We start from the raw sequence: 71,764 nt of genomic DNA, 5'->3' as shown, positions 1-71,764 counted from the left end.
CCGACGGACAAAACTAGTTCGTCGGAATTTCCTCGGAATTTTGTGAAATCCCCCAACGGCTCTCCAACGGCTATAATATTTCCTCGGAATTCATCGGTTTTTTCCGAGGAACAGAGTTTTCCTCGGAATTTCCTCGGAATATTCCGACGGACTGTAGTTTCCTCGGAATCCCGTCGGTATATTCCGAGGAAATTCCGAGGAAACCCAATTTTGTGTTTCCTCGGAATTTCCTCGGAAATTCCTCGATATATTCCGAGGATTTCATTTTCCGTCGGAATGTCCGTCAGAATATCGCTGTTTTCTTGTAGTGTTTGCGCCTCCTCTCCCATACGAAGATATACGTCCATAACACAACTATCCATAAATCAGGATCCTCTGAAAGTCCAAAACAACACATGGCCAAAATATGTCACATTCTGTTGTCTTTCTAATCTTACGCCGTCCGACACACTACTCGAGCATAACCCAAATTCTGATCAGTGCTGTGTACTTTCTGGTTAAGTCTCGTAATAGTCAGCTTCCTCAACAAGAACATGTACTCACATTACCTCCATTCACCTTCGGCTTACCTTTTCTTGAGAAACAAGCAAAATTTATTCTTATCATCATTAAATATTCATTGCTAGTAACACATACACATCAAGTTAGCAACTGAAAATCTGTAGTTTTCTCAAACTCTATCTCTGTCTTAGTGTCTGCATACATATCTTCTTTGAATAAACTGTTGAACTTGAATTCTTGCTCATATAACCCTTGAACCTAGCAGCTTCGAGACTAACAGCGGGAGACATATTGGTCAAGTTTGGTTCATGTAACTTTGATCATTCATCACAAGCTAAACCTGTCTCTCCATTAGCTGTCATGAGTATGTTTCAGAAAACCCCATCAATTTCTTGAATACACTGTTTCCTTCATCATCTTCTCTGCTTTAGACCCAGCTTGATAACAAATAATCTAATCTCATGTCCAATATCCAATGTCTCTAGCTAAACTCAAGGCCATCAGTCTAAGAAAACCTGCAATGCAACTTGTTGCATCGATGCTTAAAGTAAAATAGCCTTTAGACTTGACTAGTCTTTAATAAGAACTGCTGAGAGCCAAATGATGATATCCATGTCTCTTTTAACATCGAAACTTTTTGTCTTCTTGAAATCATGATCAGTTTTTCGCTGTGTCTTACTCTGGTAAGGAACTTCTTTTCACATGATATCTCTGAGAGAGCTTTAGAATTTTTTCTTTAGTCATGTCTACATAAAGACAGTACAAATCTTATGCTTCATCAGAAATCAAAAGACTCTATCCCATGAAATTCAGTCTTGAATGTTTTTCACACGCATCCCAAAACATCTTGCACGCTTCTTTAGAGATGTGTCTTGTTAGTGTTATATCTTGACTTTAAGAACTTTATTTTCTGTTGATACATATTTAAACCTTGCACCACCTCTCAGCTCCTATGAGCTTCTTTCTGATCAGATCCTTGCTCCATATATCCAAAATGTTTATGTCTCTTTTGAAATCTCTCTACAGCGTGGATAAAATCATACTTCAAAGCCTCCATATATAATATGCAAATCTGAGTTTCTCAGACATAGAATTTCATAAGCCTCCACCAGCCATGATTTCAACAACGTTTAATCACCAAACACCTTAGATGCACCAAGTTGAACATCCCGAAATCTCACGACTTTCTTTATGATGAAACAAGGATCACCAACTACTTCAATTTAACTGAATCAACTTGCAGTCGTCTCTTTTCACAATCATCACTGAAGTATCAAGAGAAATATTTATCTATAAGAGGAACTTCTATTCATGTCAAAATCTGATCCTTGTGTCGGGCTCTAAGGTTGAATATATTTTTTTATGAACACTATCGATGCACACGCTTTCTGGTTCTGAAGCTCTCTCATTCGCAGCAGCAGCTTAAGACTGTGTCATCTTCATGAACATGTTGGGGAAAGTCACACAGCGGAAATATAAAGGTCGTGTTCCCCAGTCCTTGTGTGAACCTGTGAAGAAAATACTTCGACGATGGCAGAATATAGATATAAGCAGAAACGTAAATGAGACAATCATTTTTTACGTGGAAAACCTCCTCGATGTGAGAAGGAAAAACCACGGGACCGTAGTCCACTCAACAATCCACTATATAAATGTTTTTGAGTACAACCACGTCCTCCCTGTTCAACAACCAGAACAGAACAGAGACACTAGCTTCAAATAGCTATCTCCAACACAAACAACAACAACAAGAGAGAAACACAAAGCTTCGAAACCGGCAGCAACCAAACGACCTCAGCTTACAAGGATTTCGGCATCCAGAGACTAATCTAACCATACAAATCCAAGATAAACAAGTCAAAAATACCTCTGCCAAATTTCAGCTCAAGAAGAGAAGATCTCACTGTCGGATTTACCAAACACCCAAGACTGTCCCGCTGAAGAACTGTGACGACCAGCTTCACTAAAACCCAGACAACAGAAAATCCAACTGTTGAAATCCAAATCCCTTTGGTGAACCTCTAACCCACTGATTGAAGAAGCTTCCCACAAAATATCAGCCCGATCAAGTTCCGTTTGATCCTCCAAAACCAGTCTTGAAATAGCCTGACGAGTTTTCTCCTCCTTCTCTCTTTTTTCTCTCTTTTGTCTCTCTCTAAACTCTATTATTGTGAGTCTGATCTTGTCTGCTCGTGTTATGTCTGCAACAACTCTCCAAATTAGGTTAGGAGACTTACATTATGGGTCATTAACTCCCAAGGCCCAATACTAACCTTATGTGCTAATACCATTGCCCAACACCAAGTTTGGTTGTCAAAACTAAACCCAATGGGTTACCTCCATCTAGGAGGAACCCAATGGGTTACCTCCATCTAGGAGGAACCCAACAAACTCCCCCTCCGACTAGGTGGAGGAAACATCCATTCCGGCTATCCATCGGCATACTTCAAGCTTCCCCCTCGGTAATGACTTTGTCATCATATCAGCTCCATTATCATCCGTATGAACTTTCTTAAGTTCCACTTTCTTAGAAGCAACCACATCACGTATCCAATGATACCTCCTCTGAATGTGTTTTGACTTTGAATGAAATGTAGAATTCTTCCCGAGACAAATAGCGCTTTGACTATCACAAAGCAACACATACTTTTCTTGCTTGAAATTGATCTTTCACAGAAGTTCTTCATCCATAACAACTCTTTACAAGCTTCAGTTGCGGCAATGAACTCTGCCTTAGTGGTAGATAGTGCAACGCACTTTTGTAGCCTTGACTGCCATGCCACAGCTCCACCCGCAAACGTTATCAAGCAACCCGAAGTAGACTTGCTAGAATCAACATCTCCATACATGTCAGAATCAGTGAAACTGGCCAGCAAAGGCTTGTTACCTTCAAAAGTAATCTTCAAATCAGAAGTCCCTCGGAGATATCTCAAAATCTACTTCACATTATTTCAATGTTCTCTTTCCGGACTGGAGAGAAAACTGCTGACAATTCCAACGGCGTAGGCTAAATCCGGTCTTGTACAGACCATGGCATACATCAAACTACCCACTGCAGAAGCATATGGAACCTTCGCCACATCTTCCTTCTCCGCATATGTCTTCGGACTTTGTTGACTGCTGAGTCTTAAGTGTGGAGCAAGAGGAGTACTCAACACTTTAGACTTGTCCATGTGAAACCGCTTAAGTACTTTTTCAATGTACTTCTCCTGAGATAAGTGAATCAGCTTCTCACCTCTATCTCGAATAATTCTCATACCGAGAATCTGTTTCGCTGACCCATATCTTTCATGGCAAATGACATGCTTAGCTGCTCTTTCAGCTCCTTAATTCTGTCCATGTTCCTGCCCACAATCAACATATCATCGACATACAACAACAAGATGATAAAATATCATCGACATACAGCAACAAGATGATAAAATCATCCTCACCGAACACCTTCACAAATACACAATGGTCTGAATCAGTCTCTGCATAACCATGCTCCCCCATAACAGACTTGAACTTCATGTACCACTGCCTTGGTGCTTGCTTCAATCCATAAAGGCTTTTCTTCAAGCGGCAAACCAAATTTTCTTTGCCCTTTTTCACATAGCCTTCCGCTTGTTCCATGTAGATCTCTTCCTCCAAATCACCATGAAGGAAAGCAGCCTTCACATTCATCTGCGCAACCTCTAGATCAAGGCTCGCTGCCAATCCAAGTACAACCCGAATGTATGACATCTTCACAACAGAAGAAAAGATTTCATCATAATCAATTCCCTTCTTTTGGTTGTAGCCTTTCACAACCAATCTAGCCTTGTGTCGAGGTGGCAAATTGTCATCCTCATACTTAATTCTGTACACCCACTTATTAAGCAGAGCCTTCTTGCCCTTAGACAATTCCACAAACTCAAAAGTATGGTTCTCCTCAAAAGAATCCATCTCCTCATCCATGGCTCCAAACCACATATCCTTGTATTCATCCTCCAAAGCTTCATCATAGTTTCCAGGCTCTCCCACATCAGTAAGAAATACATACTCACTAGGATCATACCTTGTCGACGGTTTAAGACCTCTCTCGGATCTTCTAACAATAGTGGTTGGTTCTCAGCAGCTGGTGTCTCACCATGATCGTCACCATGATCACCACTACCATCTTCATGTGCGGGAGCATCTGCACTGGGTGTATTATCCTGAACCTCAACCTCAACCTTACCGTGAACCGATGTAGAAGGAGTAGCCTCTGTATCAATCAAACCTTCAAAAATCTGAGTTGGCTTTTTGGACTTGTCAATGTCTTTTATCGTTTGATCTTCCATAAACACAACATCTCTACTCCTTACAAGCTTCCTCTCAAAGGGATCATAAAATCTGTACCCGAACTCATCATAACCATAACCAATGAACACACACTGCCGCGACTTCATCTCAAGCTTCGATCTATCAACCTTGGGAATATGAACAAATGCCTTACACCCAAAGACCCTCAAGTGACTGTAAGAAACATCCTTACCAGTCCAAACCCTCTCTGGAACATCACCATCCAATGGAGCACTTGATGACAAATTCAGCACATGAACCACCGTGTTCAAAGCTTCTGCCCAGAAAGTCATCGATAAACCTGACAGTGAGATCAAATATCTTATCCTCTCGACAATCGTCCGGTTCATCCTTTCAGCCAACCCATTCAACTGTGGAGTATGAGGTGGCGTGAATTGATGCCTTATTCCATGCTCTTTGCAATAAACATCAAATGGTCCAAGATACTCTCCACCATTATCACTGCGGATACACTTCAGCTTCTTCCCCGTTTGTCTCTCAACCAATGCCACAAAATGCTTGAAATATCCCAGCCGCTGATCCTTCGTCCTCATAGGAAATACCCACGACTTCATTGAATGATCATCAATGAAAGTCACAAAATATTATGCGCCGCCAAGAGATCTTGTCTTCATTGGACCACACACATCTGAGTGTACCAAATCCAGTACCTCGGGTTTCCTAGAAGGTGCGGAAGACTTGAAAGATACCCTGTGTTGTTTTTCCGCAAAGAAATGCGAACACTTCTGTAGGTGCAAACCAGAGATTCCTGGAATCACCTCATTCTTAGACAAAACATCCATTCCCTTCTCACTCATGTGACCGAGTCTCTTATGCCATAACTCCATGGTATTATCATTCTCCACCGCATTAACAACATCTTTGGAGACCTTAGCCTGCATCCAATAGAAAGATGAAGACTTCTCACCTCGAGCCACAATCAAAGAACCGCGAGAGAGCTTCCATTTACCACCACCGTGCAAACTGAAATAACCCTCATCATCAAGTCTTCCCGTCGATATCAGATTCATCATAATATCAGGAACATGCTCAACATCCTTAAGCACCAGCCTAGTACCAAGACTAGTCTCCAAGAAAACATCACCAATGCCAGCAACCTGAGCCATCGCATCATTCCCCATCTTCACAGAACCATAATTACCCGTAGTATAAGTAGAAAACAAATCCCGATGTGATGTAGCATGAGTAGTAGCTCCACTGTCAATCACCCAATTGGTGTCCTGGCATGCGACATTGATGGCATCACCCTCAAGAAGAATCAGAAACTGATCTTTGGTGAGAGTCACCTGATCCACCTTTTCTTCTTGATTTCCTTGCTGCTTGTTTTTCAACTTCCAGCAATCCTTCTTCATGTGCCCTTTCTTATGACAGAAATAGCACTCCATATTTGCAAATCTATTAGACTTTCTCCTGCTCCTGTTCTTGTCTCTCTTGGGATCTCTACTTGTACTTCTCCCCCTTGACTCAGTAACAAAGACATCTGAACGCGAACTGCTAGCATTCGACTGCCTTCTTGCTTCCTCATTAAGAACACTGTTCTTCACTGAATCCATCGAAATAACACCTTCCGACGCGAAGTTACAAAGAGACATCCTGAAAACCTCCCAAGAGTCTGGTAAAGTACCGAGAAGCCACAGACCGTGAATCTCATCATCAAACTTGCTGCCCATATCATATAACTTGTTGAGCAATCCCTGAAACGCATTCAAGTGATCTGTCATCGGAGTCCCCTCCTGATACCTCAGTTCAATCAACTTCTTGATCATGTACATCTTGTTGTTTCCGGTCTTCCTAGCATATAACTGCTCCAGCTTCTTCCACAAAGAACGAGCATCCGTCTCAGTCTCAATATGATGCAACACATTATCATCTACCCACGGCCTTATCAACCCACACACTTGGCGATGCTGCAGTTTCCACTCTTCATCCGTCTTATTCTCAGGTTTCTTCTCCACGAAGACTGGAACATGGAATTCTTTAACAAAGAGCAAATCCTCCATCTTGCCCTTCCATAGATGATAGTTAGCACCATTCAAGCTTATCATCCTGCTCATATTTTCCATCTTTCACACAAGCAAATAATAACCCAAAGTTATCAAAAACCAAAGCTCTAAAAACAGAAGCTCTGATACCACTCTGTTGGGAAAAGTCACACGGCGCAGCGGAAATACTAAAGGTCGTGTTCCCCAGTCCTTGTGTGAACCTGTGAAGAAAATACTTCGACGATGGCAGAATATAGTATAAGCAGAAACGTAAATGAGACAATCACTTTTTACGTGGAAAACCTCCTCGATGTGAGAAGGAAAAACCACGAGACCGTAGTCCACTCAACAATCCACTATATTAATGATTTTGAGTACAACCACGTCCTCCCTGTTCAAAACTAGCTTCAAAGAGCTATCTCCAACATAAACAACAACAACAAGAGAGCAACACAAAGCTTCGAAACTGGCAGCAACCAAATGACCTCAGCTTACAAGGATTCCGGCATCCCAAGGCCCAATACTAACCTCATGTGCTAATACCATTGCCCAACACCAAGTTTGGTTGTCAAAAACAAACCCAATGGGTTACCTCCATCTAGGAGGAACCCAACAGAACACTGGTACAATGGCCACTCTGTTACATTCCTTCGATACTTTCAGGCTCTCCTTCACAACATCACACCTGACTGTACTTGACCCTGCAAAACTCTTCCCAATTTCATTGTTTCATCTCCATTGTCTATAGCAACGTCTCTGGTGGTCTTTGCTGGAAGCTCTAATGAGATTCTCGTGTAACGTGAAACCCATGAATCCTGTTTTCTTCAGAGGTGTCCTTGAGTTCCCGAGCAGGCACTTTTTAATGCATCGTTTGTCTGTGCCAAGCACACACCAGATCCTAAAACAAGGTAAAATAACTTATTGCCTCAATTCTCATGGATTGTCTTGCTGCATCGTCGAATCAAATTCTCTGCTGACTCAACTCCAACAATTTGAATCTCCAAGATTTATCTCAGTCCACCATGGATTTTAATCAGCCAATTTAACAGCACAAGACACTTGGAAGCTTGGTTTAAACAACTCTGCATCTTTGAGCTCGATCATCAACTTGGTCATTCTCTAAATATGATGTTTCCTGATACAACTTTTTACGCTAACCTTATCTTCACCATACTCAAATCTTCACTGATACTTCTTGGCTCATTGATGGTTATACAAGATGTACTATCTGACCTCCATATTCATCAACCAGCTGACAATGGTTTGCTTTAGCATCAAGCTATTTCTTCTTTCACCTACCATCGTAAAATTGCCACCATTCTTCAAACTCTTACAACACTAATGGTTTGCAAGGTCTCCGATAATTAAACCATAAGTCCTTCCTAACATTTTCTCTTTTGATCCCAATGAAATCATTTGTTATTTAATTCAATCTTTAAACCAGCCATGCAGATTAAAGAGAGAGCTGATAGACCCAACAAGAATGACGTAGAATCCATTTTGTCAAGATATATATTGTTACGAGTTGTTGTAAAACGAGAGATCAAATAGAGAAACAAGTGTATTATTACTCAATCGATCAATGAATACAGCAATGAGAAAGTTTCACAGGAGATTTCTCAGGTCCTTCTCAGGTTGATCGATCTAAACACTCAATACGTTCTCTTTCTTCTAACAAACTTAAATAGAAAAGGAAACAAAAGGAAACAGCTCAACACCCTCCCCTCATTCCGTTAGCCGTCACGTGAGCTGTCCTCTTAGTGGTTATTCATAAGATTTGCTTTCTAGAAGAGTGCCACCTCATCTCTCTAGAGCTTATCCTCCCATCATGCTGGAGCCAAGTGGGCTGTTCCCTTGTTACTCCTCTGATACTGATATAGGATTGGGGGCCTTCTCGACTCATATGTATCAATACCACCGCCATTGAAACTGACCTTGTCCTCAAGGTCAAGATGGGGAAACTGAGCTTTGATCTTCTCTGCGGATTCTCAAGTGCAGTCAGCCAATGGTAACCCCTTCCACTTGACTAAAACCTCTCTCTGTCCAGTACCTCCGTTAATGCGAGCATCAATAACTTCGTCTGGTTGTGTCTCCATTACCCCTTCCACTGTGAGTTGGGGAGGAATCGAAACTGGGACTAAGCTCTCCCCGATCGCACGTTTGAGTTGTGAGACATGGAAGGTGGGGTGAATGCGAGCCTCAGGCGGTAGAGTGAGACGATACGCCACTTTTCCCACGCGAGCTGCAACTGCATACGGTCCATAGAAGCGAGCTGCAAGCTTCTCGTTAACACGACGGGCCAAGGTTTGCTGACGGTATGGACAGAGTTTCAGAAACACCATGTCTCCTACTGCAAACTTCACGTCTCGGCGGTGACCGTCCACTCTGTCTTTCATTGTTTGCTGCGCCTTGTGCAAATATTGTCTGATCAACTCCAAGTGATTGTCCCTCTCCTGTATCCTTTTCTCCAAGTCAGCATTAGAAGTAGAGCCCGACTCAAATCCCATCAAAGTCGGTGGCTCTCTCCCGTAAACGGTTTTAAACGGGGACATCATGATCGCAGAGTGAAAGGAAGTGTTATAGTTGTATTCTGCCCAAGCTAAATACTGAGCCCACGTCCTCGGTTTCTCCCCCGCATAACATCTCAGATATGTATCCAATCCTCTGTTAGTGACATCCGTCTGCCCATCGGACTGCGGATGGTAAGCCGTACTGAAACACAGCTTGGTCCCCGCCAAACGAAATAACTCTTTCCAGAACAGCCCCTTGAAGACCTTGTCATGATTGGATACGATCGTTTTAGGAGACCCATGCAACTTGACTATCTCCTGAATGAACAACACCGCAACTTCTGTAGCTGTGAAGGGACGTTTCAGACCTAAGAAGTGAGCATACTTCGAGAATCTGTCCACCACAACCAAGACTGAGTTGTACCCTTCTGACTTAGGTAACCCTTCAACAAAGTCCATAGACACGTCCTCCCACACGTTGAGTGGAATTGCTAGCGGCTGGAGGAGCCCTCCTGGCGCTAGAGTTGAGTATTTATAGCGTTGATAGACTTGACATGCCGCCACATACCGTCGAATGTCTGTCATCATACCTTTCCAGTAAAACACCTCCCTTATGCATTTCTGTGTCTTCAAAATGCCTCCATGACCCCCTTGTTTACTGTCATGGAACTCTTGTAAGATTACTCCAATCAGTCTTGACTCCTTCGGAACAATCAGCTTTCCTTGTCGAAGCAGACGCCCTTGTACCACAGAGTAGTCTGAGTGCTGAGTGGAACCTCCCTATAGCTCAGCGACCAACTGCTTCAGTTCCGGGTCGTCGTCCACCTCCTTACTGATCTCCTCCAATTGCAATGCGACCGAAACCGATAGTGCATACAACTCAGAGACAAAATCTTTTCGAGAAAGAGCGTCGGCGGCTTTGTTCTCGAGACCTGGCTTGTATTGAATCTTGAAGTCAAAGCCCAGTAGTTTTGTTAACCACTTCTGATAATCCACATTGATCTCCCTCTGCTTGAGCTAGAACTTCAGGCTCTTCTGATCCGTGCGGACCAAAAATTTCCTCCCTATAAGGTAGTGACGCCACTTTTGGATCGCAAATACTATTGCCATCAACTCCCGCTCGTAAACTGACTTCATCCTCTGCCTTTCTGTTAATGCTTGGCTGAAATAAGCCAAGGGCCTCTGGTTCTGCATGAGAACTGCTCCTAATCCAACCCCAGACGCATCAGAATCGATCACAAAAACCTCTCCAAAGTTTGGTAAGGCCAAGACTGGTACTGTTGTCATCGCTTTCTTCAATTGTTGAAATGCCAGACCCGCCTTTCCCCCCCCCCCCCCCCCCCCCCCCATTCAAACTGATTCTTCTTCAACAGAGATGTCATTGGCCTAGCAATGTCACCGTACCCTTGCACGAATTTTCGGTAATAACCCGTCAAACCAAGAAACCCTCTTAACTCCTTAACGTTTCTTGGCTCTTTCGACTCCTTCATTGCCTGCATTTTTCCCTCGTCAGCAGCCACTCTTTTTGCGGTGACGACGTGCCCCAAATACTCAATGGATTCTGTCCCAAACTGACACTTCTTCTTATTAGCATATAGCTTATGCTGCTGCAAAATATCCAACACAATGCGAACATGTTCCACGTGCTCCTGAGGGGTCTTGCTGTAGACAAGGATGTCGTCAAAAAATACTAAGACAAACTTGCGCAGATACCCTCGAAAAATATCAATCATCAGCGACTGAAAGGTAGCCGGTGCGTTAGACATTCTGAACGGCAGGACGAGGAACTCGTAGTGGCCGTCATGGGTACGGATCGCTGTCTTTGGTACATTGCACGCCTTGACCAGTATCTGATGATATCCCGACTTCAGGTCTAGTTTGGAGAAGATCACTGCTCCCTGCAACTCGTCTAGCAGTTGATCGATCATCGGAATGGGATAGCAATCAGCAATGGTCACCTTGTTCAATGCCCTGTAGTCAATACAGAACCTCCAACTGCCATCTTTTTTCTTCACCAGGAGCACCGGGCTCGAAAAGGGGCTGCTACTCTCCCTAATGATCACTGCTGCCAAAATATTAGCCACTTGCTTTTCAATATCCTCCTTCTGTGCTTGGGGATAGCGGAATGGTCTCACACTGACAGGCTGAGCATCCGTTCGAAGTACTATAGCGTGTTCCTTACCACGGGACGGTGGTAACTCCTTCGGTTCCTCAAACACCTGACTGTAAGCTTCAAGAACGGGAGTCAACCTCGTGGCTAAGGATCCTTGTAGTGGCCTCTCCTCCAGCTGCATCCCATAATACTCGATCAGCATTGCTTCTCCCTCAACCTCCATTGTCTTTCTCAAAGTTTTAGCTGAAATTTGAGAACAGCAAAGCCTCGGATCTCCTTGAAGCAGATACTTCTTTCCTTCCACCTTAAACCTCAAAATCTGCCACTTCCAATTCACCTTCATATTGCCCAAAGTTTCTAGCCACTGGATGCCAAGAATCACATCTACGCTCCCGAGCTCCAAGGGAAGGAACGTAGACGTGATCTTGCACCCTTGTAGCGTCAACTCCAAGGGCTTACACCTCCCGGTACCACGAATCGTTACTCCCCCGGCGGTAAGCACACTGTACCCCTTCATATCATCAGTCTCCAGCTCCATTTTTCTCACAAACTCCGTCGAGACGAAGTTGTGAGTAGCCCCACTGTCGATCAAGACCACCACTTCTGCGCCCCGAATCGTTCCCATCAGTTTGATGGTTCGAGACGACGAGATCCCCATCATCGAGTGCTACCTCAACTTCCTCCGCCGCTAACGCCTCTTCGACCTCCACCGAGCAATCTGGTACATCAATCTCCGTGCCATCCTCCATGACCATAATCACCATTAACTCCGGCTTTGGACAATGGTGGTTGTACCGATACTTCTCGTCGCAACGAAAGCATAGCCCCTCCGCCTTTTGTTGTGCGATCTCTGCCAGTGTTAAGTGACGGAACGGTGGTTTCACGCGGTTGTGAGGTTTTTGCTCTCCGTTGTTCTGCGACGTTGTTGTGCCCGTAGTCGACTTGGGATTGTTTAGGTACGACCCATTACTCCCCTGTGTATTGGGTCGTGTTGCTGGGGCCTGGAATCTTCCATTACTGGCCCGACCCACCTTTCCTTCACCCCCTTCCGTCGTTTCTCCGCCCCCCCCCCCCCCCCCCGACCAGTCCTCGACGAGCTGCGCCACACACATGATCTTAGGTCGGAGCCCGTTGAAAAACGCCATCTCCAATATGGGATCTGGGATATCTTGCGATTGCGATGCCAACGCAATGAACTCCCGAATAAAGGCCCTCACGGTCCCCGTCTGTTTGAGACTCAACAACCGCTCTTCGTCACTGGAATCACGAGACACTGAAAACTGTTTGAGCACCCGTGATTTCATCTCCTCCCAGCTGAGGAACGGGTTTTGGTGTCTCTCCCACCGATACCATGACAATGCCTCCCCCGCGAAGCACACCCTCACCGCCTTTAGTTTGTCCTCCTCTGTGAAATCTCCGATCTCAAAGTACTGATCGGTTCGGATCACCCAACTGTCAGCGTCTTCTCCATCGAACATAGGGATCTTCAACCTTCGTGTTAACGGGTTGTTCCACTCCTCCAGTCCCCTCCAGGATTGTTGCGGTGTCACGAAAGAACCCTCCTCCGGCCCGGTCTCCTCCGTGAACCTTGCCTCGTACGCACTCCTAGGTTCTCCCGTAACCGCCTTTCCCGACCCTTCTCCCACATACGCCGGAGCCTTCGATGCTGAAACAGGGTTTGAGATCAGTCCAGAAGAGAGCGGCCCTTCATCTCGCCGATCTCGCTCCTGGGACTGACCCTTCGACCTCTGCTCGAGCCTCTCGACTCCCCCGGCCATCTCCGTCACCTTCAACGCCATCTCCCCCATCAGTCGCTCAAACATCGAGATCTTCCCTACCTCCTTCTCGATTGCAATGAATCTCTCTTCGTTCGTTGAACTCGGTATTCTTCTCTCCGTCGTTCTTCTTCGGTGCCATCTTTGATCTCAGGTCACTAACTGTGCTCTGATACCAAGTTTGTTACGAGTTGTTGTAAAACGAGAGATCAAATAGAGAAACAAGTGTATTATTACTCAATCGATCAATGAATACAGCAATGAGAAAGTTTCACAGGAGATTTCTCAGCTCCTACTCAGTTTGATCGATCTAAACACTCGATACATTCTCTTTCTTCTAACAAACTTAAATAGAAAAGGAAACAAAAGAAAACAGCTCAGCACCCTCCCCTCATTCCGTTAGCCGTCACGTGAGCTGTCCTCTTAGTGGTTATTCATAAGATTCGCTTTCTAGAAGAGTGTCACCTCATCTCTCTAGAGCTTATCCTCCCATCATGCTGGAGCCAAGTGGGCATTTCCCTTGTTCCTCCTCTGATACTGATATAGGATTGGGGGCCTTCTCGACTCATATGTATCATATATCATGGACCTAATCATGAAACTAACTCCAACTAGTCCATGATTCTTCATTCACGGTGAAAATAGAGAATTAAAAATGCAGTATCGACTACCATGTCTACATCTCTGGTTGAGTTTACAATTATGGAGCCTTCTGAAAACCTATGGAGACTTCTTCCTGTTCACAATAGCAACTAAAACAGATGCAGATTCAGATGATTTTCTTTTGTTTCGATACGACCACAACTTCATCTTTCACATAGACATAATCAGTTCTTTTGTCAATTCCATAAATGGCAGATCTCTTATGCTTTTGCTTTTCTCACGTCAAAATTCGCTTACAGCTCCAAGAGTCTTTGTCATTACATAAAGCGATCCATACTTCAACTTGAAGACAAGAATTTAGCTGCATCTAATAAACTGTTAACTTTCCCTTTTTTTATGGCACGAGTGATGAACCTCTTCTTTCTTCATATCAACCATAATCCAAGCATACACATAGTAGACCTCCTTTCACCTTCCACTTAGATTTTTGTTATATGCGTTCATGAACTTCTCTTCTTCTCACGTACTTCAAATAATTTCTCTTAGCCACAAATCCAAGATCATATCCGAAATAAGATAAATCTCTACGAGCATCTGTTACCAATTGAAAGTGCAATTTGGGGCTATATCTATGTGTTCGAGTGCATATAGAATATGTATGAGCATAAAGTAAAAAACACATAGAGATTTGTTAACGAGGTTCGTTTCCTACATCCCCGGGACCACGTCCAGAAACCATTCACTACAAAAGGCTGCAACCTACAATTGCTATATGGTATCCAGCACACACTTGTGCCTACCACTCTTATCTAGATTACAATGGTTTAGAGCAACTACTACTCAATGTCTTTTCCGACGAGTATTGTTCTCTATATATAAATAAACCACCAACAGATCTCACCATCTGTCTGGTGGGACGACGCCACACACCTGTGTGCCTCTGTCAAGAATACCCTGGGCGCGTGCCTTTTTCTTTGACGGCCTCCTGGTATTTATCTGATTGCCAAAACCCTAAACCTAGGACTTTAAGAAATCTTTTATTTTTCTTCTATTAAGAATAAAGAAGTTCTTCCTCATCTTAAATATACTATTTAAGATGTTTACCCAACTCAATAGCCATGTCTTGGCTTGTATAAGTCGAGCCCATGTTGTCTACTTATGTATTTCAGTAGTCGCCTCACAGCTTAGCTTCTTGAATGACTTCATGTACCACTTCTTGTACCACTTCCTGTACTACCACGTCTTTTGGCATATATCATGATCACTTCTGATAGCTTCTCAAACCAGTCAGCATTGCATCTTCAGTGACAAATGACAATTACTAAAGTTGACTTGGTGTCTAACCTTGATGACTTAGTAACAAATGTTAAAAGCTTAAGCAAATTTAATAACACATGTCAAGTTGCTTGATGACTAAGTTTTGTGAATCTCTCCTATAAATAGACATCTTAACTCTCCATTAAGAACACACTCTCATACACTTGAGAACTCACAAATTCATACATAAGCTTCCACATACAAAAGTTCCATCAATACCTCTAGTCTTTCAAACTAAGTCTCGAGAGTAGTGCTAATTGGTTCGCATATTCTGTTTTGGGTGAAGCAAAACAGTCTCACGTGGTTTTATCCACGGACTCAAAATCAAACAGAAACCGTCTAACCTACGGGTGATTTATTGAGTTAAGGAAAGTGATCATATCACGACTCCACGTATTCGTATATTTTTCATATCGGTTTCAAACGTTTTACCGCTTTATATTATCGTTATAATCACACTTTGTTTCGTAATTTTCAATCAGGATTCTCGCGTCCTAACATACTTAACTCAATAAATTCGTTTCCTGCTTATCGCTTGAATCAGATTGAATATTGCAAACAATATTTCTAAACAATTTTATAAACGGTTTTATAAAACGTTTAAATCGGTCCAAAACGGCTATGTGAACGCTCTTTAGCTATTCGGCAGAACACTTTGGTAAAAGTCGAATTGTCTTTAGAAAATGATTTACGTGACATTCATTGAAATGTTCACAATCTCATTTTTCTAAAAGAAAATAGCGTTTAAGATAGCCTTTCGGCGAAATCTGAAAAACGACTATTAAAGTTCAAGAACGCTTTAAGCGATTCTGAGAAAGATTATTCGTAATTTAAAATTGCATGTTCGAATTGAGTACACAGTACGGCTTGTAATTTGTGAACAAATTCAACAATGGCTTATGTCCATGGGGAGAATGGTAGTTCAAAAAGTGAGGAGACAACCCAAATTGGGAATGGTCTACCACTTAGAACGCGGCCTAAACAAATTTTGGTTGTACTAAGTAACATAAGTGGACTTGAGCCCAACAAGTTCGATAGAAATGAACTATGAAATTATGGATAAATCTTTAAAATTGTGTCCAAATAAAATATTTCTTTTGAATAGATCACAATCTAAAGATTGAAGATTGCATTCAAATGATCATGAAATATTTTATACAAATATGACGAGTGAGACGACAACCCTATTTGGGAATGGTCATCCACTTGGAACGCTTTGGCTATGCCTAGTAAGACCACTATATAAATATATAGTGAGTTGAATACTTCCATGAAATTTGTGTTTACAATGACATCAAGGCAAAGAACACAAGCTCAAAGAAGTTTACAATGACAAACTATATGTTCAAAGAGTTGTGATTCTTCATGCATGAGATATAGACTGCTTGTATGACAATTTATTTGCATACTAGGTCTATAGTTAAACTGGGAAAGAAAAATCCAGAAAAGCTATTTCTCATAACCAAAGGCTAAGAGCCATATGACTTGATTATCAGGCAAGACAAAATTATGCAAATCACAAAGCATATAGTCTTCATAATTATGAACATAATGCGAAAAGTGATTTTAGCAAAAGAACCAGGTAAACCTAGAATCCCATAAAGTTGAACAACAAAAGTTCTAAACTTTAAATGGATGAGTGCAAAAATGCATGATCTTGAGTTATCTTAGGAAATGTGGGGATGTGTTTCTTACCACATATAATAAACGGCAAAATGCCATATACACTTAGGTAATGTATATTCATACAAATACCAAAAAATGTGGGGGTGCTTAGCAAATATCAAATTACTAACTCCTAAGAATATGGAGATACTAAGAAAAATTTGTAAAACTACCTCCTTAAAAAAAGTAAAAAATTATACTTAAAAACTGTGATCACATAAAGTCAGTTGACAACGTTATGGATATTTTACCAAAGGTTTAATATGAGATTAAGTTTTGAAATCATCAAACGGAATGGGTTTATTGTCTACGACTAAAGATATTTGATGGAAACCCCACCATCGAGACTGGAGAACCCAAGAAGTTGGTTCAAGGAAACAAGTAAATCAAACAATATCCGATAAAATCACTGAAACCTGCCCATATCCCAAGATGATTACAGTGCTCCTGTAATTATAAGGTTAAGAAGTGGCTTTTAATGAGATAAGACCATGACATTCATATACATGTATATAAAGTATAACAGTGTACTTTATTGTGTTTATGACGGGAAAACGGCCATTTCATACCCAATTTAACATAATATGTTCAATTCATATCTCACTTATATGGTCGTGCTAAAACATACCTGAACTTTCAAAAATTTCAAATAACATACCTAATGTTTATTTTTTTGCCAAATCATACCTCATCGCCACATCAGCTGACACATTATCTAATTTTGTTGATCTAGATGCTATGTCCGCTAATTTTGCTGACGAATATGTCATGTGTACATCTTTTTAAAAAAAAATAATAATAATCATTTTATAAAAAAATATTTTTAGAAAATGTAAAATTTATAAATTTTTATCATTTAGTAAAGCTAACAAAAATTAATTTAATAATTAAATTTTAATCTTATATAAGAAATATATTCGTAAATGTTTTGATCATATCATAATACCATCCTTATAAGAGTTATATATGTTGTAATGTATCAAATTCAATACTACTGTTGTAGTGTGTTACTCTTGATTAATCATGAGTATGTTATTTACATTTAAACAATTTAGGTTAACATATCATAATATTTTAAATAACCACAACCATAGTTAATTATGAATACATTATTTACATTTAAAGGATTTAGATTAACATATCATAATTTTTTTAAATAAACACAACCATAATTAATCTAGAGTGACACGACTGCAATACTAGCATTGAATTTGAATAATTACAACACATATATAATTCTTATAAGGACGGTATTGTGATATGATTGAAACATTTACAAATATATCTCTTATATAAGATTAAAATTTAATTATATAATTATATTTGTTAATTTATCTAAATAATAATTATAAAATTTTACATTTTCTTAAAAATATTTTTATAAAACGAGTATTTTGTTTTTAAATGTACATGTGGTATCCTCGTTAGTAAAATTAGCTGACGTAGCATCCAAGTCATCAAAATTAGATGATGTGGTAGCTGATGTGGTGACCGAGGTATGATTTGGCTAAGAAAATAAACATTAGGTATGTTATTTTATTTTTTTGAAAGTTCAAGTATGTTTCAGCACGGCCATATAAGTCGGATATGAATTGAACATATTGCAATATATTGGGTATGAAATGGCCGTTTTCCATGTTTATGACATGTGTACAAGGCAATCACCTAGTGAGTGTGAAATAGGGTCGTTTCTAGGAGGTGGTCAGGCTACACCTTCCAACTTCACTCATGAAACACCAGGCAAGTTCACTGCCAAAATGAACACAAACATGATAACTTAACACCACGAGAAAACGCAGCTGTGTTAATATATGTTGACTCGGTTTACATAAACTTTCAGGTGGTTCATGACATCTAATTTAGAGAAAATAAAAAACACTTGCATGAACAGCATGGAGAAGGGTAGAAATACTTAGGAAACATAAAAGACTTTAAATGCTTCTTTGCATGCAAGAGAGAGAAGCTTCTCATGCAATCCAATATCTGATTTTCATCACTTTTCTTGGACTGCAAATAAGCCACTTGTTTTTGAACTTTCTTGGGCTTTTAACTTCATAAAATTGGGATGACTTTGATGTATAACCTCCTGGACCTTTTTCCTGATCAAAACACAAGCCAAAACCATAATAATAAGCCCAAATCCTCCACACACATACCCATAAGCGAAACCGTCATATGCTTTGTTTCTGCTGCTGATCCGGGTTACATCATGCCCTCCTCCATTTAAAAGGATTTGCCCTCAAATCCGACTTAATATTTAGAACATGTGACCATGAGGGCAACCTCACTAGTGATCAAAACAGGTTGCTTTCAGAGAGCAGTCTCCTAGAGCCATTACGAAAGATAGAAGAGCAGTCTCGGTTTTAACCTCAGATGGAATGATCACTTGGCTTATCATAGTACCTTTTTTTTCTAGAAGATGGAAAGATGAGAATGATGAATGACAGAAGTGAACACTGAACCCTCAAGTGTGCTCTAATACCAAATGATGAAAATCTCCCAAGGAATGCACTCAAAGGTTGGTGAAATGGATAAGCTTCGACCCAAAAGAAGAATCAAAGGATAGTGGATCGAAGGTTCTTCAGTATAAGGCTGCGGAAGGCCAAATACTTGCTTGGTTTGTCTTAGTCTGTGAGGGCAACCCCACTAGTGAACAAGACAGTGCTTACGGAGATCACTCTCCTAGCTTACGATGTTCCAAAGAACAAAGGATTCAACAAATTTAAAAGTAGATTTTATTAAAAGGGTTAAATGATTTGAAATGAAACATACAAGAGTTTAAATAGAAAACAACAAGCTATGCATGACCAGCATAGGGAAATGTAGAAATAATACTAGGGAAAATAAAAAACACTTCCACGAACAGCATGGGGAAGTGTAGAAATACTTAGGAAACATAAAAGGCTTTAAATGCTTCTTTGCATGCAAGAGAGAGAAGCTTCCCATGTAGTCCAATATCTGATTTTCGTTACTTTTCTTTGACAGCAAATAAGCCACTTATTTTTGAACTTTCTTGGGCTTTTAACTTCATAAAATTGGGTTGACTTTGATGTATAACCTCATGGGCATTTTTTCCTGATCAAAACACAAACCAAAACCATAATAATCAGCCTAAATCCTCCACACACATACCCATAAGCCAAACCGTCATATATGATTTGTTTTTGCTGCTGATCCGGGTTACATCAACATGCATTTACATTTCTTTTTCCTTTTGGAACATCAACTTTGCTTTATGTTTTAAGTTTAACTATATTAATTTTGGTGCAACTATCAGCTATTTAGGGCTCGACTGGTTCAAACACAGCAGTTGCGGTTGTGGGTGCGGGAGTTTACGGATGTGTGTGGTGCGGCTTCAAGCGTTTTGTATGACTGACACAACGTTTCAAAATTGTTGTGTTTGCGAGATATTTGCGACTGGTTGATTATAAGATATTGCAGCAGTTTAATAATAAATTATCAATATTAACATATTATAACATTATAAAAATATAAAAATATACAATTATAATAAAATATAATAATTGTCAATACAATATGATTAATAAAAATATTATGTTTATTTATTAAACTTTTTAAATTAGTTCAAAGTTATAGATTTAATAAAAATTGTTTTGAAGATTTGTATTAAAACTTTAAAAAGAATATTTTATTTCATTTTATATATGTGTATATTAATTTAAAAAAATTGTAATGAATTGTTAGTTTAAAGTTATTGTAAAACAAATTATGATATTGTTTGTGAATTTAAACAAATATATAAAATATGTATACATTTTTATTTATATTATTTCCATTTTAAAATTTTAATTTTAAAATTTTAAAATAATTTTGAAAATAATTTTATATTTATTTATCCACTTGCAACCGCAAACGCTAGTTGGAACCAACTTTTGATTTTAAGAGATTCGAAGCGGTTCTAAGCGGTTTGAAGCGATTTGTAGTGATTTGTAGCGGTTTGTATGATTGTTTCGAAACGTTTTTAACCGCTACCAACCGCAAAAGTTGTATTTGCGGGTAGTAGCGGGGAAAACCACTCAGGCCCTTATTCAACTTTTATTGAATCGAGTGGTGAAAACTACATACACTATTGTCAGTAACAACTATCAAATGGATAAAAAACAATTTTGAATTCATTAGAGAATAAAACATACAAACTCAAAACAAAATATACGAACCTGACGCGGAGCCCTGGAATACCACTAGTAGAATATAAATAGTATGTGTATAAGTGAGTCGAGTGACCTAAAGTATAAACCTCTGTAGAAAAATCCTACAATGTATTAATTGAGAAATCACTTAAATGACTTTTGCTTAAGTGTCATTCACAGGTAAAGTTTAGAATTAATTTTCTTAATTTGACTGATTCTTAGTATTTGAATTTTTATTTATTTAATTAAAATTTTAGAAAGGAAACTAATTCTAGAACTACCTAATCTAATCTATATTACCATATAAACAATTAAATATTTTAAATATATAAGAATTAACATAATGTTTTTATAGAAACAATTAAATATCATATATTACATTATAAAAAAAATTAGAATATACATATAAATACATATGATATGATAGAAATAATTATATAAGGAATTTTAAATGTATTTCTATTAATAGTGGATACAATAAATCATAAATTTCAAAAAAACTAATTAACCTAAACCTAATAATATTTTTTATACTCACTATATATATATATTCTAAATATGTGTCCAATGAATGCAAAATAGTCAAATATACAATTTTAAAAAAATTCAGTCATTTTTCAGTGACAAATGTTGATAGTATAGTTTAGTTATCATTGTCATAATATGATTCAAGTATTTGTATATTTAAAAACAAAAAATATATGGTAAGTTTTTTAATATATATATATATATATGAAAATATTTATTGTAATATAAAGTTGAAAATTGGAACATTATATTAATACGTGACTAGAGCTAATATAATCTATTATATAATTATTATAGTTTTGATTATAATAAAATTATATGTTAAATAGTTTAAAATAATATTAGTCAATGAAAAGTTTATTATAATATAAATAAAAAAACAGAAACAATATATTAATACAAGACTAGAGTTAAGACTCTATTGATATAGTTTTGATTATAATAAAATTGACATGTTTATTTTTCGTAATAGGAAAAAAGATATGATACATATATAAAACATGAGTGAAGAATAATAAAACTTGTTTGTTGTATTCTTGCTTATTTTATATTTTTACATACTTAATTTTTTATTTGTTTGTCGAAAACCATGGGTCTTATGTATTACTATAACTGTTAGTTTCATCTGTTTTTATAACATGAAGTGTAGAAAGTATTATAAAATAACCTTTTGTTTATTAATTTTTAGGTTTTTTATTAATCACAAATTATGTTATAAAAAGACTTTTAGAAATTTATGTTAAATTTTATTGAATTATCCCTATATCTCAATAATCTTTTAAGATTATACAATACCAAGATTTTTGATTTTCGAACTATTTAAAATAATAAAATTATGAATATAATATATAATTTTTACAGGCGAAATCTCGCTCAACCACCTAGTGTTCATTAATCAAACGGAGAAAAAAATTGTTTATCTGATTTTAATGACATATTAAATCTCACTCTAAAGTGGTCTCTAAGGTTTCAGAGTTTCTAGGGAGGAGAAAAGGCGAATCTTTTCTGTTCTCCAGAGTAAGTCGGAGCAAATGCAACCCATTACAAAAGACTGTGAAGTAGAAGTGTCTTACGACAAGAATGGCGTGAAAGGCGCTTGGTACAGAGCCATTCTTGGAGACAGCCCAACCAAATCACAACAACACAAGTTGCTCCGAGTCCGTTACACGACGCTGCTCAAAGAAGACCGTTCGTCTCACCTGACCGAAATCGTGGATCATAGCTTAATCCGACCTGTCCCACCTAAGGATGACGGAGCTGAGTTTGAGGAAGGCTTGGTGGTCGACGCTTATTACAAAGGTGGTTGGTGGAGTGGTCTGGTTGTTAAAAGGAAAGAGGAGGATGGTACATATCTTGTTTCTTTCGATTCACCACCAGACATCAATCAGTTCGAGCGAAAGCAAGGTATACGATGCTCTGATTTATTATATAAACGTTGTGGGTTTTTGTGTTGCATGTCAAAGTTTTGAACTTTGGACTTATCCTCTTTGTTATATGTGTTTATATGTCTTTGAAGGAATTGGGCAAGTCCGTGTTTAGTTCTGGGACCATGGTTGAGTTGAGGTGGTCTTTTGCTTGGCGTCCGGCAATGATAATTAAAGAGGTGGAGAATGAGGAGAAATTCATTGTCAAGTACTGTGATGATACGTCCTGCAGATTCAGCGAGAGATCGAAAATCAGTGTCATTGATTCGCCAGAAGTCAGGCCAAGACGGCCTCTTTTTTCTGTTGGAGAGTATGAGTTGTTGGATCGTGTTGAGGTGGTTGTTGGTTCTGTATGGTCTGAAGGTGTTGTGAGAGGGATTGTCTTCAAGGGACGGTACATGGTTAGTTTCGGGAAAACAAAGGTGGCCTCTGTGCAAGTCAGTTGCTCTGATATTAGGCCTCCAATGGAGTGGGAAGATGGGATCTGGCACAAAAGACCAAAGGTAGAGATTTGCTTGTTTTGGTTTATCTAATGCAAAAATATTTGTCATTGAACTGTCTGTAATGTTCTTTCCATTTTTTCAGACAAAATCCAAATTCTTTGGCAAGTATTATAGTCGTAAGAGGAAACGAGGACATGTACAACACAAGTCAGACCTCAATGATACTGGTATGTATGTATGTCTTAAAGCTTCATATACTTGTAGATATGCTAAAGAATAATGTCTTTCTTTTTTTCATTGTTTTGGATCTGTCTAGTGCGAACCCCTACTACTTTGGTGAAGAACTTTGCTTCTAATGTGGAGGACACTCAAGCAACGGACACAATGAGGGTTCTGCCCTTTGCAAATAAGTCACCGTTGTGGAAGATTTATGAAACAATGGAAGTCTTCAAGAAACTGCCACAAAGTCCTCATTTTAGCCCGTTGATTGAGTCGACTAGTGAAGATTTCCGTGAAGGGTCTGCGTTAGGAATGATGGCTACCTTTTCTGGATTATTTGAGAAACTGAAAGATATGGAGTCCGACGTGACCATAAGCCAACTAGATAGCCTCAAAGACTCGTTTACCAAGCTAGAGGAGCATGGATTTGATGTTACAAGGCCTTTATCACGGATCAACAAGCTGTTGGCTCTCAAGGGTAGACAACTGAAAATATTGGAGGGACGTAGAGGTCTTGACAAAGAGAGGATGGATGAATCTAGCATAAGGCGCAAGGCTGAACTAGAGTTTGGTGAGACGGAGCGCAAGATGGTTGAGGTTAAACGCAAGATTCTCGAGCTTCAAAGGCAAGAAGCGGCTCTGAAAGAGCAGAAGGAAGCGGCGGAAGAACAGAAGGATCAAGCCTGCAGAAAAATATGGAAGGTGGAGTCATGTGCGAGAGATCTTGGTGTAAAGCTTGAAGATGTGGAGTTTGATTTTGAGACAATTTTGTCTGCTCCTTGGTAAGTTAAAACAAAAACAAAAGGTATATATGATGAAATCTCTCTCTCTTTCTTGACACAAAAGATTTGTCTGAGATCGTTGTCCCTTGTGGATTTATGGTTGATCTTAATTTATGTTTTGTTGATTTCAGGTGAAGAAGAGTGAAATATATGTGTCATTGAAGCTGATGTGGTAAAGACTTTTTTTTGTATGTTCACCTGATGTGGTAAAGATTAGTAATGTCTTGACAATGTTATTGAAATTGTATTTTGCTTTTTCATTGTGCTAAGTCTTAACTTGGAAAATCTTAATCCCAAGTTTCTAAACACAAGTATTGTAGTTGCACAGAGGTTATTGGAAGTTTTGGTTGATTTTAAGAACAACAAATTTGTTAAATTTTTAAAGAGTTACGGAAACTTTTGTTTTTTTTTGTAGCACGTCTAACTTCACTCTATTTTTCGTTCTAAAATAGTGTTTAGAGTAAAAATGTTACAATGGTATTTTATTTCTCACTCTATAATAGAGCGAACTATTAAAATAAAGTATCATTTGAGCAAACTCAAACTCTATTAGAGTAAAAATGTTACAATGGTAACTTATTTTTATTTTGTTGATCACTCTATTTTCTACCTTAAAATAGAGTATCATTTGAGCAAACACAAACTCTATTACAGAGTTACTCTATTTTAGAATGAAAAATAGAGTAAACTATTGGAGATGGTCTTACAGATTCAGATTGATTTTGTAAATCAAGATGGTAACTCTACATCCATATGAACGACAAAAGACGGTTGTTTTCTGACACTGCGTGCTAGACCATCCGTCATCTTATTCTTCGTTCGAGGTATATGAATGATCTCTGAGTTTACGAAACTTTCTGTCCAAAATCTTTATGTTTTACGGACACACTTCAAAAGCTTTGTTAATTTATGAATTTTGTTTAGAAAAATAATACTTCAAAAACTTAGAGATATACATATAACACATGATGACTTTGGAAGTTTCAAAACATAATAACACGTAAATCTTGAATAACAATGAACTTTATGAGAAATTATAAATCAGAATTAATAAAGAACTAAATCTTGAGATGTTTGTTTTCATTTTTATATACATAAATATTTGTTTTAGATCATTAATGGTATATACTTTAACGTTAATCATATACTTAGATATTTATATAACTATTTCAAATATAATAATTTTATAATTTACACATTATAATTAATAAATTTTTTAAAACCGTCACATGTATTTGTTACTTCTTATTATATATTTATCTTATTCTAGTTGTATTTAGTTATTAAACAAATTAATATATTCATGAGAAAACTTATTTGAAAATTATTTTATATTTTATTTATGCTAAATTCTGATCCTCCCCTTCAAAACTGGATTTTCTTTTACCAATATCTTTTATGCTTATTCATTTTAGATAAAATATTATTATATATATAAGTCTAAGATATGTTAATTTTTAGACACGTTTTATATTTTTAACATAGATAGTTTAGATTAATGAAAATAAAATTTATCAATTTTATATACTTTTATCATATTTAGTTAAATATGATAATTGTATTTTAACATTATAATTATAAAATAGATAAAATAGGATAGAATTTTAATTTTTAATTTTATAAAGGATAAATGAATATATTAATGTTTAATAATATTTCAAAAATAATTTCTACGTTAGTGGAAATATTTAACTATAATTTTTGAAAATTAAGATCTTGTTAAAATCTTCCTAAAAAGATTTGTTAAAAAAAATTAAAAAAAATATTTATATTTAAAATGAAAAGATATCAAAAGATATTATGATTAAAGTAGTTCAAAGATTCGATATATTAGTAGTCTCAATATAATAATTTTCTTTTAATAATAATCTCAATATAATAAGATTCTAAAAATAGGATATAATTTTTATTTATAAACGTTAACTGAATATATTAATGTTTAATAATATTTCAAAAATAATTTCGAAGTTAGTGGAAATATTTAACTATAATTTTTGAAAATTAAGATCTTGTTGAAATCTTCGTAAACCGATTTGTTAAAAAAACTTAAATAAATATATTTATATTTAAAATGAAAAGATATCGAAAGATATTATAATTAAAGTAGTTCAAAGATTTTTTAGGCTTCTATAATGTTGTAAATGTCTATTCTTTACCAAGATCAATAAATTTCACATTTCATAAAAAAAAGTAGTTCAAAGATTCTATATATTATTAGTTTTAATATAATAATAAATAAAAATTTTAAATCAAGGTCTAAATTAAAAAACAAACATGAAATAAGTCATAATTTTTATTTTAATAGATAAACAACAATATAATATGAAAATATTAACGCAATACAATTTTCAGAAAATCCATTAGAGAAGAAAAGGAAACCGGGTTCGTATCACGTGTCACTGGTGTTTGGTTGTATGAACTGAACGGTTATTTTATTGATGGGTCAATGAACGAATCGAAGATTGCGTTTTAGACTGTAAACGGGGGATCGGATATGCGGAATAACCGGTCGAGTCCAGTTTTGACAACACTGTCCGGTTCATAAACTTCTCCAGCCGCCTTGATCTCTCTGTTTTGCGATCGTGACTCTCAGGTCTTCTGAGGCTGTATGTAATAGCCTCGATCTCTAATTCATATTCTCCTGTCGAACTCTCTTCTTCTTCTCTCTCTCGAGAGTCGCCAGGCCGTCCAAAGGTATGCAAGTTTCTTTGTTTTAGGGCTTTTGCTTTTGATTCAATAGATGCTTTGTCCGACTTTCCAATGTCTGATTGGATTTGCCATTGAGTCTCTCAGTTTCTGAAATTTGTTTCTTTTGTTGTGATTGACCAAAGCTGAAGTCAGTTAATCTGATTTAGAAGTCTATACGGTTGTGTAGGCAATAACATTACATTTGTGTTGGATTAGGATTTCATAATTAAACATTTACGCAAATCAACATTCTAAGATCCACGGTCGTACCGGAGCTCGTCTTCCCCGACCAACTCGACATTCTAAGACCCACGGTCAAGCCATACTTAGCTTGGGTTGTGAAAAAATCGAAGACGGACATGCATTCTCATCCGGCAGACCATCCAGACAGTCCCGCAAGCGTCCTTATCTTTATCCCGTGTATCCATCTGGTTCAGATGAACCTGGACATTGTCTGAAGGGTCATCTTTGACCAATCTGCATGGAAGACTGAGTCTTTGACTCACTAATTCAGATATGGTCAAATTTGTATTTTCTATGCATTATTTTCCGTGTATTTTCTTTATTAGTCTTTGACTACAAACACTATAAATATGAAGTCTCATTCTATGAATAAAAGAAGTCTAAGTTTGAGTTTATTTTTGTTTTCTTCTTTTATCTGAGTGAGAGAAAGTTCTTTAGTTAGTTCATTGGTGTGAACCGGTTTGTTGATTTGGTGGTCAGCCAATTCATCTTTGTGTGTTGTTTAATATAGGAGCAAATAACAACAATATAAACCACTCAGACAAAGATCCGGCCCAATATTATTAACACGGAGTTCACTCACGTTTGACCGATAAGTGGTCGCAGTGTCGCAGGAAGGGAGGTCGACAGCTTGCATGAAGGAATGAAATCGATTTAAGAAGAATATTCTCCTAAAATATAGGATCAAAGCTTTCAGAGCCGTTAACATCGTGAGAAGATCTCGCTAATAAACAAGGAAAAGAGAGCGATTATAAAAGGAGAGAAGAGAAGAGAAGCGCACATTCAAAACCTTAGAGCTTACACACATTACCCTCGACTTCGATCTCTCACTCTCTCATTCTCGATATTTTGTTCCTAGTTCTTAGTTGCTGTAACCCGGTCTTTTTGTTATCACTGTATTAATTCAATCCTTATCAATAAAGTCCACTTTTGTCGATCAGAATCTGATTACATTGTTGTGTTATGAAGATATCATTGCCACATTATTTTATTTCCTAATCTCTTACGAACATCACTAACATCACTACCAAATAATACATGGTGTGGATTTTATGATCCACAATGATATATGATTTCTCACGTGCAATCATCACATGAACTTTCCATGTATATTGGCTTCACTTACGCGATATCACGAATCAGTTCGCTATAGTTGATCCATTTTTATACTATTTTAGCTCAAATGCGCTTAACTTTGAAGTTTAGAACGGATGTGTGACAAAAAAAATACGTGCATTTTAGTAACATAGATAGCAAAATCAATTCTATTAAACTTTTTATCATATGCCAGGAATCGGGACGTTAGTTCCAGAAACTAGCCTGGGACAGATCGGGTATCCGGGCAATTTTAAGGTATCCGGATCCTTATCCGGCGGATCCATAATTTTACTATCCTTATCCGGATCTGGAGTTCTCGGATATCCGGGTGTCGGATATCCTTCTAAAAATTGTAATATCCGGTGGATATCCGGATCCAGATTTGGATTCTTAAAATAAATAAATAAATAATATTATTATATATAAAATATTAACAATAATTTAAAACAAAAAATATATAATGTTTTGAATTATTTCTATGTATAAAATTACAAAATTTACATATACTATTATAAAAATGAAAATATATCAAACAAAATTAGTTTTTATATATATATATTACTATTTTTGAAATAATTATTAATAAAGCTTACGGATCCGGATATTCGGACTAAAAAATCAAGATATCCGGATCTGGATCCAGCTTTGGTGGATCCAGCATTTTACTATCTGGATCCGGATACGGCGCCTCCGGATATCCGGATTTTCGGATCGGATCCGGATAGAATCTCGGATCGAATCCGGATCTTGGATAAAAGTCTCGGGCCTACCAGAAGCCCCACTTATAAAGAGCAATCGATGTTAGCTTTTCAAAATGAGACCAAAGAAGCTTGTGCTTTTTTTATATTGTTCTATGAATATATACTCTAGAACTTAGATTTCAATATGACATTTGTGCAGCATTAGTTTCGCTTTTTATTTATAAAAAGTCTTGCTTACAAAGAATCATATATGAGTTCTGATGCGACCCAAATCACCAGCTATGTCTCAACGAAGATTTTAAGGTACGAACCAGTTAAGCAACTAATCATAGCATGGCTTAATGGGCATTTTATAGGCCTTATCGGTTTGATCCATGAAATTCTAGATCGAGAGAAGCTAGTGGGCCTGATGCAAAATGTGGAGGTCTTATGCTCGATAAGAAATCAGTGTTTGGATTTGTCCAAGAAAGGTACACCAAGAAAATAAAAGCCCTGGTCGTATAATATATCAATCTGACGGCAATTCCAAGATCTTCAACCGTGCAAAAGGACACAACCAACCGAAGAGTTCTGCGACCAAAACTTTAAATATTCAGTCAACAGTTTTGGTCTTTGGTCAAGTCAATATTCCTAGTAAAGTCTTCATGGTTTTAAGAGCTTTGTAGTTCTAGGATTGACTAGAATATTTATTTCTTCCACAACCTATTATATAAAGGCTTGCTATTGTATTGTTTTAATCATTCAACATTTTTAATCAAAAACCTTTCTTTATATTCTTGTTGAATCCTTTGTTCTTAATCGGACATCGTAGCTTCTAAGTCATCGGAGTGAGTCATATCTTCGGGCTTAGAAGTTCGGTAGTATCAAGAGACTTTCCGCACCTCTTGTGTCTCCATTCGATCCAAGTTCCTTGATCGTTTGTGCTTTCTAGCTCATTCGGTGCAAGACTTATCCATTCTACCAACCTTAGAGTGATCCTTCTAATTAAGGGCGTATCATGTGGTATCAGAGCCACTTTGAGGTTTAGAGTTCTTCACAACCAGCCATTCGTAACTCTTCATCTTCTAAGAGATCATCTGTGTCTTTTGGACTACTGAAGATAAACCATGAAGAGAAGCCAACCATTATTATCTCTTCATCTTCTAATAGATCACATGTGTTTGGGCTACTGATCAACCATGAAGAGGAGGCAGCGCGCAAAACACAAGAAGAAAAGTTGCGAGAATGGAGGTACAACAAACGCACAGCCGAGATGATAGCAGAATATGAGCGTGACCAAGAGAAGGAAGCCACGAAGTCACGACCTGAGAGAGACAAATGGAAGAAACCTGTCAACAAAGAGGCCACACGATCTTACCTTGGTTCTATATCAAATGGAGTTAAACCGAGCAGTCGTAGAAGGCAGTCCAAAAGCCACAATCAAAACCGGTTGTACAAACTCCATCGGCCAGAACTGAAGAAAAGAGGAATGATGGTTTTGGGAGATGGCTGAAGAGTTTCAAGGCTAGGATCCATCAAAGTATCACAAACCACAACAAGACGTTTACTTTCCTTTTAAAACCGTGTTAGAAAAAGAACAAATGATTTTTGGAAATAAGAAACAGTTTGCTTCTAATGAGTTTGATTTTGTGCAGAAACAAAAAAACCAAAGGAAGAAACAAAACAGTTTCGATGATGATGAGAAGTGGGTCAGAAGTGGTGATCGTCCCTTCACCAAAGCCAAGAGAAGCAACCGTGATGTGTTTGATTAGAATGAGCTTCAGACTTATGTCAGCTTGGAGAAGATGTTGCATAAGGCAATTCATGCTATCCGGCAACTCAAAAAGAAGGGAAGCACCAACACTTCTCCTGCACCATAACAACAAAGTAATTTTTTTTCTCTTTCAAATTCTGATTTGAAAACTAATATGTTGTCTTCTGATAAAAGCAAAACTGTGAAACCCACAAGCAAAGCTCATTCTACCAGGTGCTTCAAATGCCATAGGATCGGTCATTATGCTAACAAGTGTCAAAAGCAAAGACCGTTGGTGACTTTGGAGAATGAGAACGTTGAAACAGAGCCAGAAAAGGAATTCCCATTGCCAATTTTCGATGACTTCACATATGAGCCAATGGAGGGCTAGATGAAGAATAAATTCGTGACCATCAAGCCAACCAAGAAGAATCATCTTCCATTCAAAAACGAACCAAACTCAAGGTGAGCATTGTGCTGATTATGGTTCTTTTGCTTATAATCATTTTCCTTTTAATGTTTCAGATTTGAGGACAAATTTTTTTGAAGAGGAAGGGAATGATGTGCCCTGGTTCGTGGATCAGTCCATTGGAGCCAACCAGCATGAAGATCAAGACGTTCTGAAAAATTTCACCGAGGTTCGTTCATCCGACCGTACCGATCAGACTGACCGAGCCGTCGCGCGTGCGTCCCGATTGGAGCTTCGACTGGAACCACGACCAGATGACCGAACTGACCGTACCGGAGCTCGTCTTCCCCGACCAACTCGACATTCTAAGACCCACGGTCGAGCCATACTTAGCTTGGGTTGTGAAAAAATCGAAGACGGACATGCGTTCTCATCCGGCAGACCATCCAGACAGTCCCGCAAGCGTCCTTATCTTTATCCCGTGCATCCATCTGGTTCAGATGAACCTGGACATTGTCTGAAGGGTCATCTTTGACCAATCTGCATGGAAGACTGAGTCTTTGACTCACTAATTCAGATATGGTCAAATTTGTATTTTCTATGCATTATTTTCCGTGTATTTTCTTTATTAGTCTTTGACTACAAACACTATAAATATGTAGTCTCATTCTATGAATAAAAGAAGTCTAAGTTTGAGTTTATTTTTGTTTTCTTCTTTTATCTGAGTGAGAGAAAGTTCTTTAGTTAGTTCATTGGTGTGAACCGGTTTGTTGATTTGGTGGTCAGCCAATTCATCTTTGTGTGTTGTTTGGTGGTTAGCCAACGCACTACATTCTTTTTTAGGTGGTTAGCCTTAGATCGTGGGTATATCAAGAGTCATTCCGCATCTCTTGGCGATCATTTCAATCAATCTCAGTTCCAAAAGTGTCATTTGCATTCTCAGATCATATCCAACACCCAACTAAAATGATCCTTCATAGGACGTATCAAGTTCTAGAAGTGATCGGTTGAATGAAAATAAACTCCAGAGCCTCGGATGTGAAGATCTTTCTACTAACGACATATTTAGAGGTAAATGTGTGTTTATGGAGTTAAAATGAAAATGAAAATAAAGACAATGATCTGAAGCGTTGATTTTGAACTACATAATTTTTAGGACCATTATCTCGAATAGTTTTTCTTTTAAGTTTTTGTCACAAAATAGCTTTTAATAAAGAAAATGATCAAAATATCTTTTTTATTTGTTTCGAAAATTTTAATATTTATCTTTTAAAATTTGAAACTCTATCATCAAAACTCTACCATTTGACTCTAAACCCTAAGTTTAGATTAGTTAACCCTAGAATATAAATGTATTTTTAATTTTTAATAAAAAAAAATTTGGTCATTTTTCTCTAGTGCTCTATCATAAAGAATTTCTCTCATCTTTATCTTCAATTGTATTTTTTAAACATTTTATGTTCTGTATCAAAAAAATTGTCGTATATAAGATTAATGATATGATGCTTACTTACTGGTAGGCGCATGAATACTTTTAAGAAGAAGAAATGGCTATAAGATTGAAGACGGGACAGTTTGAGGTTTAAGAGTTAAGACGATCCCTTTACATCTTGGTTTAGAAAAATTACATTACTAACACAAATAATATGTTATCATGGTTCATGACATAACATATCATATCGTATCATGGTGTTAGAAATGCACTCAACATGTCAAATACTATAAAAAAAATTAGTCTTCTTTGATATATTCATTATGAAGTAGCACGAGCTTATACAATACCCTAAACCAATATGAATTCAAAACCAAGTGTTAGAGATGAAGCAGTTTGTATATAAAAAGAATATATGCAGAGAAGTAATAGTTATCCAGACGTTGTAGATGAACCCAACCAAGTATTATTATCAATCCATCTCTGTTAAAGGTTTAGGCAAGGTCAAAACTAACAGAGAGTTTATGTGAAGAGTTCTTTAAAAAGCTAAAACAGAAACACATCTAAGCAAAGACTTCAACTTAACTGGACTTGCCTTCGTTTAGCTTTGGAATTTTCTTGTACTCGTACGAGTTTATGTCCACCTTCCCTTGCATAGCCTGCACGGTGAGTAAACAAAACGCCTGTCAAGATTTAAAGTGTTCTTCATCAAAGCTTTTTTTTTCTTTTATGCGTTAAATCAAAAAGTAACCAACCTTGAGCTCGTCTTCGATGGAAGTGTTTTTAGGTTTGTAAGCATCGACAGGCCCTGTTCTAGAAAGAGCCTTTCTGGTCTCAATAATCTCCCATTCCTGGTCGTCTTTCACCTTTGCGATGTCCTTACTGAACTAAGCAAAAAAAAAACCAATTATGTGGAGAATTCTTTGGTTTCAGAGAGATTAGCTTAGTCATGAAAAAAGAAGACAAAACTGACCTGCCTTGGAGGAGTTGGCTGAGTCCAAGGGCTCCAAAAACAGTGAGAGAGATCATGGGAAGTCCGTATCGTACAAAAGGGTGTCTCCTTCCCCACCTTTTAAACGATGGCTGCTTGAGAGTAGAAGGAGGAGATGGCTTTTGAGTAATTTTTGGACCTGTTTCAATTGTTGTCATCTTTGTATAGCCTCAAAGAAAACGACTGCAAGGGAAACTCAAAGAGTTTAAGACATAACACAACATAATAATAACAATAATAAAGAGTATGCATTGAGCGGAGATAAAATATACTTGTGTTGATTTGCGTAAATGTTTAATTATGAAATCCTAATCCAACACAAATGTAATGTTATTGCCTACACAACCGTATAGACTTCTAAATCAGATTAACTGACTTCAGCTTTGGTCAATCACAACAAAAGAAACAAATTTCAGAAACTGAGAGACTCAATGGCAAATCCAATCAGACATTGGAAAGTCGGACAAAGCATCTATTGAATCAAAAGCAAAAGCCCTAAAACAAAGAAACTTGCATACCTTTGGACGGCCTGGCGACTCGAGAGAGAGAGAAGAAGAAGAGAGTTCGACAGGAGAATATGAATTAGAGATCGAGGCTATTACATACAGCCTCAGAAGACCTGAGAGTCACGATCGCAAAACAGAGAGATCAAGGCGGCTGGAGAAGTTTATGAACCGGACAGTGTTGTCAAAACCGGACTCGACCGGTTATTCCACATATCCGATCCCCCGTTTACAGTCTAAAACGCAATCTTCGATTCGTTCATTGACCCATCAATAAAACCCGGTTTCCTTTTCTTCTCTAATGGATTTTCTGAAAATTGTATTGCGTTAATATTTTCATATTATATTGTTGTTTATCTATTAAAATAAAAATTATGCCTTATTTCATGTTTGTTTTTTAATTTAGACCTTCATTTAAAATTTTTATTTATTATTATATTAAAAGTAATAATATATAGAATCTTTGAACTACTTTTTTTTGATGAAATGTGAAATTTATTGATCTTGGTAAAAAATAGACATTTACAACATTATAGAAGCCTAAAAAATCTTTGAACTACTTTAATTATAATATCTTTCGATATCTTTTCATTTTAAATATAAATATATTTATTTAAGTTTTTTTAACAAATCGGTTTACGAAGATTTCAACAAGATCTTAATTTTCAAAAATTATAGTTAAATATTTCCACTAACTTCGAAATTATTTTTGAAATATTATTAAACATTAATATATTCAGTTAACGTTTATAAATAAAAATTATATCCTATTTTTAGAATCTTATTATATTGAGATTATTAATAATTAATCATATTAAAAGAAAATTATTATATTGAGACTACTAATATATAGAATCTTTGAACTACTTTAATCATAATATCTTTTGATATCTTTTCATTTTAAATATAAATATTTTTTTTTTAATTTTTTTTTAACAAATCTGTTTAAGAAGATTTTAACAAGATCTTAATTTTCAAAAATTATAATTAAATATTTCCACTAACATAGAAATTATTTTTGAAATATTATTAAACATTAATATATTCATTTATCCTTTATAAAATTAAAAATTAAAATTCTATCCTATTTTATCTATTTTATAATTATAATGTTAAAATACAATTATCATATTTAACTAAATATGATAAAAGTATATTAAATTGATAAATTTTATTTTCATAAATCTAAACTATATATGTTAAAAATATTAAACGTGTCTAAAAATTAACATATCTTAGACTTATATATATATAATAATATTTTATCTAAAATGAATAAGCATAAAAGATATTGATAAAAGAAAATCCAGCTTTGAAAGGGAGGATCAGAATTTAGCATAAATTAAATATAAAATAATTTTCAAATAAGTTTTCTCATGAATATATTAATGTGTTTAATAACTAAATACAACTACAATAAGATAAATATATAATAAGAAGTAACAAATACATGTGACGGTTTTAAACAATTTATTAATTATAATGTGTAAATTATAAAATTATTATACTTGAAATAGTTATATAAATATTTAAGTATATGATTAACGTTAAAGTATATACCATTAATGATCTAAAACAAATATTTATGTATATAAAAATGAAAACAAACATCTCAAGATCTAGTTCTTTATTAATTCTGATTTATAATTTCTCATAAAGTTCATTGTTATTCAAGATTACGTGTTATTGTGTTTTGAAACTTCCAAAGTCATCATGTGTTATACGTATATCTTTGAAGTATTATTTTTCTAAACAAAATTCATAAATTATAGTGGGGGATCACATTGGAGAAGAAGTTGAGACTCAAAGCATCAATAACCCAAAACGTGACACAATCCGACAAGAGACGGTTCAAAGGACCACCACACGCATAGATGGCGCCCAGAGAAAATCTTCTGTAGCTAGAAACACACAATCTCAGACTGAGCATGTAACACCCCAAAACTCAAACCCAAAAAGTTTTTGTGGTTTAAAAGGAAAGACCCGCTCTGCAGCCCATTAAGATTAAAACCCTAGGGTTTCCTTGCCTTCTCCTATAAATACAAAGCCTCCACCCCTTAGTCTCCCATCAGAAACTTTGAAGCGAAGCTCTGCAGAGAAATCCCGGAAACCGGAAGCCCTAGCCGTCGAAGATCTTTCTCTCTCCCTGCGCTGCCTCTCTTTCTTTTATCCCTCCTCGTCGCGTCTCTCTCCTCTCTCTCTCTCCTCATGATCTCTCTCCCGACCGACTCTCTCTCTCTCCTTGCCGTTAGCAGCCACGAGTGGTGGTGGTGGCCACGTGGTGTCGTAGATCTCAGATCCCGTTTCTCTTACCCCCTATTTTCAGATCCAGATCTAGGCTAAGGTGAGGTGTTCTACCCAGATCTCTTTCATGCTCTTTTATATTGTTGAATGAGTTGCTAGGATTGATTAGATCCTGTTTGTTGTTAGGATGATAAATCATATTGCATCAGGACTCTCATACTGATTAAGAACTTTACACGGACGGGTTTAATGATGATTGATGATTGACTGATTGTTTGATTGGTTGAAGATCTGTGGTTTGTGATTGAGAGCTAGGATGGTTAGAAAGAAATGAACGTAGGATCATAAGAGAAATGTTAACTGGTCTAGTTAGATGAATGATAGGATATCTATGAATGATTGTTAAATGGATTGAATGTGACACCGAGAACGGGTGGCGTCTAAAAAGGAAAGTAAGAAAGAGTCTAAGGGTTTAAGGAAAAAGGAAATAAATGAAAAAGGACAAGTTAAATGATTGAAATACGAACCACCGAGGAACTGGTGGGGAGTATGGGAAATGAATAGAAATGGAATACGAACCACCGAGGGACTGGTGGGGAGTATGGGAAAACGCGGCGGCCGTAGCGTTCAAAAACGGCAGGTTAAGAATAGAGGCGCCGGTAAGATTGAGTCACGCCGAGTCTTGGCGGGAAGGGGCCGTAATACACTGCAAAGGGTATAGACTACATCCAAGGGAACCAGATGCCGAGTGTACCAGGGCAGGCGGCTCCACAGGAACACATCAAGAAAAGGGGAGGGTTGGTCCGCTTGAGCTGTGTAGGTCCTAGAGTTCTAGGATGACTGGAGTCTTAAATAATAAACTGAATTGTGTGAATTGAGTGATGACTGAGTTCATTGCATTGCTTGTTTTCGTGAAATGAAACCTTAATAGCTAGTCAAGAAATGGGTGTAGTGACTAGTCGGTTCTCGTTTCGGATTGAGCAGTATAAAAGCTCATGGGGGAGACTGGTCTAGAATCGCTTCACTGAGTATTCATACTCACCCCTCTTTTTCCCTCTCCCTTTTTTGCAGAACTATAAGTGGAAATGTCAATGGTAAGAAAGGATACGCACCTTAAACTCATGGGACCAGAAACGGGACACACGGAGATGTCGGGAAAGTAGACATGTGTGTCCTAAACCCCGCGCCCCGGAACCCCGGTTGGAAATGGGGAAGGGGCGGGTGTTTCAATTGGTATCAGAGCCAGGTTAAGGTCCCTTAATATTAACTTAAGGGATCAGCGTTTCCGCCATCGTTCATTCTTCCCTTATGGTTCTGTTGGACCCGTTGTAGTCAGTGTTGAAAGAGAATTCGAACAGCTCAGAGTCTTCGGTCGAGATCAGAACAACAAAAGGTCCTCGAACCGCGGTGTGGAGGAATTTTAGAGGCCCAAGAAGGGATTAACAAGGAGTTCTAAGACAAGTGCACAGAGGGATCAGTTGCCTAGCACGACAGGCTAAGGAGAAACGGAAGATCGGACATACTAGCTTGAGATGATACGTCTCGCCGACTTCACCACCCCACGCCGGCCCGTGAAGGTTAGGGGACGATTATCAGACACAAGGTCGAGGCATGCGCCGCTTCACGGAAGAGACATCTCTACAGGAAATAGCGATGCATCGTTCTGATATTACAGTCAAGCTCGTTTCCTATATATAAAAAAAAATGGAAAAAGGTGCCAAGCACTGAGCAAGGGGGAAATGCTAGCACGGACTCTTCCAACATCAGCAAGGTCGAAACCAAAGGCGACATGGAGGCTGGGAAAAAGGAGCGGGCACGACAGGGAGTAGCACTTCGATTTGGAAAAATTACCCTAGAGTAATTGGCTAAGCAGATGAAAAATATAAGGGGAAACAAAAGGTCTCAACTCAATGTCAAGGATTCAAGTCCTTAAGGATAGCCATGGTGAGAGCTTTGTTGGTAATAAACTACACAAGGACTAAAGACGAAGTAGCTAAAGGAAGGAGCTTCTCGAAGTCGCAATGAGGATGACCAACTCCGGTTTACAGGGAGTAAACTAAGTATCGTCTTATGGCAAAATCTTTGATGGAGATAAGGACGATGGATGATCAATTTTTGGGAAACGAAGGATACTAATAAGGATAGTGGATCTTCGTAAGGAGGTCTTCACTAGTGCATCACGAGTTCGAGAAAGACACATGCGCTATGGACTAAAGGGGACAAAGCCGTAAACCCCACTATGACGCAGTGGGTAACATGGTACATGCCCTCTTCCCGGATGAGAAGGAAATAGAATTCGTGGAGCAGCCGAACGCCCACATCTGGGAGACAACCATGAGGCGTCAGGTGCTGATGCCCCATTTCCAGAGGGCGGCAGAGTATAGGCGGATGTACCAAGGCCATGGGACTATCCAGTTCGCGCCTGAAATCGAAATGACACCAGCCAAGATGGGCCGTGGGCACCCAAGGAAGTCAGGATTGACCGGGGAAGGTCTTGGACCGTTTAGGATGGAGGTCAGTGTGCCAACGAGGAAGAATGGACGACCAAGGAAAATTCCTAGCATTGATGCGGACCGTCTGAGGAGCATAACCGGAGTATGCCAGTGTGGGACACTGATGCATGCCAAGCAAGAACCACGCTCAGTCCGGGAGTACACTGAGGAATTCCGGGAGACAGCCAAAAGATGCAAGCCAAAGGCAGTGAAGGATTGGTACCGATGGTATAAGGCAGGGCTCTGTGGGAAAATTCAGGGCAAGCTGATGGGTGTGTTAGAACCATGGGAATTCGCTCTGGAGAACCGGATGGTCGGTCAAGCGATGGAGGCAGAGCGAGCAATTACTGTCAGGTCGTCGCTATCTAGAGATCTAAGGGAGAAGTGGAAGAGGATTGCGGAAGACATCGATTATGGATGAAAGAACCTCTGGAGGATGTACCGAGCCGTGTAAGTGTGAGATCCTTGTTGAGATAGTGTGTAGGCCTCGCCTGGTCCAAGAGTACACTAAGGAGTTCTTAGACATGGCCGAGAAATGCAAGTCGAAGCCTGCGGAGGGGTGGTGCCGGTGTTATAAGGCGAGACTCCGTAGGGACATTCGAGGAGAGTTGAATGGAGCCATGGAATCTATAGAATTTGCCTTAGTGGTGAGGATGGCAGGGAAGGCGTTGGCAGCAAAGGCGTGGTTGTTAAACATGTTATTTATGTCACAAGTACTGAACAGAAAGAGAATCCATCGGAAGATTAACAATAGGAGGATTATCTGGAACCGTCAGCTAGAGGTGTCCGAGTGTTTGGTTATTACTCGAGGCAGAAACACGCTTCTCTACTTTGTAGAGATTAGATAAGATTTTGGGAACATCCCGTACGAGTAGGAATTATGTTCTTCCTTATTTACTTGGAAGTTTTCGGAAGAAGATCCTTAATAAAATATTGTGTGCTTCCCTTGAATGTGTTTGAACTCACCTCGGGTTTTGGGATGTTAGTGTTCAAAGCCTGAAGATTGGAATTCCGGGCGAATTCCGATTAATAGGGGGAGAATTGTAACACCCCAAAACTCAAACCCAAAAAGTTTTTGTGGTTTAAAAGGAAAGGTCCGCTCTGCAGCCCATTAAGATTAAAACCCTAGGGTTTCCTTGCCTTCTCCTATAAATACAAAGCCTCCACCCCTTAGTCTCCCATCAGAAACTTTGAAGCGAAGCTCTGCAGAGAAATCCCGGAGACCGGAAGCCCTAGTCGTCGAAGATCTTTCTCTCTCCCTGCGCTGCCTCTCTTTCTTTTCTCCCTCCTCGTCGCGTCTCTCTCCTCTCTCTCTCTCCTCATGATCTCTCTCCCGACCGACTCTCTCTCTCTCTCCTTGCCGTTAGCAGCCACGAGTGGTGGTGGTGGCCACGTGGTGTCGTAGATCTCAGATCACGTTTCTCTTACCCCCTATTTTCAGATCCAGATCTAGATCTAGGCTAAGGTGAGGTGTTCTACCCAGATCTCTTTCATGCTCTTTTATATTGTTGAATTGGTTGCTAGGATTGATTAGATCCTGTTTGTTGTTAGGATGATAAATCATATTGCATCAGGACTCTCATACTGATTAAGAACTTTACACGGACGAGTTTAATGATGATTGATGATTGATGATTGACTGATTGTTTGATTGGTTGAAGATCTGTGGTTTGTGATTGAGAGCTAGGATGGTTAGAAAGAAATGAACGTAGGATCATAAGAGAAATGTTAACCGGTCTAGTTAGATGAATGATAGGATATCTATGAATGATTGTTAAATGGATTGAGTGTGACACCGAGAACGGGTGGCGTCTAAAAGGAAAGTAAGAAAGAGTCTAAGGGTTTAAGGAAAAAGGAAATAAAAGAAAAAGGACAAGTTAAATGATTGAAATACGAACCACCGAAGAACTGGTGGGGAGTATGGGAAATGAATAGAAATGGAATACGAACCACCGAGGGACTGGTGGGGAGTATGGGAAAACGCGGCGGCCGTAGCGTTCAAAAACGGCAGGTTAAGAATAGAGGTGCCGGTAAGATTGAGTCACGCCGAGTCTTGGCGGGAAGGAGCCGTAATACACTGCAAAGGGTATAGTCTACATCCAAGGGAACCAGATGCCGAGTGTACCAGGGCAGGCGGCTCCACAGGAACGCAGCAAGAAAAGGGGAGGGTTGGTCCGCTTGAGCTGTGTAGGTCCTAGAGTTCTAGGATGACTGGAGTCTTAAATAATAAACTGAATTGTGTGAATTGAGTGATGACTGAGTTCATTGCATTGCTTGTTTTCGTGAAATGAAACCTTAATAGCTAGTCAAGAAATTGGTGTAGTGACTAGTCGGTTCTCATTTCGCATTGAGCAGTATAAAAGCTCATGGGGGAGACTGGTCTATAATCGCTTCACTGAGTATTCATATTCACCCCTCTTTTTCTCTCTCCCTTTTTGCAGAACTATAAGTGGAAATGTCAATGGTAAAAAAGGATACGCACCTTAAACTCATGGGACCAGAAACGGGATACACAGAGATGTCGGGAAAGTAGACATGTGTGTCATAAACCCCGCGCCCCGGAACCCCGGTTGGAAATGGGGAAGGGGCGGGTGTTTCAGAGCAGATCAGAAATCAAACACAGTTGGTGAAATCAGATCTTTCAAGGAAGAACGGGTAGATATTAAAATTGAGCAGAAATTTTACCGTTTTATCGGGACGGAATCGGTGGAGACGGATCAGATCTTCGGGAACTTGAAGCGCAGAACAGAACAAGTATTGGATCCCTCTCAGGGTCTCGATGATGTCTGAGGGTTTCTTTACTTACTTTTCACGAGATAAGCCTGGCCCATTACTTAATTTTCACAATTACTTTATGGATTAAATTGGTAAGTAAATTACTTTTCACGAGATAAACCGACCGGGGCTATTTTAGTTATGTGACATTTGGTTTCAGCCTGAATTAAATAATTAAAATGGGCCAGGCTTACAAACTTAATTATCAATTGCGGAAGCTGCGCAGCGTTTTGTAGGAACGCATGGTTGCTCTACATATGAACACGCTACAGAACTGTTATTTCAATTTCAATTTTCAAATGGTAAAAAAATCTCAATTCTGGAACAGATGTGTCAGACTTTTGTTTTGGTGTTTAGGGATCTCTTCAATAGCTTGAAGCTGAAGGTTCAGGCTTTTTGTACAGACAAATCATAAAAGGCTTTTTGTACAGACAAAGCATAAACATGGTTAGTTTCTATAGATCTGTTAAGGAAATAATGGCAGCCAAAAATCATAAAAATTATAAAAGGCACTCACTGCTTAGGTTCACATTTTTCACATAATAATTTTAAAGGCAAAACATTCGACACCCAAAAGGCCAATAAGCCTATCTATCTCTAGTTCTCTACACAACACAATCACATAACTGGTTCTGTTCCTGACTATACAAAAGCAGCTCCAAGAAAACAAAAATTTCTGGAGCTGCAGACTCTGTTCATGATTTTGTTAATTTTACAGACAAGAAGATAAGAGAAAAAAAACACCTTCAGTTTGTTAGGCCAAAAATGACATGGCTGCAGTTATCAGAGCTCAGTGTCTCTGTAGGTTCGCCATTCCCGCAGAAAAAGGAGAAGGCAGATGAATCATTTGATCACATTCCAGTTGATCTCTGTTCAGCCAAAACAGCTTTCTTCAGATCTTAACCAAAACCAGTCTCAGCCAAAGTGATGTCAGATAAACTCACCAAACTATCTGCCACATATAGAAGCCATAATCTGATTTCACTTGCAAATCCCACTTGCTACCTTCACCGACGAGTCCAGTATCTATGAAATGTCTTTTACTTTCACTCAATTTTCTTCTTTTTAGCGGCAGGGTGGTGCTAAAGTAACTCTCTAAGATTTTTGTTTTAAACCGAGGAACTTACAGAAGCCATGTATAACTGGAGACTTGCGTGCGCCCTTAGTTTAAAGCTCGTTTGATAGCTGGAGTATACCACACATCTGCAGGTATGGATTCTCTAGCAGTTTCTCATTATTACTCTGCACAAAACAAGAATGCTATTATAAGTGATACAATACAAAAGAAAAAACTCATCGATATTTGAGGTTCTATGACTCCACACTCTTAAATTATTACGATAGCATTTACCTGCTGAGCCTTAAAGACAAGATTCTGAAGCATGTTTTGGTATTTCTCTGGTTCCTCCGTCATCATCCTCTGAAATAACCGAAACTTTAACCAGTGAGCAAAAAAAAAAACACGAACGAGTTGAAACCTTACTTGTCTTCCAATTTATATGTATGTTTTTCAAAATCAAAATGATGAATTTGAGAACTTTTCTTGCCTTTAGGAGAAATGCTGAAGAGTAATAAGCCACCCTTGAGTCAGTATCATCCAGGAGTTCCCTATACAGATAAACATTAGTTTGTAAATGCTCTGAAACATGCACAGATAAATCAACTTGGACTGGAAGTATGGAAGAGTCAACTGAATCACCTGAAGAACTCCTCTCCACCAACTTCTTGAAAAGCAACTGTATCTGCCGTGCATTTACCGATCAGAAGTAATAGCAGGGTGGCTCGAATATCAGAGGTTGCCCCTGGGATATTCCCTCTTCCTTTGCTTCCAACTGCGACACCAAGTGCAATTTTGTCAGTTGCTGCACCTGCTAGTTGAATCAAGGGCCAATAAAACAAAGCCGCTGGAACACGCGCAACCAGCTGCATAGGGACGATGGCTTATCCACGAAGAAGCATTGCTGCCATTGACGCTGTCTCGCACGTTGAAACAGAGACATTGTTGTACCGAGGCCTGATGTCAGCATCATCCATACTCTCTTTATAGCTGTTACGATGGGATGTATCAAATTTGTTATTCCTCTCAGCAGAACTGGGGACTGCTTCCTCATCAGTAGACAAAACTTTCAAGCACAATTGCGAGAAAAGAATGTCACACATCTGCTTGAAAACAACAGAGAGAAGTGGTGTCAGCATTAAAACTTCATCAGGGTAAAAATTCCAAATAGATGTACTCTTTCATGCCAGTTACGGAATATATATTTAAGATAGATATCAGCAAGCTTTAGAGTGGCCTTTGATAGGAAATTTGACAAAGCAAAGGAAAAGAGCAAACAAAAGGATTCAAAGAATATGTACCTTTAAGATATTAAGCCGGTCAGTTTCATTTATTTGTGCCATCAAAGACAAAGCGCTGCACATTATGTCTATAACAGCATTTGCTTTCTCTAGTCGCGTGTCTTTCTGATCCTGACTAGCACTTCCAACAGTTGATCGCTGTGTCTCATTCTCATCTAGTAAGAACTTGGAACGCATAAGAAGCCTCTCCAGTATGAACAGAAAACCCCATCTGATAACACTGTTCTTTGACTTCAAGAGTCCACACAGAAGATGTACGGAAATAGGTATATCAGAAGTAATTAGAGAGTCGGAGGCACCACAATTGGCAATCTTTTGCTGCAGGTCTTTTATGCTCAGCCATATACTTCCACCACTCTCTTCACTAACTTCCGAAATCAGAAGATCCCCCAACCAGATATTGTTGAAATGAGCTGAGTATAAGAAGAGAAGAGAGGAGGAGTTGGAGAACATGAGAGAAGGTTCAGCTTGGGTGAGTTTTGGGAGTGAAGATCGACCAGGCCGTACAAGACCGTACATGGCCGGACAGGCCGTACAGTCTGGACAGACCGTGGTCGACTTTAACTCGACCAAATGTAACTTATGATCACCCGGGTAAAAGGAAAGTGAAAGAGAAGTTACCTGAGCTTGCACCTATGGATCAGACCGTTGAACAGGAAGAAAATGAAGTCCAAGACAGGCTGGCACAGCTGTAAAGAAGAAAGGATCTTGTCCAAGATGCCTTGATGCCAAAAGCGTGTAAAGCCTCCCATTGGACAGTTTGAAATGGGCGCTCCTCTTCCCCTTGACTACACATGCTTAAGCCTATCTGATTCTCGCAAACCCTAGCTCTCTCTCCTTGTATATATATCAACTCATGTCATTAATAAAAGATTACACAGTTTGAGTCATTCTCTCTTTCTTGTTCTTGAGTGTTCATCATGATTCTTCACTAATCTCTTTATAATCCAATCCCATTCTCTTATTCTCTAAATCACTCTAACTCTCTCTATAAATCTTTTAGATATATCCATTTTGACGATTTGTGGCTCTTTCTGAATGAAGAAGAGAGTGCAAAGTGGCCCAAGCTAGATTCACTGACATGCTTATATCATTTCTTAACTCTTGAATGGTTTCCATGTACTTGGACGACTTGGTTATCTGTCTGAGATGCAGAAACTCTTTGTCCAAGTGAGTAAACGAAGCTACTATCGTGTCAAATTTTTCTGTTATATTTGCCAAAAGCTGCAAGTAGGAAGAAAAAAGGGAGTTAGAAAAAAAGAGCGGTGACTGGTAAACAATATAAACCACAACTCTTTGTCAGACCCTAAGAAAAATATTGCAACATACTCCAACAAGAACAAACTTACCTGGTTTAGACGTTCGCTATTGCTAAACCCAGACAATGAAGCAGCAATTGATCTTCGCAGGATTTTCCCTATGCCTTCAACACCAAGCTTAACAGAAATGTAGAAAGCTTCAGGTGCATCAGCAAGAGCAAGCCGAACAGCCAATGGTTGAATCTCATCATCAGTGTACTCAGAAAGACCAGCAGCTGCGCAAGCCTCATTAATTTGATGCAGAACATAGTCAAATAAAACCGAGTAGAGATTTCTTCTTTCCTCTCTAGTGGTTGCCAAAGAGTACTGTATCAATAAGATGAGTCCCTTAATCTATCAGAAAATAATTGGGGCTCAAAGTATCTATTTGAATTGTTTCTGAGAAAGATCATCAGTTTAACAAGAATATATTCGCAGTACCTTATAGAGAATGAACTCCACGCCACCAATCAGATCGACCTGTTCTATAAGAAAACTTGAGGCACTTGACGTTGCTTTGATAGAACCATCTAGCTCTAGAGATCGGTAAATCATATTTGTCATGATACAAATAAGCTTGGAATGAACAACTTCTGACCAAGAATTCCTTTTGCTAGTTCAAAGTAACTGGCTCGTCAGAAAGTACAGCTTAGCAAGAGAGCCAATTTAAAGGTAGCATACCGCGGAAAAGAGAAATAAAAAATGTCTAAGAAACAAATAAAATGAGAGATCCAAATGAGAGTATGAAGGCAATGACAGCAGAAGGAAAATATAATATTCAGCCGCATAGGCCAAACATACCCTTATGTCAAGACCACTTAGCTGCTTTCTCCTTATTTTCCCTCTATCACCGACAAAATATAACAAGCAGCTGAGAGCAGATGCCCAAACGGATTCTTCCTTTTCCTCAACCTACGAAAACAATTTTTGAAGGTATAAAATCAATTTTGAAGGTCTTCTGAGGCTGTATGTAATAGCCTCGATCTCTAATTCATATTCTCCTGTCGAACTCTCTTCTTCTTCTCTCTCTCTCTCGAGTCGCCAGGCCGTCCAAAGGTATGCAAGTTTCTTTGTTTTAGGGCTTTTGCTTTTGATTCAATAGATGCTTTGTCCGACTTTCCAATGTCTGATTGGATTTGCCATTGAGTCTCTCAGTTTCTGAAATTTGTTTCTTTTGTTGTGATTGACCAAAGCTGAAGTCAGTTAATCTGATTTAGAAGTCTATACGGTTGTGTAGGCAATAACATTACATTTGTGTTGGATTAGGATTTCATAATTAAACATTTACGCAAATCAACATTCTAAGATCCACAGTCGTACCGGAGCTCGTCTTCCCCGACCAACTCGACATTCTAAGACCCACGGTCAAGCCATACTTAGCTTGGGTTGTGAAAAAATCGAAGACGGACATGCATTCTCATCCGGCAGACCATCCAGACAGTCCCGCAAGCGTCCTTATCTTTATCCCGTGTATCCATCTGGTTCAGATGAACCTGGACATTGTCTGAATGGTCATCTTTGACCAATCTGCATGGAAGACTGAGTCTTTGACTCACTAATTCAGATATGCTCAAATCACAAACCACAACAAGACTGAGTCTTTGACTGAGTCTTTGACTCACTCAGATAAAAGAAGAAAACCAAAATAAACTCAAACTTAGACTTCTTTTATTCATAGAATGAGACTACATATTTATAGTGTTTGTAGTCAAAGACTAATAAAGAAAATACACGGAAAATAATGCATAGAAAATACAAATTTGACCATATCTGAATTAGTGAGTCAAAGACTCAGTCTTCCATGCAGATTGGTCAAAGATGACCCTTCAGACAATGTCCAGGTTCATCTGAACCAGATGGATGCACGGGATAAAGATAAGGACGCTTGCGGGACTGTCTGGATGGTCTGCCGGATGAGAACGCATGTCCGTCTTCGATTTTTTCACAACCCAAGCTAAGTATGGCTCGGCCGTGGGTCTTAGAATGTCGAGTTGGTCGGGGAAGACGAGCTCCGGTACGGTCAGTTCGATCATCTGGTCGTGGTTCCAGTCGAAGCTCCAATCGGGACGCACGCGCGACGGCTCGGTCAGTCTGATCGGTACGGTCGGATGAACGAACCTCGGTGAAATTTTTCAGAACGTCTTGATCTTCATGCTGGTTGGCTCCAATGGACTGATCCACGAACCAGGGCACATCATTCCCTTCCTATTCAAAAAAATTTGTCCTCAAATCTGAAACATTAAAAGGAAAATGATTATAAGCAAAAGAACCATAATCTGCACAATGCTCACCTTGAGTTTGGTCCGTTTTTGAATGGAAGATGATTCTTCTTGGTTGGCTTGATGGTCACGAATTTATTCTTCATCTAGCCCTCCATTGGCTCATATGTGAAGTCATCGAAAATTGGCAATGGGAATTCCTTTTCTGGCTCTGTTTCAACGTTCTCATTCTCCAAAGTCACCAACGGTCTTTGCTTTTGACACTTGTTAGCATAATGACCGATCCTATTGCATTTGAAGCACCTGGTAGAATGAGCTTTGCTTGTGGGTTTCACAGTTTTGCTTTTATCAGAAGACAACATATTAGTTTTCAAATCAGAATTTGAAAGAGAAAAAAAATTACTTTGTTGTTATGGTGCAGGAGAAATGTTGGTGCTTCCCTTCTTTTTGAGTTGCCGGATAGCATGAATTGCCTTATGCAACATCTTCTCCAAGCTGACATAAGTCTGAAGCTCATTCTAATCAAACACATCACGGTTGCTTCTCTTGGCTTTGGTGAAGGGACGATCACCACTTCTGACCCACTTCTCATCATCATCGAAACTGTTTTGTTTCTTCCTTTGGTTTCTTTGTTTCTGCATAAAATCAAACTCATTAGAAGCAAACTGTTTCTTATTTCCAAAAATCATTTGTTCTTTTTCTAACACGGTTTTAAAAGGAAAGTAAACGTCTTGTTGTGGTTTGTGATACTTTGATGGATCCTAGCCTTGAAACTCTTCAGCCATCTCCCAAAATCATCATTCCTCTTTTCTTCAGTTCTGGCCGATGGAGTTTGTACAACCGGTTTTGATTGTGGCTTTTGGACTGCCTTCTACGACTGCTCGGTTTAACTCCATTTGATCTATAACCAAGGTAAGATCGTGTGGCCTCTTTGTTGACAGGTTTCTTCCATTTGTCTCTCTCAGGTCGTGACTTCGTGGCTTCCTTCTCTTGGTCACGCTCATATTCTGCTATCATCTCGGCTGTGCGTTTGTTGTACCTCCATTCTCGCAACTGTTCTTCTTGTGTTTTGCGCGCTGCCTCCTCTTCATGGTTGATCAGTAGCCCAAACACAAGTGATCTATTAGAAGATGAAGAGATAATAATGGTTGGCTTCTCTTCATGGTTTATCTTCAGTAGTCCAAAAGACACAGATGATCTCTTAGAAGATGAAGAGTTACGAATGGCTGGTTGTGAAGAACTCTAAACCTCAAAGTGGCTCTGATACCACATGATACGCCCTTAATTAGAAGGATCACTCTAAGGTTGGTAGAATGGATAAGTCTTGCACCGAATGAGCTAGAAAGCACAAACGATCAAGGAACTTGGATCGAATGGAGACACAAGAGGTGCGGAAAGTCTCTTGATACTACCGAACTTCTAAGCCCGAAGATATGACTCACTCCGATGACTTAGAAGCTACGATGTCCGATTAAGAACAAAGGATTCAACAAGAATATAAAGAAAGGTTTTTGATTAAAAATGTTGAATGATTAAAACAATACAATAGCAAGCCTTTATATAATAGCTTGTGGAAGAAATAAATATTCTAGTCAATCCTAGAACTACAAAGCTCTTAAAACCATGAAAACTTTACTAGGAATATTGACTTGACCAAAGACCAAAACTGTTGACTGAATATTTAAAGTTTTGGTCGCAGAACTCTTCGGCTGGTTGTGTCCTTTTGCACGGTTGAAGATCCTGGAATTGCCGTCAGATTGATATATTATACGACCAGGGCTTTTATTTTCTTGGTGTACCTTTCTTGGACAAATCCAAACACTGATTTCTTATCGAGCATAAGACCTCCACATTTTGCATCAGGCCCACTAGCTTCTCTCGATCTAGAATTTCATGGATCAAACCGATAAGGCCTATAAAATGCCCATTAAGCCATGCTATGATTAGTTGCTTAACTGGTTCGTACCTTAAGATCTTCGTTGAGACATAGCTGGTGATTTGGGTCGCATCAGAACTCATATATGATTCTTTGTAAGCAAGACTTTTTATAAATAAAAAGCGAAACTAATGCTGCACAAATGTCATATTGAAATCTAAGTTCTAGAGTATATATTCATAGAACAATATAAAAAAAGCACAAGCTTCTTTGGTCTCATTTTGAAAAGCTAACATCGATTGCTCTTTATAAGTGGGGCTTCTGGTAGGCCCGAGACTTTTATCCGAGATTCTATCCGGATCCGATCCGAAAATCCGGATATCCGGAGGCGCCGAATCCGGATCCAGATAGTAAAATGCTGGATCCACCAAAGCTGGATCCAGATCCGGATATCTTGATTTTTTAGTCCGGATATCCGGATCCGTAAGCTTTATTAATAATTATTTCAAAAATAGTAATATCTATATATAAAAACTAATTTTGTTTGATATATTTTCTTTTTTATAATAGTATATGTAAATTTTGTAATTTTATACATAGAAATAATTCAAAACATTATATATTTTTTGTTTTAAATTATTGTTAATATTTTATATATATTAAAATTATTTATTTATTTATTTTAAGAATCCAAATCTCGATCCGGATATCCACCGGATATTACAATTTTTAGAAGGATATCCGACACCCGGATATCCGAGAACTCCAGATCCGGATAAGGATAATAAAATTATGGATCCGCCGGATAAGGATCCGGATACCTTAAAATTGCTCGGATACCCGATCCGTCCCAGGCTAGTTTCTGGAACTAACGTCTCGATTCCTGGCATATGATAAAAAGTTTAATAGAATTGATTTTGCTATCTATGTTACTAAAATGCACGTATTTTTTTTGTCACACATCCGTTCTAAACTTCAAAGTTAAGCGCATTTGAGCTAAAATAGTATAAAAATGGGTCAACTATAGCGAACTGATTCGTGATATCGCGTAAGTGAAGCCAATATACATGGAAAGTTCATGTGATGATTGCACGTGAGAAATCATATATCATTGTGGATCATAAAATCCACACCATGTATTATTTGGTGGTGATGTTAGTGATGTTCGTAAGAGATTAGGAAATAAAATAATGTGGCAATGATATCTTCATAACACAACGATGTAATCAGATTCTGATCGACAAAAGTGGACTTTATTGATAAGGATTGAATTAATACAGTGATAACAAAAAGACCGGGTTACAGCAACTAAGAACTAGGAACAAAATATCGAGAATGAGAGAGTGAGAGATCGAAGTCGAGGGTAATGTGTGTAAGCTCTAAGGTTTTGAATGTGCGCTTCTCTTCTCTTCTCTCCCTTTATAATCGCTCTCTTTTCCTTGTTTATTAGCGAGATCTTCTCACAATGTTAACGGCTCTGAAAGCTTTGATCCTATATTTTAGGAGAATATTCTTCTTAAATCGATTTCATTCCTTCATGCAAGCTGTCGACCTCCCTTCCTGCGACCCTGCGACCACTTATCGGTCAAACGTGAGTGAACTCCGTGTTAATAATATTGGGCCGGATCTTTGTCTGAGTGGTTTATATTGTTGTTATTTGCTCCTATATTTTAGTTTCATGGAAATAAAATTGAGATTATTGGCTTACATGACCCTAAGGCCACCTTTAACGCTAGTTGCTTAAAACGTGGCTAGCAATTTTTTAATTTAAAAAAAAAGGAAAGAAAAGAACAAGAAGAAGAAGCGCTGCTTCTGCAGCTTGTTTAAGCGTCCGTTGTTTGTTCTGTTTGCGGGCCCCATCGACACGTGTCGATCCATGATTGATCAGTTTTTTAGTTTTTTTTTTAGTCACAAACAAAAAATAAAATAAAAAAATTTAAGCACTCCTAATAGGTTGCTAGGGTTAATGATGTCCTAAGAGCATGCGCAATAGGAGTATTTAAGTGGGAGTACTTAGAGAAAAATAATTAAATAATCAGTAGTCTCTACCAAAAGTTAAGGATTCAATCCTTAAAATCCTTAAATAAAGATTTTTTTTTATTGAATCTTTGCACTATTTACGGATCCCCACGACATGTAACTGATATATATATATTTTTATCTGAAAAAAAAAAATAATACTTAAAAAATTAAAATACATTTTTTTTAAAGAATCTTCTTTGATAACATTACTGCGAGTGCTCTAAGTCCATTTCTAATTAGCGGCATGCCTACACCCAAATCCTTTACTTTTCCTTCCCCAACTTACCCCTACTAGCCTCACGATTTCTACGTATTAGACTTCTGATTTCTGTCAGAAATTGGACTTCAAAGGGAGGAATAAAATGTAATATGATGAGCATTAGTGTCCATTGTGTAGCTCGAGAACATGCGGCCGTCTGATGGGTTCCTGGAAAAAGGCAACTGTCTGACACCTCTATTACACCTCTTCATCTTTAATTATATTTTTATTACATTTCTCTTTCTCATTCGAATCTCAGTCTAAATTTTCCTCTTCCAATTTCCTCTTTTCGTTTTGCATTTTAATATGTTAATACAAATCGATTGTGGAACCCAATTTTCCGTCAAGAATGTTTGCCGCCGGTGAAAAACCCTTCGGTGAACAAGTAACATACATTCTCTGGAGTAACAACATACATTCATGAGAGTCAACTAGGGCTGGACATCATTACTCGTTACTCGCTTTAGACTCGCTACTTGATTCGTACCCGTTTTGAAAATTCAAGTACTCGGTGTTGTTAAGGCAAGTAACAAGTCGACAATTTTTATTACTTACAAGACCAAGTCAAGTATCAAGTATCATTATTATTTTTAGTACTTGTCTCGTTACGTCATGTTACTTGCTCCGTTACTTGCTCCATTATTTGCTATTTGTTACATGATCTATTAATTAATTGTTTATATTTGTCTTTTCTTTTGCTTACATTTAGGATTGGACACGAATACTCATTACTCTCTTTATACTTGTTACTTGTTTTGTATCCATATTGATTTTTAAATACTCGTTGTCTTTTAGTCAAGTATTACATAAAGAAGACAAATAAAAAATATATATGCATACTTCGATATATAAACATTGTATAATTTTCACGATAACAAAAATGTCTTCTCTAAACAAGTAACATGTAGTTGACAAAAAAAAACAAGTAACATGTAATAACAAGTCATATAACTACATTTTTAAGTAGAAAGTAGTTCTTTAATATTCCGAAAACTCGTAAATAGTTCACAAGTACTCGTAAATAGTTCACAAATACTCGTAAATAGTAAGTAATAGAGCAAGACAAGTAACTTGCAAGTAATTTATTTTTGATCAAGTACTTGAAATAGCAAGTACGCGTTTTTAACAACTCAAGTACAAGTCAAAAATTTCATTACTCGTACAAGACAAGTCTAACCGCAAGTACACGCAAAATAGCAAGTACCCGCCTTGTGCCCAGCCCTAGAGTCAACACCAGTTTAGTTTTCCAAAGAATACTCACTCATGAAAAGAAACTCTTTGGTTTACTACTTCAAGTCCAGACAAGTGAACGTTAACTGCACAATGTACCAACTCCTCTCTTATGTTTTAAAATCTACTTATCTTCACGATAGATTCATGAAGTATTGTTGATTGCTTTCATGTGCTTACAACTGCTGGTGACGACATTTGCGGAAATGACTTTGTTCTTTAGGACAGTGATGCAAAAGTGTAGATAATATGAAACCGTTAATATTTCAGTTTGTTAGTTCATCAGTTATTTAGTTTAGATTAGTCAGCTTCCATGTATTATTTTCATTTTCATTGGCTGGTTGTTATCGATTGTTAGGTTGTATCTCAAATTTTAAACCATAAAGCTAGCTTGGGTCAACAATTATATGTGTACATGTTAAATTTCTCTTATACGCGCTAAGTTTTTATAGAATTCGAAGATGCAAACAAGAATGACTCTCTTATTATAACCTGGGAAAATATCTCAAAATTCAAGTTCTCAATCTCTAAACTCTTATACGGTATGTCACAACTTGACATCTCATTATATAGAGTTTATTATTTCCTAATCCTATTAAACAATACATTTAGATAACTCCTAAATATATTCTAAGTCCATATCACAATAGGATTAGGTCTCATGTTTATCTCTAAGCTTCTTTTGTCTTCAAGCTTAATCCAACAATCTCCCCCTTAAGCTTGAACTCCATCTTTGACAAATCATACACTCCAATGAGGTCTCTCATTTCCCTGAATTTGATGCGCCCCAAAGGTTTGGTTAATATATCAGCTCGCTGCTCAGTTCCAGGTACATGTTCAACCTCTATCAATCTTTTCTCAACACACTCTCTGATGAAATGATATCTAGTGTGTATGTGTTTACTGCGACCATGGAAAACAGGGTTCCTTGTAAGAGCAATGGCCGACTGGTTATCTATTCGTATGATGACCCTCTCACTCTCAGCTCCGTGTATCTCCTCAAGCAAGTCCCTGAGCCATATTGCTTGTCTTGCAGCCTCTGTTCCAGCCATGAACTCTGCCTCGCACGACGATAAAGCCACAGTTTCTTGCTTTTGAGAGCACCACGTGATTGGACATTCACCAAGGTAGAAGACATGACCCGTAGTGCTCTTGCCATCATCATTGTGACTGCTGTCGCTGAAGCCTATGAGTCTCACCGGTTCCCTTGCAGAAACGCTACTGAACGTTAAGCCATAAGAAGTCGTACCCTGCAAGTAACGTAAGCATTGCTTCATCGCCACTCCGTGTGATTCCTTGGGGTCCTGCATATATCTAGACAACACACCAACACAATAGGACAGGTCGGGGCGGGTGTGAAGTAGGTAACGCAGGCAGCCAACCTTCTTTCTATAATCTGTTGCGTCAATAGACTTCTCTGCTTCAGACTTCGACAGCTTCGAACCCATAGGTGTCTGAACTGGATTGCAATCTTTCATACCTGCATCCTCAAGGATCTTCAGCGCATAACCTCTCTGACTCAAGGTAATTCCTTCTTTATGTTGAGTGACCTCTATTCCAAGATAATAAGTCAGCTCTCCAAGATCACTCATTTCAAACTTCGTCGCCATCTCCCTTTTGAACTAAAAGATGAGCACAATGTTTAATCCTGTCACAAACAGGTCATCGACATAAACCGCAACAATGAAAAGCTTGTCTTTCACTTTCTTCCTGTAGACCGAAGGCTCTTTCGAGCACTTGTAGAACTTAAGCTCATTCAAGATTGAATTAAGCTTGTTGTTCCATGCACGTGGGGATTGTCTTAGCCCATATAAAGCTTTGTTTAATCTATAAACCTTGCTCTCAGAACCTTTAACTTCGAAACCCTCTGGTTGACTTACATAGACAGTCTCTTTCAACCCCCCGTGCAAGAACGCCGTCTTAACATCGAGATGGTGAATGATCCAACCATTTGAAGCTGCTAAGTTACAGAGAAGCCGGATTGTTTCTATATGTGCCACAGGTGCAAAGACTTCATCAAAATCTATTCAGTGTTGTTGTACATACCCTTTAGCGACCAGTCGAGCTTTATGTTTCTTAATGCTTCCATCTGAGTTTCGCTTGAGCTTAAAGATCCACTTCAAGCCAATTGCCTTTGCTCCATGAGGAAGATCTGTGAGCGTCCAAGTGCCATTCTCAATGATTGAACGCATCTCGTCCTCACAAGTTAGAGTCTAATCCTTTGATCTTTTCGCCTCACTGAAGTTCCTTGGTTCATCGTTTAGAACCATGAGCAGTATTTCTCCTTCTTCTTCTGCGAGATATAGCACATAGTCTTCAAGGTACTTCGGTTTGGTGATCTGACGCTGTGATCTTCTCAATGTGGTCTCTGTCTCCATCTCTTCCTCATCACCTTCGGTTCCATTACCAAGAGAAGTGGATCTTATGATGTCATGGTGCTCTGCTTCTTCATTCCCGACAGTCTCTTCATCAATCTTAGCTTCGCTTTCGACAGTACCGTGTATCCCACGGTTTCCATAAGTTCCAATAGCTATTTTGAAACTTCCAGCCTCGTGTTGATTTGTTTGGTTTTGGCTCCAATTCCACCCTTTTGCTTCATCAAAGACGACGTCCCTACTCACCACAACCTTTTGATCCTGGGGATCAAACATTCGATATGCCTTTGACCCTGGTTCTGTCCCCAGATGGACTAGCATTCGAGACCTGTCTTCGAGCTTCTTCAGGTGAGGTTTTACTGTCTTTGCATAGCCTATACAACCAAAAACTCGAATGTGACTGAGATTCGGTTTTCTTCCTCTTAGTGCTTCGTATGGTGTCTTCTCCTTAAGTACTCTGGTTGCAACTCTGTTCAGAAGGTATGTCGTGTTTCTCACTGCCTCTCCCCATAGGTAGTTAGGAACTCGCATATGTTTCAATATGCTTCTATTCATCTCCATCATCGTTCTATTGCGTCTCTCTACAACCCCGTTTTGTTGCGGTGTGTATGGGGCTGTGAGATGCCTTCTTATTCCTGTTTGTTCGCGGTATGCGTTGAATTCGGTTGAAACGAATTCACCTCCTCTATCAGTTCTGAGCGTTTGTATCTTGTGTCATGTGTCTTGTTCCACCATTACTCGAAAGACTTTGAATTTATTAAACACATCACTCTTTTTTTTTCAAGAATATCGTCCACATGTAACGAGTATGGTCGTCGATGAGTACAAAGACATATCTGATTCCAGATGCTGTGCTCGGAGATATTGGTCCACACAGGTCACCGTGCATGAGCTCAAGAGCCTTGTCTGCTCTATATGCAGTTGCTTGTGGAAACACTTGTCTTGTTTGCTTGCCAAGCAAACAGGAGCCACATATCCCTTTCTCAAAGTTGATTTGAGGTACTCCGATCACAAGATCCTTCTGAACCATTACCTTGATTGCATCTATGTTCACGTGTCCTAATCGTGCGTGCCATCTGCTCGAATCGCTTGTCGTTGTGGACAATAGACACACTGTTTCTTTTATCCCCATCCGAACTTTATACAAACGGTTCCTTGACCTTGTTGCTTTGACAAGTAGTTTCTCAGCTTGGTCATGCATTGTCAAGCATTCTCCCTTTAATCTTATGTCGCAGCCTGCTTCAGTGGCCTGTCCAAGGCTAATGATGTTGCTCCTCAGGTCTGGTATATAGTAGAAATCACACATTGTCCTTGTTTCTCCGTTTTGGTCGACAAATTCAATCAAGCCCTTTCCCTTAATGTCGATGCGTGAGTCATCTCCGAACTTGACCTTCCCTGTTATCTTTTCATCGATCCTTTTGAAGTACCTACGATCTCCTGTCATGTGGTTACTAGCTCCATTATCAAGGTACCACATGTTGTCCTCTCCACAGGTCGGCATCACCTTCTCTTCATTTAGAAATACCACTTCATTCAACATGAGCTCATCTGCATCTTGCGTTGAATCTTTATCATGTTCTTGTGCCTCTTGCAGCTTGAGAAGACGATCTGGACAGGGAGAGGCGTAATGGCCCATCTTATCGCATCTGAAACACATTATCCTCGACGTGTCTCTGCCCCCACGACCACGGCCTCTGCCCCTATTGAACCGTCCTCCTCTTCCTCTGCTTCCTTTATACTCCTCATGATAATCACGATTGGACTGTTGCTCTGTATTAGAGTACATCAGTTTGCTCTTCTCCTCTTGATTTTCTTCTTCTTCTTGGATACGCTCTTCATAAGCTTTCAGACGTCCCACAATGTCTTTGAAACTTGTGTTCTTGAGGTCAAGAACTTGTTCAAGAGAGGCTACTATATGTATAAATTTTCTGCGAGGAAGACTCTTCAGAAACTTTTTAACAAGTTTTGATTCTTCAATCTCTTCACCTAAGGCATGAGATTTTGAAGAAATTTTCGATAGCTTGCCGACGAAGTCATCTATCTTCTCACTGTCCTTCATCTTCAATCTATCGAATTCTGCCATTAAAGTCTGCAGTCTAGCCTCTTTCACTCTCTCCGCACCAATATGACGCGTCCTGATAGCGTCCCACACCTTCTTAGTTGTATCTAACTCCCCAACTTGTAGCACTAAGGCCTCTTGAATTGCCTGAAACAACAGAGTGATTGCCATATCGTTCTTATCATTTTCATCCGTTCCTGTCTCGACGATACTCCACACCTTCTGGACCCTCAGCACGTTCTTCATTCGTATGGCCCATACAGTGTAGTTTGTCGAGTTCAACATCGGGCACTTGATGGAAGAATGATTTCCTTCCTTCAAATTCGGTGTTGTCACAATTGAAAGATCCCCCATTCTCAATAAGCCGTATGTAGATCAAGTAGGTATTGATTTTTGTAAGGCTCTGATACCAAATATAGAATTCGAAGATGCAAACAAGAATGACTCTCTTATTATAACCTGAGAAAATATCTCAAAACTCAAGTTCTCAATCTCTAAACTCTTATACGTTATGTCACAACTTGACGTCTCCTTATATAGAGTTTATTATTTCTTAATCCTATTAAACAATACATTTAGATAACTCCTAAATATATTCTAAGTCCATATCACAATAGGATTAGGTCTCATGTTTATCTCTAAGCTTCTTTTGTCTTCAAGCTTAATCCAACAGTTTTCTGATATTAATATGGTAGACTGGTCGGTTATCCCAATAATGCTTGGCTATTTATCATCGTTATATCTTCTCATTGGCGAATCTACATTGCTCAAGAAGGTGGCAAGTGCCCCCACAAAATTTTCAAAGTTTGTTAAATATGTTTAAACTTTGATTATTTTTCTTTTAGTAAATAACATTTTTACCTATACTTTTTAAGTTTATGTAAGATTTGCCCCACAAGAAAATAATTCTACATTAGCCACTGTAATCTTCTCTTACCGGTTAACATAATATAACAGTAGCTAACCCACTCGCTTAACCCTTCATCATTGTATGCAACTGTTATGGGTTTTTGTGGTAATGATCAACTACATTAGCCGACACACCGTTGAAGCCTTTTACTGTCTCACGGTGCAAAGGAGCTCATCAAATCTCCACTTTATTCTATGCAGCCGTCATGATTGTGCTCCTTCTTGAAGCCCATGCATTTGCATGGCCTCGATGGGTGTTAAGCCATAACCAACCCTGTTCTACCTAAATCAGCGAAGCAGTTGCTAGTCAAGTTCTTCAGGAACTTGAAACTTCAATCTTAGCAACATTTTCCTACCTAATTTAAACTCTATGACCATGGACTGTTGCAATCTGTTATTTGGTACTCTTTAAATAAAGTTTGCTTATGCATGTATCTTGATTATTTTAAAATGTTGCTAGGTTACGGTGGACCTTCCTCGTAATTATATTATCTCTAATTATTTTACTAGGCATTTATAGAATATGTGTAAAGTATATCAATATAGCTAAATATATGTGGAGGTCCAAATCAGTTATTTCACGTCATAGGCAATCTTTCGATTTGCACCTCCACTTTGAGTATGTAGCTCATTGTCTCAATAAAATTTTACACACTTCGTAAGCTTAAACTTATGGTCATCATAGGCTCTTTTTCGACTGGAAAATATAAATATTTTTGAACGAGTAGAATACGAATACTATAAGCTGAGTCGTTTCAGACTATTGGCAAGCTGATTATATTTGATTTCATTACTAAACGTACATTTATTTAGTAGAACTAGTATTACCACCCCGTGCTAAGCAGTAGTTTCTGCTTGCATTTATTTTTTGATATAATAAATTTGAAAAAAAACATTAAACAGTATTGAAAATATTTCTACATACATTTGATATCCAAATCCAGTAGTAAAATGAATGTTCAATCTAAAATAAAAGAACACATTTTAGATTACTTGTTTTGAATTTGCATTTTTAGATTCTTCTCGATCTCTTTCATATTCCTCTGTGTACACTAATCGACTGTTTTATTCCAAATTTCAACTATTGATACTTCATATTTATAAAAAGATTATTAAAATAAGTGAATATGTATGTTATAAGAAAGCATTATTGTAAACCATAACAAACAGATTTGTAAATCCTCAAGTTATACATAGTACGTAGATTCAGATATATTTACTTTTTTCTAAGTTGTTGACAAGGCTCTGTTTTTTTTTAAGAACGAAGTTGAAACCCTAATATTCTTAAATATGATATTCAACCTGAATCATGCACAAAACTTAAACCATTAGAGTGTTAAACTGAGAAATAGAAAATAACAGATGCAAATAAAAGCGATACATAAACTTGGGTAGATTTTTGCTACACTCAGAAGTTAAACACCAGAAGAAATATGAAAAAGAAACTAAGGGAAAAAAAGATGGAGAGTAAAAAAATAGTTGCTTTAAAGTTATACTACCTCTGTTCCCGAAAGTATGATTTTCTATATTTATTTTTTTGTTCCGAAATGATAGATTTTCTAAAAATTTAAGGTACTTTTAGTAGTTAATATTTAAAAGTTGTATACTTTTAAGAAACATTAATTGAATATATTTGAATTGGTTGAATACTATTTGTTGATATTTATTGAAAAATGTATAATAACATAAATAATAAATTTAATTGTAAACATTTATTATATTCTTAATATGCATGAATACTCTAGAAAATTTTTCTTTCAGGAACAGAGGGAGTATAATAGTTGAAAGTTGAAACCGTTTGAAAACGTGATGTGAGAAAATTTAGGAACAAGAAACGTGTTGAAAGTTAAGGTTAATAATTTATCTTGTGGTGGTCTGAGAAAATTTAGAAATTTAGTTTCTTCCAAATTTCTCTGTGTATACTAATCGACTGTTTTATTCCAAATTTCAATTAGTGATACTTCATATTTATAAACAGATTATTAAAATAGTTGAATGTATATGTTATAAGAAAGCATTATTGTAAACCATAACAAACAAATTTGTAAATCCTCAACTTATACATAGTACGTAGTTTCAGATATATTTACTTTTTTCTAAGTTGTTGACAAAGCTCTGGTTTTTTTTAAGAATGAAGTTGGAACCCGAATATTCTTAAATATGATATTCAACTTGAATCATGCACAAAACTTAAAGCATTAGAGTGTTAAACTGAGAAATAGAGAATAACAGATGCTAATAAAAGCGATACATAAACTTGGGTAGATTTTTGCTACACTGAGAAGTTAAACACCAGAAGAAAGATGAAAAAGAAACTAAGGGAAAAAAAGATGAAGAGTAAAAAAATAGTTGCTTTAAAGTTATACTACCTCCGTTCCCGAAAGTAGGTTTTTCTATATTTATTTTTTATTCCAAAATGATAGATTTTCTAAAATTTTAAGGTAATTTTAGTAGTTAATACTTAAAAGTTGTATACTTTTAAGAAACATTAATTGAAGATATTTGAATTGGTTGAATACTATTGGTTGATATTTATTGAAAAATGTATAATAACATAAATAATAAATTTAATTGTAAACATTTATTATATTTTTAATATGCGTGAATACTCTAGAAAATCTTTCTTTCAGGAACAGAGAGAGTATAATAGTTGAAAATTGAAACCGTTTGAAAACGTGATGTGAGAAAATTTAGAAGCAAGAAACGTGTCGAAAGTTGAGGTTAATAATTTGTCTTGTGGTGGTCTGAGAAAATTTAGAAATTTAGTTTCTTGCAGTTTTAGATGAGAACCGAGAGTTTTTTATTGGCATTGTTTGCTTTTTCTTTTTGAAAACAAAATCCCCGTGTTAAAGTTTTATTAGGCAAGTGACTTGTGTTTTAGTATATAAATGATATGCATTAGTAAATCTTATAAAATCAATAAATCCCTATATTTATAACTAAATATTTATAGTATAATGATAAGAAGAAGAATTTGGGCAAAACATAAATATGTTAATATTAAAAAAACATAAATATGTAGGTTATAGATTTTTATTCTGCAAAAAAAAAAAAAAAAAAACTAAATCGGTACTACGTAGGCAGACGAAGATGAAATGCCTCACTAAAAAAACACAGACTCAGATTAATTCATCGATAATAACCCTCTACCAAATTAGTCGGACTTTGATCTTATATAGTTTCAAGTTAATTAAAATTCATAATATTTATAAATAATTAAAATTTTAATATAAATTTGATAACTATAACCCTGTTCAATTATTCTATCTGAACATATTGGATCCGACCCTGATAAAAAAAATATTATTGGTAGAATATATTATATATTACATAAATCATTTAATTATAATCTATTAAGATGAATAAGATATAAATTTTTCAAAATAATAATAAAATTGAATTATTACGAGAAAATTATATTCGATATAAAATTTGCAATTTTTTTTAAAGAAAATAATGATTGTTAGATAATTTAAATTCATTATGAAAATTAAGATTTGAATTAAAACATTTTAAAATCTTATCTAAAACAATAACTTAGATTTTGATATTGTAATTGATAAGTTCTACCAAAATACGTCAAATTTACTATTTGGTATATTTCCAATAATAGTTTTTTTTTGCTAAATATTTCTAATAGTGATTTCAAAATACATTTGAAACTCATAGATTCAATAACACTAACTTTAAATAATATTTTACTTTTTTTATTTTTAACGATTAAAAGTTTGGTGAAATAAGGCCAATATCGGTGATCCCAAAAAAATAATATTTGATGTGATCATGAATCTCTATACATACACATACTATGCGAATGACTTGCCCATTCCATGAATCTGCATGCATTTGGAGTTGATCAGGTTTGATTGGACCACACCACCATATCCATATTCCTTTATTTGCCAGCTATCTATTCATTTATTTATTTCAGGAACCATATACTTTTAAAATTCCCTAAAATCTTTTTTAATAACCAGAATGTGTTGCCTCTTTAAATGCACACATTCAAACAAAATCCACCGGTCATGCATGAAATTTAATATGCTCTAATGAATTAATAATACTCGCCTACAATTTACAATTTATCAATGGCTTCAAAGCTCGAATCGAAAGCATGAGATATCGTGTTCTTTTTTTTTTTTTGTGTATACTTGATGTTTATTCAACAAACCTATGAAATGTTACCTACTAAAGTGAAAAAATAGACTGCTAAACGGAAAAGTAAAAAAAAAAAACGGAAATTTAAATAAATGTTGATTAAGGCCACATATATAAGACGCTAATTGTGTTTCCTTTTGTATTTTCTCAATACATTTGTTTTGAAAAGTGAAGTGAGTATCGTTCTATTCTTGAATATACAATCAGCCTTATGAAAAACCCGGATCCGAACCGAACTCGATTCGAAAAAAGTAGTAACAAACCCGAACCGAAATTGATTAAATATCCGAACGGGTTCAAAATTTTGGTATCTAAAGAACTGAAACAGAACCCGACCCGAACCGAAATATTTCGGGTACCCGAATATAACCGAAATAGATTTATATACCTAAATATATTACTTAATTTTAGATTTAATATATGTTAAAAACATCCAAAATATATAATATACTTTTAAGTTGTCTAAAATACTTGAAAATATACATAAATAGTCAAAAGTAAATGTCTAAAATAACTAAAATATTCAAAACACCAAAATGCTTGAAATATCTATTGATTTTCAATCCAAATATTCAAATCAAACCAATTTATATGTTAATTTTAGGTATCTTGACATATATTATACAAATTTATATGTAATATATTATTTTGTTTTATAGATTTCGAGAAATTTTAAGCATATAATGAATATTAAAATTTTAAAAATAATTTAAATGGATTATTCGAACCCGAACCGAATCCGCAAAGATCCGAACCGAACCCGAACCAAAATTTAGAAATACCCGAATGAGGCTGAAATCTTTAAACCCGAAAACCCGAAACCCGATTAGATCCGAACCGAATCCGAATGGGTACCCGAACGTCCACCATGACATTAACATACTTAGCAAAAAAACCAGCCTTACGAGAAGTTTTACTCGATGGGATGCCCATGCGGGCTGGAAGATAGAGACCGAAGACAACCTTACGGCACAGTCACACGTGAAGAAGGTACGAGGGAAGTGATACGTGGCAAAACTTAGACAGGATATAAACCAAAGTACAGAGAGACGCCATGTCCATGCCAGCTTGTCACTCCCATTATTTATTTGCCTTTTAGTTTTGTCCACTTTCTCATTTCATTATAACCTTTTTATAAGAAAAGAGAGAGTTCAATACAGAACAATGGGTTTGATTGATTTCAATTATAATGCATGGGAAAGCTCTGCCAATCTGCAGAATGGAAAATCCGTAATTAGAGCCTGAAACAAGAGGCAGGACATAATCATTTATATGGTTCTCCATAAACATTTGTCCTTGTTTATCACTATACACAATGATTTATTACCTACCCCCTTCCTTAAATAAAATATTTATTTGGGATTGGTAGATGTATCCGAAATACGAACTAAATTCAAATCGAACAATATGAATCTGCATCCGATCCTAATTTTAAAAGTGCTTAGAAGTATTTTGTGTATATCGATACCCAGTAGAATTCAAAACTAAAAAAATCTGAATCTGAAAATCAAAATTAGTATCCACAATAAGTAATTGAAATTTAAATAAGAATATTTCAGATATTCAATTTTATAATCATTTTGATCCAATATGTAAAAATCTAAATCTAAATCTAAAGAAGTATTAAACAAATCTAAAAGAGCATGGATCCAAAATATGTCTCATACTAAGTTACAAAATTATCCGAAACTGAAGAAGTAATAGTTGAATCCGACGAAAATATAGACTAATATACACAATTGAATGGAGCGTATAAGATTGAGCACAAAAATTCAAAAATATGAAAATCCCGAGGATTCGATATATATCCAAGCGGCATCTATTCCTACTAAACTTTCAAATTTTATGTAATTATAAATTTTCCTCTATAATTAAAAGAAGAATGCTATAAAAAGTTTTTGTGAGGTTAATATTTAAATTTTAATTAATGCATGTTATTATTTTAATATTAAAATACGTATTATAATGTAAAATATGATTTGTAGAATTTTATTGGAAAATAAATAAAATTATAAAATAATTAAAACTAAACCATAAAAAACAAGCAATATTATTGTGTAAAAATCTAAAATATCATTTTAACACAGTAACAATTTAAAAGACAACGGTTTTGGTGATCCATTTCAATGTAGATTAAAAGAAAAAAGGTAAAAAAAAAAAGAAGAGACAAATGCAACGGTGGCTGGAGTAGGGCTGTGCAAATAAACCGAACACGAAAACCTGAACCGAATTCAATACGATAAAAATGAATCCGAACCGATCCGAACCCGGTATAAATACCGAATGGATCTTGTTTTATGGTATTTCGGGTTATGGGTATTATTCGAACCGAACCCGAACCTAAATGGATATCCGATAGAATCCGAAACATTCAAAATTCCCAAAATAACTTGTGCCAAACATGATCTCAATTCCTAATATGTATTCAAAAGATATTGAATATCTAAAATAATTACCTATTATATGAAAATTGATGGTTGAAGGTTGAAGTTTTTAGATTTTGGTTTTGTTTTCATTGAATAATGTTTTTTATTTCATGAGAACTTTGTTTTCGTTTTATGCTTTCATTTATTTGGTTTTCTTTCGATCAATAACTATGTTTACCTTTCATTTGATTTTGAATGATCATATTTGATGTTCCTTTTTTTTTTTGAACCGATTTTATTTATGTTTTGGTTACAAAATATGTACAAATCAAGTATTTTAAAACCGAAGAACCGATTTTACTTATTTTTTGGTTACGAAGTAGATATAAATCAGATACATTTAAACCGAAGAACTGATTGGGACCTGAATCCGAAAGTACATCGGGTTGTACTGGTTCTTTGAAGATTTACTAACCCCGACCCGAACCCGATAGAACCCGAACCGGTCCCGAACCGAATCTTCATATAATCCGAATGAGGCTGATTTTGATAAACCCAAAAAATCGAAACCCGATTGGACTAAACCGAAATCCGATTGGGACCCCGGATGCCCATGTCTAGGCTGGAGGTTTAATTGGTGAAGCAGAAGAGCTGGCAACAGCTTTCCACTGAGTGGTTGCGTCGTACTCACCAGTCTAGTCACCAAGTACTTTCACATAATTTTTTGTTGTCTTTCTTTTAGACAGCTTTCATTCTCTCTATTTTCTTTACATTATAAAAATTTCATTCATATCTTATTAGTAGGCTTTCACGAGATTACAGGAAATGCTAATGATGACTTTAAATAATGCAATAAACATTTGAAGAAGCCCTCAAAGAACTCCATAAGTAACTGGAATGGTTTCAAGTGTATCCTCAAACTCAGTCAATTCATTCACATGTACAAAATTTGCCCAACACTATGGTAGGTCAGTGGTTGATTAGTTCCCATTTTGAAGTCTTATGTGTAGCGTTCATGTATAATTTGTATAAGAAACATATCTAAAAAAATGACATGGCATTTCAGAATATGAGATTCTTTATTAGCAATTGTGTAATTGATATGTAAACTTTGGGCTAACCGGTTGAGTTTACTACTACTCCACATGAAAATCCGTCATGGGACTTGATCAATACTTCTCATAAACTTAGATCCATAGAAGAATAATGGACTTTGCATTAAACATTTGTAACAGTGAAATATAATATATTGAAAAAGATCAAAAATAAATCAAAGAGTATATGTTAAAAAAAAACGAACTGTGGTGAAGTTTAGCTTCCCGAGACTTCTGCAGGCTCCAGCTATATATATTCATATCCCCCTTCTCAAAAACCATCTCACACCAAAACATAAAGCTCCCATCATCTTATTTACTTTCAAATCTTACTAAATACACCCCCTCAACTTTCATTTCTACTATCAAAACCCAAATGGGTCAAAGCTCGAGCTTCACCACCGTCATGGTGGCTGTTCTGCTGGTAATGATGTTCGGTTCAGCCTACTCAGGCAACTTCTTCAATGAGTTCGACCTCACGTGGGGTGACCACAGGGGGAAAATCTTCAACGGAGGAAACATGTTGTCTCTGTCTCTGGACCGGGTTTCCGGGTCGGGGTTCAAATCCAAGAAAGAGTATCTATTCGGACGTATCGATATGCAGCTTAAACTCGTCGCCGGTAACTCAGCCGGTACCGTCACTACTTACTACGTACGTTCTCGAAACTTACACTGTTACAAAAATTTGAATAAATTCTTTCTAAAATGTTAATAAAATTTGCAGTTGTCGTCACAAGGAGCAACGCATGATGAGATAGATTTCGAGTTTCTAGGGAATGAGACAGGTAAGCCTTATGTTCTTCACACCAATGTCTTTGCTCAAGGGAAAGGCAACAGAGAACAACAGTTCTATCTCTGGTTCGACCCAACCAAGAACTTCCACACTTACTCTATTGTCTGGAGACCACAACACATCATGTAAAGATTCCATCCATCTCTCACTTCAACACTTTGTTTCTAGATGCAATGACACTACAAAAGAGATCTTGACTTTTTGTTGTTGTTACTCTTCTCTCTGTGCAGATTCTTGGTGGAAAATTTGCCTATAAGAGTGTTCAACAATGCAGAGAAGCTTGGTGTTCCTTTCCCAAAGAACCAACCAATGATGATCTACTCGAGTCTGTGGAATGCAGATGATTGGGCTACAAGAGGCGGTCTGGTAAAAACTGACTGGTCCAAGGCTCCTTTCACAGCTTACTACAGAGGATTCAACGCTGCGGCTTGCACTGTCTCTTCAGGATGTGATCCCAAATTCAAGACTTCTTTAAGTGATAGTGAATTGCAAACGGCAAATGAGCTCAATGCATATGGCAGGAGGAGACTCAGATGGGTGCAGAAATACTTCATGATCTATAATTATTGCTCTGATCTCAAAAGGTTCCCTAGAGGATTCCCTCCTGAGTGCAGGAGGTCAAGAGTCTAATGAAAAACAATAAACATCCCATATGATTATGTGTCTGCTTGTTGCAGTTTCCTCTCTTTGATTCTAAAGATTTGTTTCTTCTTTGTTATGTTTCCATTGTACATTCTCGAGGTCAATAAATCTATTTCCTGCTTTTAAAATATAAACAACCGAATCAAACGCTTCAAATTAGGAAGACACAAAGATCACAAACAAACATATGTAGTAAACATTTTAACAACCACTTCTTGTTATATGCAACTTGCTAAAATATGATCGCAAAGGACTCTATTGACATGTGATATGGTCAAATTATCCAATAATGCATCATTTCTTTAACAAACAATTCAGTCTAACAATGCATCATTTCTTTGAAAAAACCCTAAATCTAACAGGTGGTTTAACATACAAATAAAACACAAATCATAATCTGAATAAACTGTATTAATAAATAAAAGTAAGAAATTAAAGAGGCTGATTTTTTTTTCCGGGAAAAATGTCAATTTCAACCCCAACAATTTCAGTCGTGCCAAATACAATCCGAACAAATACTCAATGCCAAATACATCCTCAACCCTCAACAATTTCAATAGTGACAAACTACGTCTTTTTCATCCCATAATGAACATATTTATAAAAATAAAAAAATAAATCAAAATAACGTTGTTTTAGCTTGTTAACGGTTGAATAGCTTCTGTTAGAGTCAATGTAGATTTATGCATATTTTAAGAAGTTCAGATAGTTTTTTTTTGAATTATAATTGAGTTGATGTCGTATTTGGCACTAACTATTTATTCGGGTTGTATTTAGCACGACTGAAATTGTTGGCGTTGAAATTGACACTTTTCCCAATTTTTTTTTTCTAAAGAAGTTCTTTCTTGTCTTTCTAAAGCTCTATAAGATAAAATAAAGTGTAGCCTAAACAACAGTTTTTAGAATAGTTAATATATGTTAAAATACGTATGAGACTCATTTGTAAATAGTGATGTTCGTTTGGCAGACACAACTACCTGGGGCTGCGGCTATATTTTACATAAAGCTTGTTCGTTTGATTGACGCCGGTACATGCGGCTGCGGCGATAAAATTTTAACGCTGATTTTAAAAGCGTATGCGACTAAAATTTTGCGTTCCTGAATTAGACACAACCTCTTCTCCATCGACACAGAATCTTCTCCATCGTTTCAGCCTTCGATCTCTCTTATCTCAGATTTTTGGGTTATCCTCTCAGGCTCTCACTCTCGAGTCTCGACATGTGGAAGTTGTAGCTCTCTCGACGACCCTCTCAAGCTCACTCTCTCGACGACCCTATCAAGCTCACTCTCTCAAGTCTCTACCCTCTCAAGCTCACTCTCCCGACGACCCTCTCAAGCTCACTCTCCCGACGACCCTCTCAAGCTCACTCTCTCGAGTCTTGAGGTATGATGTTTGATGGGTTTCTTTGATTTGTTGAACTTGTAAGGTCTTATGGATTGTTTCTGTTTTTGTTGATGCTTAGGTTTGTGTAAAGCCGTTTAGAATCCTCTCCAGCTTGCTCAGACTACCGTTGTTCCTCTCCAGCTTGCTCTGACTGCCGCTGTTCTCGAGGTCTATTGTTTTGTAGGAACTGATGAACTCTTTAAGATCATTGACTGATGATTTTGTGTTCTGATGTGTCTTTAAACTAGAATAGGTTGTGTTTGAGATTCAGATGTTTGTTGATTTCTCTGATTTGCGATTTTTTATGTTTAAAGGTTCGATTTTTGATGGGTTTGCTTGTTTGATCTGTTAATGTTTATGGCTTCTAATTGAATTCTTCATTGGTACATCTTTGCTTCTTTAAATTCTTCTTTGAGTTCTTACTGACTTACCTATTTCAACGGTTTACTTTACTAGCTTGCTCAGATTTTTTACTTACTTAATTTGTGAAATGTCTTTGTACTTTAGATAGTAATAAAGACAAGTATTCATTGGTCCTAGTTGGTAAATATTTGTTTGTTTATGCTTTATGGTATGTGTCCTGCTTTGTTTTTATAATTGTTTATTGCTACATTCCCTAAGACACACTTGTGATTAAGTTTTGGTTGGTTTTAGTTGGTAAACAGATTCTGTCTTTGTTCATTTTCTATGATTTAATGATTAATTTGGCACTAAATTTGGTGTGTTTTAGAATTGGCTTCTTGAGGAAACTAGGTTTTTTTTCAACTTTATGTGGAAGAGAGAAAAAAAGAAATAGAACGAGTACATCAACGAATAAAATAGGGAAACATAACACCATGAAGATATTTGAAGAGAGGTTTAATAGAGGATATCCCAATTGGAAGATTTACCCGAACAAGTAAGACAACTGTAGGAAAAAATACACCAAGTTTAGGAAGATGACTCACAATAGGACATGACTTGGGTTTAATAAGATGGGAAGGATTGAGATGTCAAATGATTGGTGGAATGAACGCGAAAAGGTCAATTTCACTTATCTCTCTTTTGTGTATTTTTAGACCTGATATGCTTCCTCTGTGCAAGTTTAGTTCAAGTGTTCCAGCTCTTATTACATAATACTGATTGAATTGTCTTCTTTGTTTGATCTTCCTGCTATTGTGATGCTCTGATTTGTCTTCACATTTGTTACTTATGCTTTATTAATTGCAATTGCTCACTTTTCAGTGTTGTTAGTTTAAGCTTTCTATAACTGCTTTAAATTAATTTCAGTTGCTAAAAATGGGAACACAGTAATAGTGAGATGTTTAGGCTTTGTCTACTACTGCTGCTACTGACTTATGTTTCTTTTTGTAATATAGGAGTGGTATGTGCTTAGAAAATCCATATGCAAAGAGATTGTTAATATGAATCTGTTTGAAGAGGAACTTTATGGTGTTGTAGTAACTGGACCTGAAGGAAGGAACACTCAACATGGAGAAGCAAGTTTGAATTCTAGAGTGGGTGGAGATGATGGTGATGAAGCTGATTCTGTTGATATTCCAGCAGCAGAGACTCAAGCACTCGAGACAGAAACTTAGACACAAGCTCAGACAGAAACTCAGAAACAAACTCAAGCTAGAAGTTCAAGAGCAAAAAGAAAGCGTATATAGAAAGATATTTCTATAGACGCTTGTGTAAAACGGACTGAAGCTCTTGAGGTGAAGAATAGGATAGAGGAACAGATGTCGGAGCGTGAACATGCCTCTACTGTTGAGAATGTGTTAGAGATATTGAATGCATTGCTTAGAGTGAGGCAGTGGTCTCTATTGCCCGAAGCAGCAATTGAACTTCTTATAGATAGTGAAGGGAGCCGAAGGGGCTTTATAACGTTTAAAATAGCTAAAGATAAGATTAAGTTTCTGGAGCTTAGGACCAAGATAAACGTGATGATTGTCTAGTTTGTGAATTTGAGTTAGTTGGAGTCTAAACCCTTTTGTGATCTTCGTCTAATCTTGTTTGCACTTGATGAAACTTGTTGGAACTTTTGGCATCTTTGTATGAAACTATGCCTTGTTGGAACTAGTATGGAACTTGTTGGAACTTTTGGTATCGCTATATAGTTTGTGATCTTGGTCTGATCTATGTATGAAACTATGTATTTTGTGGCTTGATCTTTGATTTATTTTTATAGTTAATATAAATCTGACTTGATCCTTGTTTCTAATTGTTTTTATAGTTTGTTGATGCTATGGAACTGTCTTAGATATCGTGTATAACTAATGTTTTGGTGTTGTGTAAAAACGAATCTGTCTTGTGTAATAAAAGATATATGATGTGTAACTAATGTTTTCGTGTTGTGTTAAAACGAATCTGTCTTTAGTTGTCTTATGACTCCACTGTCTTAGTAATTCTTGTATTGTTGGTGCTGTGTTTTGACACTCAATATTTTTATAGCGTGTTATAGCATTTTGATAATTTGTTTTTGATGATGATTTATTCAATGTTTTGTAGATGGTTGAAAGATTAAAACTAGAAGATGAGAATGGTGATTATGATGATGAACTTGGTTTGTTTGATGTGGTTACTACTGAGAGATTGAGTCATAGGATTACGTCATGTTCAACAACAGATTGAGGAGCAGGATTGTGTCATGTTCAACAACTTATGTATGAATTTGATCAGCAATGTTATGATATTTTTCGAATAAATCAAAGAACTTTTAAAGCTTTGTGTAAGATGCTAACTGAGCGATATGAATTACAAGACTCTCACAATGTCTACATTGAGGAATTTGTTGTGATGTTTCCTAAGGTGGTTGATCAGGATAAGACTATGAGGATATATGTGAAAGGTATCAACGGTCATTGGATATTGTAAAAAGAAAGCTTGATGATTTCTTGAGTGCTCTTCTCAAGTTTGCAGAGGATAAACTAAAACCACAATAAGGCGAGTTTGCAAGAGTAAATCATGTTTTGAAGAATGATGATCAATATTGACCTTATTTCAAACATTGTATTGGAGCACTTGATGGAACTCATGTGCCGGTTCGCCCTCCAAGTCAAAATGTAGAAGCATATAAAGGAAGAAAGTAAAATC

At 37.2% G+C, this 71,764-nt stretch overlaps 4 protein-coding genes and 1 long non-coding RNA gene across 16 annotated transcripts; 2 read left to right on the top strand and 3 right to left on the bottom strand.

Moving 5' to 3' along the window:
• Positions 1 to 22,365: 22,365 nt before the first annotated feature.
• Positions 22,366 to 27,665, top strand: LOC106413978 (DUF724 domain-containing protein 5-like). 3 transcript variants are annotated; one of them, XM_013854697.3, is made up of 6 exons: positions 22,366 to 22,875; positions 22,988 to 23,398; positions 23,481 to 23,565; positions 23,655 to 24,339; positions 24,471 to 27,033; positions 27,244 to 27,665. In XM_013854697.3, exons 1-5 carry the CDS (start codon positions 22,720 to 22,722, stop codon positions 24,472 to 24,474), a joined length of 1,341 nt encoding a protein of 446 aa, XP_013710151.2. In that variant the 5' UTR covers positions 22,366 to 22,719; the 3' UTR covers positions 24,475 to 27,033; positions 27,244 to 27,665. The 3 variants fall into 3 exon arrangements, with proteins under 3 accessions (XP_013710151.2, XP_013710150.2, XP_048621518.1); XM_013854696.3 differs by having other exon boundaries at positions 22,368 to 22,875; positions 23,655 to 24,362; XM_048765561.1 differs by having other exon boundaries at positions 22,368 to 22,875; positions 23,655 to 24,362; positions 27,215 to 27,665.
• A 5,074-nt stretch (positions 27,666 to 32,739) lies between these two features.
• BNACNNG68140D lies at positions 32,740 to 41,768 on the bottom strand. Of its 9 annotated transcripts, none has more exons than XM_013856578.3 (6): positions 41,558 to 41,700; positions 34,152 to 34,446; positions 33,616 to 33,816; positions 33,398 to 33,524; positions 33,229 to 33,301; positions 32,740 to 32,993 (listed from the first exon to the last, which is right to left on the bottom strand). In XM_013856578.3, exons 3-6 carry the CDS (start codon positions 33,789 to 33,791, stop codon positions 32,923 to 32,925), a joined length of 447 nt encoding a protein of 148 aa, XP_013712032.2. In that variant the 5' UTR covers positions 33,792 to 33,816; positions 34,152 to 34,446; positions 41,558 to 41,700; the 3' UTR covers positions 32,740 to 32,922. The 9 variants fall into 9 exon arrangements, with proteins under 9 accessions (XP_013712032.2, XP_013712035.2, XP_013712033.2 ...); XM_013856581.3 differs by having other exon boundaries at positions 33,238 to 33,301; XM_013856579.3 differs by having other exon boundaries at positions 41,355 to 41,585.
• Positions 41,769 to 43,194: 1,426 nt separating this feature from the next.
• LOC106412799 lies at positions 43,195 to 46,205 on the bottom strand. 2 transcript variants are annotated; one of them, XM_048765563.1, is made up of 5 exons: positions 45,745 to 46,205; positions 45,355 to 45,630; positions 44,006 to 45,229; positions 43,347 to 43,807; positions 43,195 to 43,255 (listed from the first exon to the last, which is right to left on the bottom strand). In XM_048765563.1, exons 1-3 carry the CDS (start codon positions 45,865 to 45,867, stop codon positions 45,005 to 45,007), a joined length of 624 nt encoding a protein of 207 aa, XP_048621520.1. In that variant the 5' UTR covers positions 45,868 to 46,205; the 3' UTR covers positions 43,195 to 43,255; positions 43,347 to 43,807; positions 44,006 to 45,004. The 2 variants fall into 2 exon arrangements, with proteins under 2 accessions (XP_048621520.1, XP_048621519.1); XM_048765562.1 differs by lacking the exons at positions 45,355 to 45,630; positions 45,745 to 46,205 and having other exon boundaries at positions 44,006 to 44,936.
• Positions 46,206 to 46,949: 744 nt separating this feature from the next.
• LOC125591392 lies at positions 46,950 to 49,717 on the bottom strand. Its single transcript, XR_007327381.1, has 2 exons — positions 47,595 to 49,717; positions 46,950 to 47,534 (listed from the first exon to the last, which is right to left on the bottom strand). It is a non-coding gene; the product is annotated as an uncharacterized LOC125591392 (long non-coding RNA).
• A 16,421-nt stretch (positions 49,718 to 66,138) lies between these two features.
• On the top strand, positions 66,139 to 67,426 carry LOC106413891 (xyloglucan endotransglucosylase/hydrolase protein 15). Its single transcript, XM_013854625.3, has 3 exons — positions 66,139 to 66,522; positions 66,595 to 66,788; positions 66,894 to 67,426. Exons 1-3 carry the CDS (start codon positions 66,247 to 66,249, stop codon positions 67,291 to 67,293), a joined length of 870 nt encoding a protein of 289 aa, XP_013710079.2. The 5' UTR covers positions 66,139 to 66,246; the 3' UTR covers positions 67,294 to 67,426.
• Positions 67,427 to 71,764: the final 4,338 nt, after the last annotated feature.

This window comes from Brassica napus, chromosome C8 (assembly GCF_020379485.1).
Source record: "Brassica napus cultivar Da-Ae chromosome C8, Da-Ae, whole genome shotgun sequence".
Taxonomy (NCBI): Eukaryota; Viridiplantae; Streptophyta; class Magnoliopsida; order Brassicales; family Brassicaceae; genus Brassica; species Brassica napus.
This window is presented reverse-complemented; position numbering and strand designations above follow the sequence as displayed.

What these genes read in the sequence shown, in the direction of transcription:
- LOC106413978 (XM_013854697.3), top strand. Translation starts at nt 22,720, where the DNA reads ATGACGGAGCTGAGTTTGAGGAAGGCTTGGTGGTCGACGCTTATTACA. An exon ending in TCAGTTCGAGCGAAAGCAAG is followed by an intron (nt 22,876 to 22,987) that starts GTATACGATGCT and finishes ATGTCTTTGAAG; the next exon opens with GAATTGGGCAAGTCCGTGTT. An exon ending in GTCAGACCTCAATGATACTG is followed by an intron (nt 23,566 to 23,654) that starts GTATGTATGTAT and finishes GGATCTGTCTAG; the next exon opens with TGCGAACCCCTACTACTTTG.
- BNACNNG68140D (XM_013856580.3), bottom strand. Translation starts at nt 33,791, where the DNA reads ATGACAACAATTGAAACAGGTCCAAAAATTACTCAAAAGCCATCTCCT. An exon ending in CCATCGAAGACGAGCTCAAG is followed by an intron (nt 33,302 to 33,397) that starts GTTGGTTACTTT and finishes CTCACCGTGCAG; the next exon opens with GCTATGCAAGGGAAGGTGGA. An exon ending in GCTAAACGAAGGCAAGTCCA is followed by an intron (nt 32,994 to 33,228) that starts GTTAAGTTGAAG and finishes ATATTGGTTTAG; the next exon opens with GGTATTGTATAAGCTCGTGC.
- LOC106412799 (XM_048765562.1), bottom strand. Translation starts at nt 44,524, where the DNA reads ATGTACGGTCTTGTACGGCCTGGTCGATCTTCACTCCCAAAACTCACC. An exon ending in ACCGGCTTAATATCTTAAAG is followed by an intron (nt 43,808 to 44,005) that starts GTACATATTCTT and finishes GTTTTCAAGCAG; the next exon opens with ATGTGTGACATTCTTTTCTC.
- LOC106413891 (XM_013854625.3), top strand. Translation starts at nt 66,247, where the DNA reads ATGGGTCAAAGCTCGAGCTTCACCACCGTCATGGTGGCTGTTCTGCTG. An exon ending in GTACCGTCACTACTTACTAC is followed by an intron (nt 66,523 to 66,594) that starts GTACGTTCTCGA and finishes TAAAATTTGCAG; the next exon opens with TTGTCGTCACAAGGAGCAAC. An exon ending in TGGAGACCACAACACATCAT is followed by an intron (nt 66,789 to 66,893) that starts GTAAAGATTCCA and finishes CTCTCTGTGCAG; the next exon opens with ATTCTTGGTGGAAAATTTGC.